This window comes from Triturus cristatus, chromosome 4_1 (assembly GCF_964204655.1).
Source record: "Triturus cristatus chromosome 4_1, aTriCri1.1, whole genome shotgun sequence".
NCBI classification, from domain to species: domain Eukaryota; kingdom Metazoa; phylum Chordata; class Amphibia; order Caudata; family Salamandridae; genus Triturus; species Triturus cristatus.
The window spans coordinates 115,217,931-115,290,019 of NC_140585.1; the positions used below are offsets into that span (position 1 = coordinate 115,217,931).

Below are 72,089 nucleotides of genomic sequence, written 5' to 3' on the forward strand. Positions count from 1 at the left end.
TGGGTATACATCTTTTTGTGTTAATGCGAGTAAGAGCGCAAAAGGAAGACCCTCAGGAGGATTGGGTATCTGGGTGAAGACTTCGTTGTGATGTGCTATTAGCACTCTGCCGCGTAGGTCAAAGGATATCCTCGCCCTTAGACATTTGTTTCCCTCAGGTTTGTCGATAAAACTAATTAATGTTTATAATAGGGTAGAGGGCAGGAATAATGGAACACAAACTATTTACCAACTTCAGTCCAAGAGATTTAATATTGATGGTGGGAGATTTTCACACAAATTTCGAGCCAATAGCGGCTGCCCCCCATGATTTAATCACTGACATGGACAACCAATGGGGTATACCTAATTTAGATTTGTCCAACGTAAGATGGACACCTAAAGCAGGCCAGCTTTTGGCACTCACCCTTGTGTATGATCTTAGAGCCACTAATGACAGGTGCACCTCAGACCGCCAGGGCAAGTCTACCTTTAACAGACCGGGTCATTGCAGCAGAATTGACTACTTTTTAGTCCAAGTTGAGCTATGGCCTGCTGTCTTGGACATGGAGGTGATCGACCGCTTAGATAGTGATCACAATGTTCTCAGTCTATTACTTAGGATCAAGGAAACATCATATCTTGAGAATAGGGGATATAGTGATATTGGTGAACTTCAGCCTGCAAACAACCAGAGAACCCTCAAATGGGATTGGGTAGTTAAAACTCCAGCGCTATTGACCATTATTAAAGGATTTGCTAAGGCTGATTTTGACCTCTTATCTATGGTCCCCACCGCAATGAGAAATGAAAAAATGTCACATACACATGAGAAGATAGGGGAGATAACTAGAGATGTCCTGGGTAAAAATAGACACAAGAAGAATCTCTGCCCCAAATCTAAATCATGGTATAATAATGCCTGTAGAGTAGCAAAAGGCGAGCTTCTGGACGCAATTAAATCTAAATCACAGGTGCAGATTACGAAATCCAGGGCTCGCCATAGGGCGGTGCTCAAAAATGCAAAAAAGGAGTGGGAAGAATCATTATGGTCAGATTTGCATGACACTTTGGTAAATAGGGACACTAGGGAATTTTGGAAAAGTGTAGTAATTATGTCAAGGGGCAAGAAACCTGTATTTGACTTTTGTATTCAGCCAGAGGAGAGGGTTGCACACTTCAGCCACCTATACACAGATAATTCCAGGATGCTTAATGATAGAGACACTGCAGTTGTGAGGGGGGGACAATTTGAGTCTAATGATCATCAATTTACACTCAGTGAGACAGAAACAGCAATTAGCTCCAGTATTTCTGGCCGCGCCCCAGGACCTGATAGGATACCTAGTGACCTATACAAAGAAGATCTTAAAGTATGGGGACCATTCATCAACCTACTCTCCAATAGTATTCTCTCAGGCATGGATATACCTCATTCGTTGAAGTTGGCAGAAATCGTGACTATTTTTAAGAAGGCGGATCGTGCCCAGCAGGGAACTATAGGCCTATTAGCCTTATCAACTCATTACAAAAAGCTTTCTGTGAACAGGTCCCTGCCCGCCTTCAGGAGTGGATTAGAGAGGGGAATAATATTTCAGAGTGGCAGGCTGGCTTTAGGGAACATGCAATCACCCTGGACCAAATTTCTCGTTTTATGTACATTTTCTGGAGGGAAGTCACCATCTGCAAGGGCAAACTATATGTTGCCTTTGTGGATTTACGCACCGCTTTTGATTCGGTACCAAGAGCAAAACTGTGGAAAATCTCAGAAAATATGGGCGTGCTAGCCCCTCTCCTTAACATTCTTATAAGACTTCATGCTAACACTCAGGCACAAGTAAGGTGGGATGAAAATGGGGCCCTAACAGAAGTGATTTACATTGACAGGGGAGTTAGGCAGGGGTATGTATTGGCACCCACCCTGTTTATCCTCTTTATCAACGATGTCATTGGATGTTTGAGCAGGGATGGTTGCGATGCTCCAAAAATAGGAGGGCAATGGGCCCCTGCTCTCCTATTCGCGGATGATACCCTGCTCATATCCAAGACACCACAGGGGCTCCAGCTGCTGCTGGATGAATTCAAGGAATTCTGTTTGGGACGGGGGCTGGAGCTAAATAGCTCCAAAACAAAATGTATGCTCTTTTCATCTAACCTGAAGACAAAATGTAAGAAACAATTGTATGTGGGGGGTGAATCACTAGAATTAGTGAAAGAGTTTGACTACCTGGGTATCAAACTCACTCAGAATATGAGTTGGGCCCAGTGCCTAATTTGAGCCGGAGCTTTCGGGTGCTGAGCACCGGCACTTAATTGGTTACCGGTGCTCGGCACCGGCACCAAATTGTCAACAACACACTTAGGGCAGTCAGCCACAAGGTGGCGCTGCTCATGTAATTTAGAGATGAGCAGTATAACAGCTGTTTAGGAAAACAATATACATTAAAAAATTACTAATACCTGCCTCCCCAGCCATTCCTTTAGCTTTGGGGACCTGGAATAATTTGCACTGTCGCATTTACCTGCAAGAGAGATGGGTAGTAGTTGTTTTGGCAGCAATGGCAGGGGCGGTGGGTGCTGCAAGCTCCAGTGGCCTCCTGGTCAAAGCCCTGGCACTTAATATTTTACAAATTAAGCACTGGTTGGGCCCCACAATTGGCTAAAGTACAGTTAACTCAGACATATCAAATGGCAAGCATTTTGAGAAATCAAAAGAGAACTATATCTAGAAAGCTGGCTCCAGCATTAGAAATGTACAACACTAAAGCCCTAGACGTAACCCTATATGGTGCAGAGCTCTGCAATAACTTTCTAATCACTGATCATAGGTTTTTTAGATCTTTAGTGAACCTTCCAGTGTCTACTCCGATGAGTCCTCTCTATCTATATCTTGGCCAGAAGAGGGTGTCACACAAAATTGGTCTGCGGATACTTATGTTCTGGCACCGGTTGTGGACTACTGAAGCTCTTGCCCCTTATAGGGTGGGGCTTCGGAAGCTAATAACAGTATCCTGGATGCTCACAGTCAATAATTTGTTGGGTAAGTTAGGACTGGCTGCCCATTGGAGTGAACCATAAACCTTGAGTCAGACAAATAAATCTAGTCTTAAAGCTGTGTATTGGGGTTATATCAAAAATGACCTTATAATTAATTGCAAGGTGTTAGAAATGGGATCTCTGGTTGGCTAAGGTTTGCGCCAAAGCCAGACTTATCCCAGTGGCAATGTGTAAAGCATTTGCGCAACACACACAGCAACAACATACTAGGCACACCACAAAAGGAACTCCACACAAGGTTATATATAAAAATAGCCTTTGTATTATCATAAAACACATTAGATGGTAATCACTCAATATACACTGTGCCAACTGGCACTGGGCAATATTTACAGGGGATTATTTACACATGACGTGGGCCACTGTCAGAATCCTTACTTGGTAAAAATAGTAAAAGTAAGAACATATAAATGTAGCCTACAACCAGTAATTACTGGCAAACACTATACTCAGCATCATACTGTAACATAAATCATATCATGTACAGTACCACATTAGGCGAGAAATATATTCTGCGCCTACCTCATAAGCCTAAACGTATTAGACCATAACCTCCTAAATATAACTCGCATTAGGAAAAAAACTTACTAACATAAACCGCAGTAGGGAATTACTCATACCTAAACCACAGTAGAGAATAAAGACTAAAACATAACATAGTAGGCAAAACCTCATAATCATAAAAACCACATTCAGAGGTATAAAACAGGGTGCGTAATCACACTACATACATTACATTTCCTAGCACCACATAATCACATTAGCACAGGGTCTCCTAAAAAGACCATAGCAGAGGCATACATTACATTAGGGCCTGGTGCCCTACAAACCTCCCCGTCCCCCTGGCCAACTGGCCATCTAAACAGGGGGGCTCAAATGCCCTGTGTCCAAAAGTCAGAGCGCGCTGCCTATGCAGCGAAAGTCAAGGGTGCACACTTGCGCAAACCTAAACGTTGCCGCTGGCACTAAGTGCTGCACAGCTGGGAATAGATGGGGCGAAGGAGTGCGTCTCACTCCTGACCTCAGACCTGCCCCTAAAACAAAGAAAGACCTAAACGGTGCAGCTGCCCACTACTTGCTGGGCAGCTGGAAATGGTCCAATGAGGCTTGGGCTCGCAGTGGCCCTTAAAACAAATTATACCCCATGTGGGAGCCACACGGGGCTCTGAAAATAATGGCGCCAAACGTTGGAGCCACACGGGGCTCTGTAGAAAAATCATGCGCAAAACAGAACTTGCCCCCAAGAATGGTGCAGCTGCCCTCTGTCAAGCGGGGCAGCTGGGAAGAGTGGCCACACAACAGGGAAACAGCCTGGGCCCCTCAGGGCTGTTTCAAAATAATTATTGGAGCCACGCACAGGCTCTAAAACAAAAAGAAGCTTGCCCACGTTGGAGCGACCTGCAACGGCGGATCCTCTCTGGAAACAGACACGGTGCCCTCACTGGCACCACACGGGCTTTCTAAAGCAAATTAGCCCCATCGTTGGTGCGCACCCCTATCAGGCGGGGGCCGCTCTGGAAATGATGCCGCCATATCCCCTGCCCAGCCCTCATTCACCGGGCTCGTGTGCAGGGGGACTTCTCTTCCGTCGGCTCCGGTCTCTGCTTCCCGCTGTAGACTGCACACAGGAAGCCCTCGAGACTCCGGTCCGGTCTCCTCTCCACATGCGGTGGGGGCAGGCACCATCAATGTGCCTCGAGCCCCCTCCGCCTTCAATCTTCACTTGCTGGCACCCGCGGGGCTCTCCCTCAGCCATGGGAGCCCCACAACGGCAGGCGCCATCTTCTTCACCCGGGTGTCTTCTCAGGCTGCAGGGGCGTGCGCAGGACTTCCTCCGAACAACGGGAAGTCCCGCCCGCTGCCAGGCACAATGTTGCCTGACTTTCGCTTCCGCTTTGAGGGATCAGACGCACTACAGAGGGCGGAGCCAGCATTGTGGAGGGAAGGCACAGCCCTATTCAGGTCCCAGGTGCAACTCCTCCCTCCTATGGACATAATGGTGACATTATGGTGTTTATAGACATGATAGATGCCACTCCATTACACAGAGTTAGCATTTTTGTCCATATTCTGGATTTTGGGTGCATAATAGTGGCCACTACATGATATGTTGAAGGCATCTTTAGTGACAATCAGGTTATTCCTAGAATAGTACTAATACAAGACATGCTGTAGTCCTTTTGGGGCAGTATTTTGCTGTCCCAAAACATGGCAAGGGCCCATTCATGGCACACTGTGGGCATAGATGGCAATCACTCTTGGCTTAAGATGTCACATTTTCGGTGACTTTTTGGCCACCTCTTTGCATATTGTGGTCATGCTTGTGTCTGTCAGTTTCATGGTGGTGACAGTGCCCATCTTTGACCTATTGCGGCCATTTTTGCCATAATGTTGGTTATTCCTTCCAAATATTGATGACAATCCATCAGCAGCAGCACTGGTATTTGATGATGATGATAAACTGGCATAAATGGCAGTATCTGTCCAGTGAGTGTTTACAAGAATGACAAGATGCTGTTTGGGGCAAAACATGCTTTTACTAAAAAATGAGAGTCTGGCATCTCGGGACAAAAATACTATTTAAAAAAACAAAAATACACTAGAATTGCTACAAAGCGATAGTAATGTGATACAAAATACCAACAAATAACTATTTTCTTTTTGTGGAAATTGAAGGTATTTATGCAGAATGAATAAACTGTATTTCATGATGAAATGCCTATATAGTCAGAAAATGGCAAGCGGCTGATTTAGCAAAATGATAGTATTTGTGAAGTGCACTGTAAGGTTGTTGTTTCAGTGAGACCTGAAGGTGAGTTAGCGAGCTTACTTCTGGTTTAGTTGCTTGGAGCCAGAGGGCACTTACTGCTTTGGTTATTTCATGACTTGTGTGTAGGAATGTCATCATCTATATTGATAATGCTTCCTAAAGCCCTCTCACCACTGCTCTCGGAGGCCTGAGGGCATAGGTTTGGCATCACTTGCGTAAACCTGTAAGATTTTTGTAGTTGAGCAATAGCACTGAGGTACGAGCCTGGGGGATTTCTGTTACTGTGATGTCTTTGGCCTTTTATTCTGGGTTTTTATATTACATTTTATTTTCCACTCTGTCCTTTCCAATTAGAAAATCAACTATAAGATATAAAAACATACAATGGAGAGTCAGGATGGAAAAATTCAATGAAGAATAATGATGTACACATTTTGAAAAAAAAAACAGCCTGTACGACATTGCATAAAGAGATTTCCTTAACTGCCTATAAAATATACAACCACTTTGGGAAATGACCCTGTTTTTAGGACTCGGCTCGAAGGCTGCGCTTGCGCAGTCTCGCTCCAAGATTTAATGTTAGGAGTGGGGCTTTAACCCGCCCCTTTTTTTCACCTCTTCTCCATTGGCTGGCCTCTGAAATACTGGTCAGCCATTGGAGAAGAGCATTGTCTCTCCAAACAAGCCCCGTCTTTTTCGGATTCGGGGGCGTGTTTTTTCGATTCTTTCTCTCCTCTGGAATGTAAACATTCCAGCCAATGGCAAGAGAAGAGAAAGAAAAACACGCCCCCGAATCTGAAAGTGCCGCTGCCTTTCTCCGAGGCATTTCTGCTTGACCTCTGAGAAAGGCGGTGGTGTCCAGGACGATTCCTGCCTCAATCGGGAGGGTTGGCATGTCTGCTATGAGAACCGAACCCTCCAAGTTTTCCTCTCTGCTCAGCTGTGTTGACTCGAAACTTGTGACCTCCGGCAGATCTCGCTGTACTGACCTCAATGATTTGTCCTCCGCCTGTTGGTCATCGTCTTCCACCTCCGGCTCTTCCTTCCCTGCGGCTCCACGGACAGCAGACCACGTCCACTTGGCCCACTGCACTGGCGATAGGATCTGTCTCACTCTCACAGGTGACTACCACAATCAGAAGCCCCCCCACCTATGCACTAGAGGGTGCAATGAACTTCTGCAATCAGCACCAATTCCCCACACGCAACTGCAACCACACTGTGCACTGCCCAAATCTGCGCCAATTTCTCACCGCCACATGATTGCAGCTCCACAGAATACTGTTACATTAAGCGCCAAGTTTCTCATTCCCTCAGAACTGCATCTCAACATGGGGCTATTTCTACAACACGCAATCCCACATCACCACGGTGACTGGCGCAACCAGCATCTCTTCCTCGCAGCACCCTCTCCACATAACTCCAACATCAGTCACCTCCCTCATTTCCCAAAAGCGACACACATGGGGCTGCCACACTCAGCACCTTCCGTCCCATACGCACGCCCCGGCACAGGCAACCTCAGCAGTCAGCATCCCTTCCTCACTTCCAGGTCAGCTCATGCCCAGACTGCCAGAGGGCGCGCCCTTTTCTCATGCCCTGGGAACATCCAGCCGGACTGCCAGAATCAGCTGGCTGGAGGATAGCTGGAGGCAGCTGCGACGGGAGACACCCCCTTCCCAGACCGTACTACTCTGGAGGGGGCTGGGGAGGGGTGCCTGAAAGGCTGCGCGGCTTCTCGTGCTTAAAGTCCCTCTATCACCCCGCAGAAGCCCAGGCTGTGCTCTCGCCCTGGAAAGTGATGCGACTTCAAGCAGAGAAAGTTACAAAGAGCCGGAGTGAGGACAGGAATGCAGAGTGCGACAAATGATGTCAGAGGGCCGAGACCATTGCATTTTTGCTATGTATGTAGCTGGTAAACTTTTTCTTGAATTCTGACGCAGTCCCAAAGAGCATGGGTGCCCATATTACATCGTGTTTTCTTTCTTGAGCTGACCTGTAACACATCTCTGTATTATGTGGGTTGCAAACTAGTATTGTTTCGCTTCCGTTGGGACAGTTGGGGTAGCACACGTTTTTCTTATTTGGAAATATAAAGGTTGGCGCTGAACCGAGTTGTGTCCCGATGACAAGGACCCACATGCAGTATTCCAGCAGGAAGGTCCTTTTACTTTTTTTACCCTACTTTGTTCTTTTGCCCTCGTCATTGTTAAGTGCATACGTTATTTGTCCTCAAAGTTGGGACTTGTGCCCTTTAAAATCAGTAACTCATGTTCTCCTGGCCAGATCAGTAGGAAGTGGGCCTTGTTTCAGGAAGCTTTTTTATTTAACCCTTCTATTTGGTTATTCCAGTTTCTGTGGACTAAATTGTAAAAGCTATCTCTTTAATAACTTTGATAACTGGGTAGGCTGTGAGATGCTGTAACTAAGGCTCGCTTTTGGTGCTTAAATATTATCTTTTAAAAAAACTCTGTTTTTATTACCTTATTTTGAGGCGTCTTGATTTAGTAAATTTATCTGACACATATGTGCCTCATTTCACGCTGCTGGGAACGCTTTGTGATTATTTTAAAAAAAATGTTTACCTCGTGATTTCTTGAGTGTGCAATCTTGACTTCTGCGTTTGCTCCCCGGTCCACCACAGCTGGTGCTGGTTGTGTGGAGGGAGTCCTACGCTACAATCGTTTTCCTCACTTCCTGTGGGACACTTGATATCCGCCATCTTGAAAGGGTCACGGTCTAGTCCTCGGACCCATTCCCTCGCACACAGTACTTAAACAGGCTATGGCGCTGACGCGCAGCGGACGCGCGCAGCGGGCGCGCCGATGGCGCGCCCAAGGCAAGCCCAAGGCAAGCCCGTCTGCGCCCGTCTGCGACCATTACGCGCCCAGCGCCAGCCATGCTGCCTGTTGCCCCCCAGACCATGACCACTCGGCATTTGGAGGAACTAAATATAGGTAATCAATGTGGTCATTCGTTAGAGGTTAAGGGTATTATGGGTCCGATAAGTTGTCTACTATGCCAGACCCAAATTAATGTAATTAACCAGCATATAACGTCTGACTCGGACACCATTCACTCCCATTCAGTATCCATCCTCGGAGGCTTAATAAATGCTCGCTCTTTAAGAAAGCATGCCCTGGATATTAAGGAGCTGATTGTGGAGAATAAACTAGTCTTCCTATTTGTCACCGAAACGTGGTTGAGGGAGGACTGCAACCCAGATATAGTAACCGCTCTGCCACCAGAATTTACCATGTGTAGGTTGGACAGAGAGGATGGCAGGGGAGGGGGAGTAGCCATTATACATAGGGAATCTATGCAGGTGAAGACTTTTTCCCTCCAAGGCCTTAAGGGAGCAGAAAACATGGGCTTTTGTTGTACTATGGATAATTCCTTTTCCTTTTCTGGAGTACTGTTATATCGGCCACCAGGCAACAGCAATACTTTTTTAGACTCCCTGGGAGATGCCCTCAGCGAGGCAGTGCTCAGATACGCGAATTTTACTCTTCTTGGGGATATTAATCTTCATTTAGAATGCGAGAGTAGCACGGGAGTGTCATCCTTCCTAGAAACTATCTCTATGCTGGGACTTAAACAGTTGGTCCAAGGTCCATCTCACTGTGGAGGACATACACTGGATACCGTCTGCTCTAACCTAGAGTCCCTACAGACTGACAAACCATTGCCACAGGTCTGGTCTGACCACAGTCTTATTCCTTTTGACTTTCCTATTCCCCAAAAAGTTAGTACAGGTATAAACGACAGTGACCACACTTATACTAGTAAGCGGAAGTGGCACCTGTTGGCCTCTAATCCCCTCTTGACAGCTACGGCCTCAAATACTGTACCGGAACTCATTGGGGAACCTGAAGAGGACTCAGTCAGACTGAATAATTGGATCACTTCCATCGGGAATAAATTGGAACCCCCTAGAAGAGCCACTAGAATATCTAAAAGGAAGATCCACAACGACCCTTGGTTCTCCAGGGACCTAGCGGATCTCCATTTACATAGCAAGCAGCTGGAACGTAAATGGAGGAGGGGATACGATGTATCCAGTCTGCTTATCTTCAAAGCCTTTAGGAAGAAATATAAGTCGGCCATCAATACTGCAAAAAGGGAATACTTTTGCAATAAAATCACTATAGCTAAGAATAATACAAAAGAAATATTTAAAATTGTAAAATCTTTTACTGATCCTAAGGCCCTGCACACCACCATACCGCCATCTGTGGCACTCTGCAATGAAATTGCATGTTTTTTTGAGGACAAAGTTAAAAACATTCAAAGGAATTTTAGGACTTGGAAACTGGAAGATTTTAACGATGCAAGTGAATCAGATCTCAGTTCCAATCTTCCAGTTTTGGCATCATTTCAAGCTGCTACTTTAGCCCAAACAAAAGAGGCTATATTAGCTTGCAAATCTGGTTCACCACTGGACGTCTGTCCTCCGACGTTTTTACATCATATTATTGATGTGGTTAATCCAGTCATCAATGGCATAGTGAACTCTTCTCTCGCCTTGGGTAATGTTCCCACAGATTGGAAATTCGCGATTGTCAAACCTTTAAAAAAGAAACAGAACGTAGAGTCCTCAATATTATCCAATTATAGGCCTATTTCGCTTCTCCCCATCTTGGGTAAGATCACTGAGAAAATAGTATGTCAACAACTGGCCAGTTTTTCTGAATCTGCATCTATCCTTCACCCTCGACAGTCGGGTTTTCGCCCTAAACACTCGACGGAGTCAGCGTTACTTGAGATCACCGACACCCTAAAATTCATCTTGGACAGTGGCAGGAAGGCAGTCTTGATTCTCTTGGACTTGTCTGCCGCGTTTGATACCATTTCCCATGACATCCTGTTAGCCAGATTAAGATCATGCGGCATCACAAACTTGGCCCTGGCATGGATATCATCATTCCTGTCTAACAGGAAACAAGTCATCTCCTTGGGATCTTGCATGTCATCTGAACACACTGTCTCTACGGGTGTCCCCCAGGGGGCCTCCATCAGTCCCCTGCTGTTTAACATATACATGGCCCCACTGATCTCATTGATCTCTTCCTTTGGAATTGAGACCACATCTTACGCTGACGACACCCAACTCATTCTGTCTCTGGAGGATAAAACAACATCAGCAGAGGAGAATTTTAAAACCTGTTTCTCAGCGATCATTAAATGGATGACTAACAACCATCTCTGTTGTAACACCGATAAAACAGAGATCCTTCCCATTGGCAAAAACAACACGTTCCAACCCAAGGATTGGTGGCCAGAGGACACGGCAGCCCCTCCATCTATTGTTGAGGTTGCTAGAAATCTGGGAGTTTTGTTTGACACCTCACTTTCATTTAAACCTCATGTAGCAAAACTAACGGGGATCTGTTTTAGCCACATTCGTACATTGAAAAAGTTCTTCAATGTCATTCCATCAGCAGCAAGAAAAACAGTAACAGTAGCTCTGATTCTGTCACGGTTGGACTACTGCAACAGCCTTCTCGTTGGGACTAATAAATCGTCCCTAAGACGGCTTCAGGTGGTCCAACATGCAGCTGCTAGACTGGCTCTGGGTCTTCCCCGTAAATCATCGGCCTCAGCTGCTTTGAAGACTCTACATTGGCTATCAATTCCTAAAAGAATCCTCTTTAAACTCCTCTTGACGACCTTTAGAGCAGTTCGAGGAGTCGGCCCCGCCTATCTCTCTGCCAGGTTCAAACCGTACACTACTGCCAGAACGTTACGATCTAGCTCGGCTAATCTCTTGGCAGTGGGCAGGTTCAAACTGTCAACTAGGGGAGGAAAATCAGCCTCGATACTGGGAGCTAAAGCATGGAATCAATTACCTAGGGACATGAGGGCAATACAACAGCAAGATCCATTTAAACGTGCCCTTAAGACCTGGATATTTGGTCTCTCTGATGCCTACTCTCTTGCCCTTATTTAGATCGCATTGTAACAGTCTGTCCGGCTATCTGCAGCGCCAGGAGGCTCCATCCGGAGTGACAGATGCGCTATATAAACTCACCTTTCATTCATTCATTCATTCATTCATTCATTCAAAAATATATATATTTCTGAAGTGTGTATTGCATCATAAGCAAACAAGGGAAGCTGAATGTTGTCCATCCACAAACTGATAGCCAGTACATTTGGATACTTTGCAGTATATATGTGTGAGTGGGTTGTGCTGTTAGATGTTGAGTATTTTGTTCTCTTACACATTTATTGTAGTTTTGGAGTGAGTTGTTTCTTATAGCTATGGCATATGGTAAGCAGCTCTCTGGTTTTCAGAACGAAGGATGGTGGTGTTCTGACACATTCTAGCAATGTAATTTATGGTGCATCTGTGATCGTCTAGAATTACTTATCAGTGACAAGCAGCAGTGTTTCTGTCCTCACCCGCCTTGAGTTGTGGGATGCTCTTTTATAGCAGCTCCACATTGAACAGTATGTAGCAGCAGGGTGCACGGAGACAAGCCCTTCAAAACTTGTTTTTCTTCAAAGCCATCCTGCTTATCTTGTTATTTATTCATTTACAGTGGAAAGTCACTGTTAATCTTCTTGCTTTTAGAATTCCACAGAGTGCTCGTGGATTCATGTTCACTCCCTCTATCCTCCATCACCTCTTTCCCCCCTCCCAATCAACCCCAGCCAGATCGCCCTCACATCCAAACATGCTTTATGTAATCGCTCTACATAGTGCATCTTTTCGTCCCCCCCGCCTCAGGAACCTGCAAGCACTTTTCCTTTTAAAAAATAGCAGAAGGACTACAATTTTACCTCACCTGAGTACACAGAATGACAGTGCTCCCAGCAGAGAATTACAGAAGAGACAGTAAGAACATAAATAGAATGCAATGTTTAAAGTCAGCAGCATGTCTGTGTGGCTCTGTGTAAGTGTGTGTGGCTCTGTGTAAGTGTGTGTGGCTCTGTGTAAGTGCGAGTGGCTCTGTGTGTGTGTGGGAGGCTCTGTGTGTGTGTGTGTGTGTGTGTGTGTGTGTGTGTGTGTGTGTGTGTGTGTGTGTATGTGTGTGCCTCTGTGTGTGTGGCTCTGTGTGGGTGGCTTTTTTTTTTAGGTGGCTCTATGCGTGGGTGGCTCTGTCTGTGTGTGGGTAACTCTGTGTGTGTAGGTGGCTCTATTTGTGTGTGGGTTGCTCTATGTGAATAGCTCTGTGTAGGTGGCTCTGTGTGGGTGGCTCTGTGTGTGTGGGTGGCTTTGTGTGTGTGGCTCTGTGTGTGGGTGCAAATGCAATAGGTCTCGCATTTGAGAGAGATTAAGCTATTGACATTGTAAATAACAATGCAGTTTCTTTAAATGTTTTAAAAACAAAAACATAAACAAAAATAATGTCAGGAGCAATGCCAATAGCTCTAACTTTAACAATGCCGAGACCATTGCATTGTAAATGCTTGTTAAAGTTCTCTTGGAGAGGCTGATAGCAGTACCCCGGGGGGACGTGAGGGTTACCTGGCTCTCCACAATAGTATTGAAATAGTTCATTACGAGTCGCGAGAGTCATCCTATATCCATTAAAAACGGGGCTGTAAAATGCATCAATTGGGCCTGTTTTTCCTACGTTTTCTTGGTGAGAACTCCTAAAACAAACCTCCCTCAGAGGCTCAGAGTCAGGAGACCACCGATCTTCTACTTCCACAATGGAAGACTTTGAAGACGAGGGGTGAAAGAGTTGGAGACGTGAAGGTAACCCTGCAGAAGAGGGGGTGGGGCGGAGTTATTCTCTGCACTCTTCCTGCTGCTGGTTTTCTGAAAACTCAGAGAGGGACAGGGTGAGACTGTCCAGCAAACACAGCAGCAGGCAGTCAGATGCAACACGAGGAAAACAAGCATTGGCATAGCCAATAGGTCTCGCTTTTGGGACCTTATAAGTGTTTAGCCATGCAACAGTTGCATAACTAAATACTTATAAGGTCCCAAAAGCGAGACCTATTGGCTATGCCAATGCTTGTTCCATTCAGCGCTCCTGCGCCGAATGGGATGATGGGTGATGAGGGCTCACCTCTGTAATTGATGCTCTGTAGTGAGTAATGACATCCCTTTGCGAGGTGGGTGAGGGGGGTAAATGATAGCCAGGCTGGTGCTGGGGGGGGTTAAAGGTCACGGGGCCTGGGATTCTTCGTAGGGGGGGTTCTTTCTCTTGACTGCACATCCACAGAGGGGTTAGAGAAAAGGGGGCACAGAGATAATCTCGTGCACCTCCGAGGGATAAGTGTGTGTGGGTGAGGGGTGATGCGAGCTGGAAGGAATCAAGAGTTTTTTTTAGCAGAGTGTGGGAGCGATCTCAGACATGGTCAATCACTCTGGCAGGTCAAATCAGACGAACAGGCAGGCACGTTGAAAGCGAAAAGCTCCATGCTCCACATTATATTTATTTATTGCAAATTTATATAGCGCAAACTCTGTATTGGAGCGCTTTACATGATCACCAGTTACGTTATACACGTACACATTCATTTTTTGGTAGGCACGAAGAGCCACCCTCCCCCGTGTAATGCCAGCTGCTGCAACGGGGGGAGGGACGGAGTCTGAGGAGAGAGAGCAGAGGAGGAAAGAGCAACAGAGAACCAGTCTGCCAAGTAGGTGCGAACGTTAGATTGTAAGGATGAAAGGGTTGGTTAGGTGTGGCCCAAAGAAGAATTAGAGGGTATGTTTCACTTGTGCGGCCGCTAAAGTGAAAGTAATCATTTCGCGGGCGCTTTGATGTTCGCAGTGGCCGCGCGGCTCACTGAGAACATCAAAGCGCCCCCGAAATGTACACACAGGCTGCCAAATGGTGCGCGCGCCCGGCGCACATGGACTGTAGTTGGGGGCCTGAAAAGCACTCGTTTGCACTTCCAAATCCCCGTTTTCTATAGCTCTCGCCAGAGCAGCACTAAAGCGCTGGCTCAGGCGAGACCTAAAAAACCTTGAGCGGCCAGACTCACAGACAAGGGGGCCTCTCTGAGCCCCGTCCTCTCTAGTTTTAGAGCGGGAAGGGGTCGTCGCACTTTCAAATTAGGGGGGGAGGTGATCCTCACTAGTTTGGCCATGGGAATCATACGCTGCTCTCGTTAATGTCTATTTCGTGAACAAACAGAAGCCACCGACTTGAAGCCGGTTTCTGTGAGCCACGCAGTCTGTTTCTGTGCTGAAGACAAGTTACTTTACCAGACATGTCAACCCTCCCGATTCCGGCGGGAGACTACCGATTTCAAGGCTAGTCTCCCGCCTCCCGATTCAAGCATCTCGAAACCCGATTCCTCGTGGTTTCATCTGACAGGGCTTGGTATTGTGTAACGTGCTAATTCTTCCAGCAACAGTCACAGTGGTGATGCAGGGGCTCTAGAAGGTGTGACAAACCGACAAAGCCTCATTAACAAAAGCATGGTCCTTAAAAGACCTGTGAAATACTCAGGGGCAGCTGTGTGGGTGCCCGGGAAGCTGTTTCAGCCCGGGCTGCCACACAGGGGGGGGGTATGCACTGCCCGCAACCTGCCAGGCCAGTGCATAACACTTGCATCACACTCTCTCTGCCTGCCATTGCGCTCCATGCTTCTGAAAGGTAAGAAAAACACGGGCATTTGCATTTCAAATGTCCGATCCTGCAGCAGCACACTTCCAAGGCCCATACATGACAGTATCCCGATTCAAGGCCCCATTCTCCAGATTTCACCTCCCCCCCCCCCCCCCCCCTCCCTACTCCAGCAAAAAATCCTGTACATGGGGAGGTTCTTCCAGCTGGTTCCATGGTGTAATGGTTAGCACTCTGGACTCTGAATCCAGCGATCCGAGTTCAAATCTCGGTGGGACCTGTAATTTTTATTTGTTTATCAATAAGTTGCACTTTAGCTGACTAGCTGAGTGTTGAAAATAATCAGCAGGTGTCTCGGAAAAAAAATGCTTACTTTTGTAAAAGCGACCCATAGGGTGCTTTCACTTTAATGGCGCCCCGCCCCTTTCCTTAGGCTCGGCTGGTCTAAAGAAAAGGGGCAGCCTCCATTAACCTGAAAGAGAAGCATGAGGCGCTTTAAAAAAATACTTCAGCCATGCAATAGACTCAGGTCCATGCGAGTCCTGTTGCTTTGCAAAGGCTTCCGTTAATTGTGTCAGTTTTCAGGCTCATGCGCTGCAGCGGAATGGATGAGTTACCGATTCCAGTCATCACAGGAGTGGGTGAGTCTGATGCTTGGCGTCAATAACAATTAAAGACAAGAGCGTGAAAATATATAATTTATTCAGTCGTCCAAGCAGAAATCCTGACTTCACTGCGCGCGCGTTACAATCGCACCAGTGGCCGATGGATAGAGTCCTTCCTCTACACCAGAGATTGAAGGTGCGGGACTTATCTGGGGGTGAAAGAAATAGCTATTTTACGGTTGTGTATTCAATGTTGCTGGGGTCTTCACTCTGAAGCACATTAGGGTTGAAACGTGATGGCGAAACCGGTTGACGTAAACGCTGCCATTTAAAATGTTGAGCACCAGAGCAGGGGTGTTTTTAAAGATTGTATATGCGTGTTTTATACCTTAGTAGGAGCGTCGAGTGGGTTGTCGCATGTCGTTCATGGAGACAGGTATTGTTGCGCCATGGTTCACGGCAGCGTGTAGAAGCCCCAGTGGCCTAATGGATAAGGCACTGGCCAACTAAGCCAGGGATTGTGGGTTCGAGTCCCATCTGGGGTGGGGACAGATGTATTTTGTTGTTTATCCAGTTTTATCAGAATCTTCACTCTCAACATTAGCACTGTAAGGTGGGCGTAGGGGAAGTCTAACGTACATCTAGTGGCACAATTGCCCATTATGGGGCAGATTTACGTTCCCTGGCGCATCCCTGCAAATCAGCAGGGATGCGCCAGGGAAGATGAGTCACGCAAGTTTGCCTTTGCGCCACCGCAGATGCGCCGCATTTGCAATGCGGTGCATCGTGGCGCAAGGAGAAGCAGATGCGTGACGCATCTGCCGGCGTAAGGTTGGCACAGTGGTGAAGTTGTGTCGCAAGCGTGACGCAACTCCAGCACTGTTCCAACCTGGCCTATCCCTAACATGATGCGTCACGCTTTACGCCTGCTTGAAGCAGGCGTAAAGATTTGACGCACCAGCGTCGGAAAAGTGACTGTGTGAAATCTTGTAGATTTCACTGCGTCACTTTTCCGAGGCTTTTTCCGATGTAACGCCCACCCTGCATACATTAAACCTGACGCGGGTTTAATGAGGCGCAGGGCTTTACAGCATGACACATCTCCCTAGATGCATCACGTTGTAAATCTATCACAGCATGGCACTAGCTTTGCGCCGCCGCTGCGTCACAAAAGTGACGCAACGGCGGCGCAAAAGTGACGCACAGGGCTTGTAAATCTGCCCCTTAGTTTCTAAGCGCTGTGCTGCTTTTCACAAGTTTGGAAGTGGTGGTAGGTTTTGATGTGTGAGGGTTTTTCATGTCTACTACTGCGATTAAAGCATGCTTGGGGAAGGGGGTAGGTATAGGGGGGTAAATGGGTTCCCACCATGTAGCAGTCCTTAATATCAAGTTATTTTAACTCACCGATGCTGAATTTGTCAAGTTAAAATATGTTTCTTCTATTTGAATTTATGTATTTATGTCAGATTTAAAATTCGACAGTGGTGGTTTCAACGAACCAGATTTTTCACCAAGGTTTCATTTCCTCGAGTGCTTTAGGCCTTATAAAAGGTATGAAAATAAATTGCCATTACAAGATAAGCTCCCACGTGCCTGAGATCACTGCAGTGGATGCATTAACCTACTGCACTATCATCGCAGCAAAGAGGAAGTGTCACTTTCTTCAACGAGGTAGGGGGGTATGAAAGAGACAGTGAGGATGGAGTGAGAATCCTGCAGCAAGGCCGGGGTTCTCCCCGGGAGTCAGGCAGACTCCGGGTCCCGTGACTGGGTGTCTGCCCAGCTCCCTGACCCACCCCCAGGCAGCACCGGGTATATGTAGGCCACGCCAGGCTCATCAACACCTAGAATACCCTATTAATTAAAAACTGTAATCATCTTCTCACACTTGTGACGTTACTGCCAAGCTGCAGCTGCTCCCTGGAGACCCGGCCGCAGCCCCTCCTCATAGCACAGCTCTGTGCTGTGTCTGAACAGGAAGCAGCGGTGGGCACAGGCCCACCCTGGGTCACCGGGTGTAGTGTCCACAGGGGCCCAGCAGGAGGCAGGATTCAGGGCTGGAGCAAGAATATCTAAAGATGCTGAGAAAAGGATTCAGTAGTGAGAGCAATAACGCAGAAGCAAAAATCACAATCTCAAAATGGGAATAAACAAATTAAAACACAAGCGCTGAAACACAAGCGCGGACCCGCGGCCACGAAAGTTAATTGTTGTGAGAGCGAGGGGAAGCAGGAGGAGAGCCCATGAGTGGTGAGCGCGCGCACGCTTGGGAGAGTCTTCACTTTTCAAGCGCTGTACTCGTGCTTGTGGCGCGCCGCTGCGCGCTCCCGCATGGTGGATGCCGCCCCTTTGGTATTGGTGTTGGGGAATGTACCCCCATTGAGGGAGGGCCAAATAGAATCCACCGATCAATTAATGGCTAAAGTTGTGAGATTTTTATTACAGTATTTAGGTAAAGTTCCGTTTAAGAACTCCCAGATTATTGTCCAACCATTGAATCATTTCTACAGACCGTCTGCTACACTGGCTACAGGAGGTAGATTCCAGCAGAGGGATTTCCAGGCATGGAGGAATTCATGGGGAAACCCGGGGGCCCTCGGCCTAAGGCGGGAGAACAGATTTGCCCCTCTGACCGACCTTGAAGCATGTGACTGACTACACCTATGACCTAAAAACCCAAGCGGAGTGTGAGACTCAGGATACCCTGACCGCTGTCACCAGAGTGAGACCAGTTCGAATGGATCACAGTATCTCTCGCACTGTGGGTGTATGTGGAAGTGTTGGGTTGTGAATTCATTGTTGCGTCCCATGAAAGAAGGGGATTTCCCCAGGAACATAGAGACTGTTCTTGGGCAGTACAGCATCTGCAAATTTGGGCAAGAAGGGTCAATGAGGTTAGAAACTGATACTGTGCTGAATGACAGTAACCCAAAAACGACTCCCATTCCAGGTGAGCTAGAACCAGCCCAGGATTCTGTGGCGAGGATAGCTTCCTGCAATGTTGCAGGACTGGCCAAACCTTTGCCTGATGCCCAATGGGGAGAATTTATAGACATCTATGATGTATGCCTATTTCAAGAGGCTTGGTATCTTGCACCATTTTACAGAGGTGGGTATACATCTTTTTGTGTTAATGCGAGTAAGAGCACAAAAGGAAGACCCTCAGGAGGATTGGGTATCTGGGTGAAGACTTCGTTGTGATGTGCTATTAGCACTCTGCCGCGTAGGTCAAAGGATATCCTCGCCCTTAGACATTTGTTTCCCTCAGGTTTGTCGATAAAACTAATTAATGTTTATAATAGGGTAGAGGGCAGGAATAATGGAACACAAACTATTTACCAACTTCAGTCCAATAGATTTATTATTGATGGCGGGAGATTTTCACACAACTTTCGAGCCAATAGCGGCTGCCCCCCATGATTTAATCACTGACATGGACAACCAATGGGGTATACCTAATTTAGATTTGTCCAACGTAAGATGGACACCTAAAGCAGGCCAGCTTTTGGCACTCACCCTTGAGTATGATCTTAGAGCCACTAATGACAGGTGCACCTCAGACCGCCAGGGCAAGTCTACCTTTAACAGACCGGGTCATTGCAGCAGAATTGACTACTTTTTAGTCCAAGTTGAGCTATGGCCTGCTGTCGTGGACACGGAGGTGATCGACTGCTTAGATAGTGATCACAATGTTCTCAGTCTATTACTTAGGATCAAGGAAACATCATAAATTGAGAATAGGGGATATAGTGATATTGGTGAACTTCAGCCTGCAAACAACCAGAGAACCCTCAAATGGGATTGGGTAGTTAAAACTCCAGCGCTATTGACCATTATTAAAGGATTTGCTAAGGCTGATTTTGACCTCTTATCTATGGTCCCCACCGCAATGAGAAATGAAAAAATGTCACATACACATGAGAAGATAGGGGAGATAACTAGAGATGTCCTGGGTAAAAATAGACACAAGAAGAATCTCTGCCCCAAATCTAAATCATGGTATAATAATGCCTGTAGAGTAGCAAAAGGCGAGCTTCTGGACGCAATTAAATCTAAATCACAGGTGCAGATTACGAAATCCAGGGCTCGCCATAGGGCGGTACTCAAAAATGCAAAAAAGGAGTGGGAAGAATCATTATGGTCAGATTTGCATGACACTTTGGTAAATAGGGACATTAGGGACTTTTGGAAAAGTGTAGTAATTATGTCAAGGGGCAAGAAACCTGTATTCGACTTTTGTATTCAGCCAGAGGAGAGGGTTGCACACTTCAGCCACCTATACACAGATAATTCCAGGATGCTTAATGATAGGTCACTGCAGTTGTGAGGGAGGAACAATTTGAGTCTAATGATCTTCAATTTACACTCAGTGAGACAGAAGCAGCAATTAGCTCCAGTATTTCTGGCCGCGCCCCAGGACCTGATAGGATACCTAGTGACCTATACAAAGAAGATCTTAAAGTATGGGGACCATACATCAACCTACTCTCCAATAGTATTCTCTCAGGCATGGATATACCTCATTCGTTGAAGTTGGCAGAAATCGTGACTATTTTTAAGAAGGGGGATCGTGCCCTACCAGGGAACTATAGGCCTATTAGCCTTATCAATTCATTACAAAAAGCTTTCTGTGAACAGGTCCTTGCCCGCCTTCAGGAGTGGATTAGAGAGGGGAATAATATTTCAGAGTGGCAGGCTGTCTTTAGGGAACATGTAATCAGCCTGGACCAAATTTCTCGTTTTATGTACATTTTCTGGAGAGAAGTCACCATCTGCAAGGGCAAACTATATGTTGCATTTGTGGATTTGCGTGCCGCTTTTGATACGGTACCAAGAGCAAAACTGTGGAAAGTGTTAGGAAATATGGGAGTGCTAGCCCCTCTCCTTAACATTCTTATAAGACTTCATGCTAACACTCAGGCACAAGTAAGGTGGGATGAAAATGGGGCCCTAACAGAAGTGATTCACATTGACAGGGGAGTCAGGCAGGGATGTGTATTGGCACCCACCCTGTTTATCCTCTTTATCAACGATGTCATTGGATGTTTGAGCAGGGATGGTTGTGATGCTCCAAAAATAGGCGGGCAATGGGCACCTGCTCTCCTATTCGCGGAGGATACCATGCTCATATCCAAGACACCGCAGGGGCTCCAGTAGCTGCTGGGTGATTTCCAGGAATTCTGTTCGGGACGGGGGCTGGAGCTAAATAGCTCCAAAACAAAATGTATGCTCTTTTCATCCAACTGAAGACCAAATGTAAGAAACAATTGTATGTGGGGGGTGAATCACTCGAATTAATGAAAGAGTTTGACTACCTGGGTATCAAACTCACTCAGAATATGAGCTGGACCCCACAATTGGCTAAAGCACAGTTAACCCAGACATATCAAATGGCAAGCATTTTGAAAACGCAAAAGAGAACTCTATCTAGAAAGCTGGCTCCAGCATTAGAAATTTACAACGCTAAAGCCCTAGGCGTGACCCTATATGGTGCAGAGCTCTGCAATAACTTTCTAATCCCTGAACATAGGTTTTTTGGATCTTTAGTGATCCTTCCAGTGTCTACTCCGATGAGTCCTCTCTATCTAGATCTTGGCCAGAAGAGGGTGTCACACAAAATTGGTCTGCGGATACTTATGTTCTGGCACCGGTTGTGGACCACTGAAGCTCTTGCCCTTATAGGGTGGGGCTTCGGAAGCTAATACCAGTATCCTGTGTGGACAGGATCCCCTGGATGCTCACAGTCAAGAATGTGTTGGGTAAGTTAGGACTGGCTGCCCATTGGAGTGACCCAGAAACCTTGAGTCAGACAAATAAATCTAGTCTTAAAGCTGTGCATAGGGGTTTTATGGAAACTGACCTGATAATTAATTGCAAGGGATAACTTTCGATTGATTTTATGAATTTTAAACAGGCTGTGCTATTTAAGCCCACACTGGATGAAATCGAACCTCCTCTAGCGAGGCAACTGTACCTACAGTTTAGGTATGGTTGTCTACCCCTTAATCACTTCACAAGAAATTGGAGTAAAGTAGGGGAGAGTTTTGAAGAATGTTGCCCCTGTTGTCAAGGGATCACTGAGTCACCTGAACATGTTCTATTTTTCTGCCCCCTATACTCCAGATCCCGACTTAAATGGATTGCCCCCCTCTGTAGAAATCTGGGAATAAGGAGACACAAGGAGGCATATAGAACAATGAAGACAAACACAATGCGTATGATTGTATTTTGTATAGCAAAGTTTTTAATGGCTGCATGGATCAGGCGTACCAAGTATTCCTCTGAAAGTTTTAAGGGTGTAACTCTCATGACGTAGCACACTGTTTATTTATATTGAAATGTCTCATTTGTATTGTGTGTTTGTAATTGTCTTATTTAATGGTGTACTTTTATGATCCGCGGAAATCGAAATAAAGTCCTTGATTGATTGGTATCTGCAACCAGACTGAAGAAAGGCATGAGAATGTGTTGCAAACTGGCCCTTCACCGGAATACTCTTAGCTGTTGAGCTTGCCAACCTAGCTAACATAGAATCCTAGACCGGCTAAAGGAAAAAAGAATCTCTAGTTCCCTTTTGGCCAGATAACACTCCCTAGTCACAAACTGAGAAAACAGATCTGATCATGCATCCTCTTCAATGTTTTTAACTAAATTCATTGAATTTACACAAGAGGATGTAAGTACCGCCTTCGCTAAGATCAAATCAGGCTCTCCAGTCAGCCATGCTGGTCCTACTCGACCTATCGGCTGCCTTTGACACCATCTCCCACGGAACGCTTGTGAATCAGCTGTGGGGGATGGTAGTCAAGTACATGGCCTTGAATTGGCTTAGCACCTATGATTTTACGGACACCAAACTCCGCTTTACGAATTGCATGACTGATATTACCATCTGGATGCAAAATAATCACATGCAACTTAATGCCAATATAATGGAGATTGGCCTTTTTGGGAAAGCCCAAACTCTGTGCTCCAATGATTGATGGCCCCCCAATCCCGGCCCTTGTCCATCTCCCAAATCAGTAGTCTGTAACCAAGAGGAGCTGATTGATAACAACTTCTCCCCGGCAGACCATGTTTATCATGTGACAGGTGTCTGCTATGGACTGATGCGTAGTCTTTGCAAGATCTTCCAGTGGATCCCAGTTGTATCCAGGATGCTGCTGGTTCAGGGACTCCTCATCAGTCGGCTTGATTATGGAAACACCCTGATGGCCTCTATCAATGCAGAGCTGCTCACCAAACTCCATGTGCTACAAAATACAGCCGCTAGGCTTGTACTAAACCTACCTTCATGGACTCCATCGGCACCAAGTTTGAGAGCTCTCCATTTGTTGCCCATCAGGATACGCATCCATTTTAAGATAATTTGCATGATCCACAAGACAATCCATGGGAACAGACCATGTTACATTGCTAAAAAACTCATCTGGTACCAACCTGCCAAAACCCTAAGGTCCTCAGCCATATCTTCTCAACCCTTGTAAGATCCATACCTCCAGGACCGGCTGCAGATCTTTTTCATATCTTGCCCCCTTTCTGTGGAACTCACTTCCACTACCGTTACGCATGGAAACTAATCACAGACTATGTCGCAAAGCTCTAAAAACATGGCTGTTCTTATTTTTTCTCTCCCTTTACTGGCACTCTTTATCCTCTCCTTCCCTTCATGTTCTTCTGGGTTTAGGCAAGCGCTTTGAGTCCCCCAGGCGATATGTGCTCTCAACAAAATCCTACGACTAGTGGGCGAGGGTGGAGGTATGGTATACAAGGCAGGGGATGTTTGTGTGTTTTTGCCTAGGGGGGATTGTGGTATAGGAAAAATCATAGTGTCCCTTTCTTGACATAAATTGGGCATTTTTAGTTAAGCTCTAACTACACCTACCAGTAATGGGAGCCTCGCCATGACATGCTTTGGAAATTTTTTGTCAACAAACTAGATTTCCCTGGCACATTAGTGGCAACTCCATCATATATTCTGCCCATTTTGTATTTAAATGTAGCTTCTCTGGAAAAAAGGAGCCTCTCCAAAAATAAAGTGCAGACTTTTTGGTGATATTGTGGCTAACACTGACCCTTCTGGAGCCATGTAGAATATTTTAGGTGACGGTATGACAGTCTCTGGAATGATAATGGTGAAATTATGGTGTTTATAGACATGATAGATGCCACTCCATTACACAGAGTTAGCATTTTTGTCCATATTCTGGATTTTGGGTGCATAATAGTGGCCACTCCATGATATGTTGAAGGCATTTTTAGTGACAATCAGGTTATTCCTTGAATAGTACTAATACAAGACATGCTGTAGTCCTTTTGGGGCAGTATTTTGCTGTCCCAAAACATGGCAAGGGCCCATTCCTGGCACACTGTGGGCATTGATGGCAATCACTCTTGGCTTAAGATGTCACATTTTCTGTGACTTTTTGGCCACCTCTTTGCATATTGTGGTCCTTGTGGACATGCTTGTGTTTGTCAGTTTCATGGTGGTGACATCACGCAACAGTGCCCATCTTTCACCTATTGTGGCCATTTTTGCCATAATTTCGGTTATTCCTTCCACAATATTGATGAAAATCCATTCCATATCAGCGGCAGCACTGGTATTTGATGATGATGATAAACTGGCATAAATGGCAGTATCTGTCCAGTGAGTGTTTACAAGAATGACAAGATGCTGTTTGGGGCAAAACATGCTTTTACTAAAAAATGAGAGTCTGGCATCTCGGGACAAAAATACTATTTAAAAAAACAAAAATACACTAGAATTGCTATAAAGCTCTTTAACCCCTTCGCCGCGGCAGGAATTCCGCCGCGGCGCTGGGGGGGTTTGGGGGCAGTTGCGGTGGCGCTGTGCTCGTGACGGAACCACTCCGTCACGAGCCACGGTTGAGCTGTGCTCATGACGGAGTGGTTCCGTCACGTCTCCGCCCACTGCGCTAATCGCCCGCACAGGCGGGGAATTAGCGCCGCGTGGGCGGAGCAGCCGCCAATGGCCACAGCATGACGGAACCACTCCGTCATGAGCACAGCGCAACTGTGGCTCATGACGGAGTGGTTCCGTCATGAGCGGGGAAGGGGTTAAAAAGAAATCGTTCCTTAGCGCTAGTACGTTTGCAAACATGAAGAAGTGCTCTTTATTTTTCCCCGGAAACGCTAAACCCTGTAGTTCCACCCGCGATTTGGTTTCATCCTGTCGAATGTTCTTCTTCCCTTGGGTGTCGCTGCGCGTTCTCAGTGGTTGTCGGTACTCCGGGTTCTTAAAGGAGGCAAACTAGTCTTTTCTACACTAGGGAAAGTAAAACGAGTGATTTTTTTTATCATTAGCAATGTTTATTGTTTATACCAGCACGGAGGAGGGTAATGAGGGACTTCAAACGGTATGAGCTCCTGACATTTTTTTTGTAGCAAGATCTCAAATGATATTCTCAGCCGTGGATCAAAAGGAGTGGACACCCATGGTGAGCAGGTTTTGGACGTAACATTACCTCTATGTCCCTCGTCCTCGACCCAGTCATTACTAATGAGGTATTCCACCTGATAGGAAACAAAACAGGAAACGCTTTTAGACTCCACCCACCCTCCTGCCAGAGGTTATAAGTAGATAGCCAATAGAAAGCACTTCCTGACATACCAAGCAACAAAGGCCTGAACAGGAGGGTGGGTGGGAAGCATGACTGGGTCGAGGACGAGTAGGACTAAGAGTAATGGGGATTACCGGGAAGTAATCATAGCAATACGGACCTTAGCAGGGGCTTTGTCAGTGAAAAGTAGATCCCCCCTTCCCTCCAAACAGTCCTGTTGTTTCTTCTCATGCCGTGCCCCACCCTGCTCGTTCATTTCATTCTGCCGGCTGGCTTGTTGCCAGCATTCCTTTCTGTGACGGAGCTCCTGCTGCCCTGGATCTCTGCAGTCTCTTTACGAGCATGGCTGCCAAGCTGTCCATGGAAGGGCCTGCTTCTTTCCATTCCCCACTCCTGCATCCCTCTCCTTCCACAGGCGCCAGTGTTCAAACACACTCTTCTGCTTCCTTAAAATGACTTTAAGAGCCACGGCATCGGACTCTAACGTGGCAGAGCAAGGCGATTACGTGGCTGGTGCATCCATAACAAAAGGTTAAGCCACAACCTCAAGCCACCACCGATTGGCGATAGTAATGTGATACAAAATACCAACAAATAACTATTTTCTCTTTGTAGAAATTGAAGGTATTTAGCAGAATGAATAAACTGTATTTCATGAAGAAATGCCTATCGGATGTCGCTGTGTCTGGATGCTGCCCTGCAGATTGACCATCAGGACATCGGGATCGGAGTGTGGCCGCCTCGAGACGGCGTCGAGGCTGGTACCAGATCGGCAGAGGGCATTGAGCCTGAGTCGCCGGGTCCGCGCGACTGAGGAGACGAACGGAGGAGCGGCTACAACGTCGGAGGAAAGCGGATGTACCGGAGAAGGCACACACTTCGGAACGCGCTTTCAGTGTTGTACTGGGCTCTCCGATTCCTCCCCCACTACGTCTTTCTCCCTGCAGCGGCTCTGATCGCTTCCTCCACCGTATCGGCTGAGAGGTTAGAAGCAATTTTTGACCCCGGACGTTCATCGCAGCAGGGACAGGATTAACGACTTGAAGGTACTTTCAGCACCCCCTTTCACATGACGATACACACAGCTATTATTACCACCGCTAATACTACATACGATTCATGCAGCGTTTTTGCAATACGGGCAAGATGCAACATTCACCTGATTAAATTGCTTACTACTCCAAGATACAGGCTATATGGACTTTGTTGGTTTTATTGATTAACTAGGGCGCCCTCCCCTATTTTGCGGTATATGTTAATCCTTTTCCTCCCATCTCACTCAGCAAATCCACCATTTGGTGATCTAGCTTTAAACAGCTGCATTCCTCCCCTCAAAATGGCAGGCTTATTTACTAGATATAGTTTATGTCGTAATCAAGTCATGAACATAGACATAGGACCACCGCGCTCTACCCAATACTAAATGAGAGAGAGAGAGGACTATCAACTGCAGCCAATAGAAAGAAACAGAGGACTTCACCTTGAGAGAAAATTACACAGAAAGAGTGATAGGACTTCACACCGGATCCAAACAGGCAGCCATCTTGGAACGACTTTTCCATTAGTAATTTTTAAATTAGAACTTATCCCTGACCACACCTTTGGACCACTGTTTCCACCAACCTACCATCAACTCATATCCTTGGGTCCATAATCACTTACCTCACAATGGTTCTGATTCCGGATCCATCTGGTTCCAACGCTTCTATCATCAACTATCCACCCAACTTATCGAAAAATGCAGCCAAGAAATATAAGCATCACCTTCTCAAGGCCTGGCCTGAAACCCTAATATCTGATGTCTACTTCTCCACTATCAGCGGCACAAAAGTCAATGACCTTATTTTCTACACCAGGAAAAGAGCTTGCTGGCGAAAAGTCTTCTACTCTTTGCTCCGAATAACCAGCGACAGAAAAACACCGCATGGTATCAAGCTCACAACAGCCCCTTCGTCCTCTCTCAACGCTAATTCCACCATAACCCTCTATCACAATGGTATCATCCTAATCCAAGCGTCTAATGTCAATCTATTTAAGATAACCAACATCTTCCCGTTACTCAAAACCGCGGCTTCCTCGAAACCCAATGTCACCCAGACACACCCTAATATCTCTCAAGTCCCGGCAAGTCCACGCCCTGATACGTTAGGAAGTCTTTTTCCACACCTCCCTCTAAATCATGCCTCTCCACCTGTTCATCACAGAGGGGGCGCTCCCCAGGTTGCTGCACCCCAACTATTGAGTCCAGAGGCTCAGCTAACCAGGACGAGCCTAGCGGTCACCAGAGCAGAGGGTACCCATGATATTCATCCTGCCTTGCCTCCAATCATTGAGAGCTCATCTCAGATGGCTGCACCCCAACTATCGAGTCCCGACGCACATCCAGCCAGTCCGTGCCTATTGGTTCCCGGACTAACGAGCACCCTTGTTACGCATCTGGCCGGGCCACCAAGTATTGAGGCATCTTCCCCCAGTCCCCCCTCGTTGTCCATTAAGAGGCTAAAATCCAAGCTAATGCCCTCCACCGAACATGACCAGTCAACGTCAAGCAATCTTTTGAGTCCTTGTCCTAACCCTCAGACTAATGATCACTCCCCCCTCACCAAGACACCTTCCTCTATTTTAAAAGCGCTTGGATCTCACTCAGACTCAGTGGACCATCGTCCTCCACAGGATCTCCTGCCCACCACCTCGGACCTTGCCGATAGTCACAGAGACCTCCCCCCACTGATAGACTCCCTTTCACACTCTCCTCGTCTCGCTCAACACACTGAGTTGGCGGTTCACCTAGATGAGATTTATCTTCAGTTACACCTGCTAACGTCTGAGCTACATGACTTGAAAGCCCTCTCAGATGACCTTTTTCCCATGCTAAGATCTTTCCTCACGGTTGCCAACCGGTCCAATGCCCCAGCTGGCGATAGACACTCATTGGCCAAACCATTACCTTCCTCCATCTTGAGATCCATTCCCCTACCTAATGACTCCTCCCGCCCTAGAAGATATGATACCTACCTTGCGGCCGCTGAGTTACAAGACCTGCTCAACTCTTACCCTACCTGGTCTAACCCTAACAGGAGCCCGCCGAGACAAAAACAGTCCATTCTTTCTAACCCAAATAGAGGTCCGCCTGTCAATCCCAGAGGCAGTAATAAGATCAACCTCACTCACGTGAATATCACCCAGACTCCTCCTTCCACAAAGCCACTACGAATTAAATGTGTACTTCTAAATTGCAGATCAGCCAGTAAACACGCCACTGACATCTTTGATCTCATACAACACTTGGACTTAGATCTTATCATCCTTACTGAAACCTGGTTAAACCCCGCTTCCACTCCGATTCTCGACATCCTAGTACCTCCCACTCATGAGATTATTAGGTTAGATAGAGTTGGGAAACTGGGTGGGGGCTTAGCCTGTATTCATAGAAACTCACTTTCGATCTCTCCCGTTGAGTCTTCTGCGCCCTCCTCCTGTGAATATCTCTGTCTCAACGTATCAAGTAAGAACCTACCAGTCTGCAAACTCCACACCTTCTACCACCCCCCTGGAGACAATCTCCCCTTCATTGAGGAATTATTTGAAATCATTTCTAGCAATGTAGACTCAGCCGTGCCCCAAATCTTCCTCGGTGACTTTAATCTTCACTGGGCAAACTCCATAGACCCTGTAGTTTCAAGCCTTAAAGCCTTTCTAAATGATCAGGATCTGACCCAGCACTGTGACCAACCAACCCATAATAAAGGGAAAATTATTGACCTCATTATTTCGAAGGGGCAAACCGTCTCATTGGATTCCATTACCCCATGTGACTGGTCTGACCACCACTACATCCTTTTTTTTATTAACAAGGAGGTACAGTTGTGGAGGGCCCAACCAACAAAATCAAAGATATGGAAAAGGGACCTCAGACGAGTAAATCCTGTTGAGCTAGCAGCCCTCTGTACATCGACCCTTGACGCTCATGCGGACTTGACGGAGGTGCAATTACTCACTGACTCCTATAATGTGACCATCTCCAACATCATGAACGACATTGCTCCACTCAAACACAAAAATGCCTCCTCCAAAATATCCAAACCTTGGTTTAATGAAAACCTAAACACGGAACGTCGCAATCTTAGGGCATCTGAACGTGCCTGGAGATCGAATCCCTCCACGCACCAACTTAAACTCCTAAGAGATGCTAGGACCGTTTACCATAAACAAATTAGGAACGCCAAGTCTAACTATTTCAGACACCAATTAGACCAAGCTGCAAACCGCCCTAAGAAACTCTTCGAATTGATCAAACAACAATCAATTGCAGGTCCTAACCTATCGGAACATGGAAGCAGTCCACCCTCATGCGACGATCTCGCCTCTTTCTTCATTGAGAAATCTAAACGCATATCATCCGACCTCGCTGCTAAGAATACTGGTCTCCTTTCCTCCATGGCAGCCTCGTCTCCTGTCCTCTTTGAAAAGCTCAACTCTACCCCCCTGATCCCTAAGAACAACGCGGCCTGGGACATCTTTACCCCGCTCAGTGAACAAGACATCAAAAAGATTCTCCTGAATATCAACCCTTCCAATGACTTCAGTGACCCGTTACCCCCATCCATTTTCAAGGAAATCAAGAACGCACTCATTCCCACCTGGACAAGGATTGTAAACGCGTCTCTGTCACAAGGCACAATCCCCGAGTGCTTAAAAGCCGCCCAAGTATCCCCCATACTAAAAAAACCTAATGCGGATAGGACAGACCTCAATAATTTCCGACCTATCTCCAACATACCCACACTTGCGAAACTCCTTGAAAAATGCGTTCAATTCCAACTCTGTGCTCACATTGAGAACTACCAGCTCTTGGACCAACATCAATCTGGCTTTCGGAAGGGGCATAGCACTGAATCGGCACTCATTCTTGTGATTGATGACATTCTAAAGATTCTCGATCAAAATGAATCCTGCCTCCTGATCCTCCTCGACCTCTCCTCTGCCTTCGACACGGTAAACCATGACAACCTCTTAACCATCCTGCAAAACAGGATGGGTTTTGGCAATCAGGTGTTACAGTGGTTCTCGTCCTTCCTCCATCACAGATCGCAAAGAGTCAAGGCAAATCACTCTCTCTCCAAGCCCTCGCCTGTTCTCATGGGGGTCCCCCAAGGATCCGCTTTATCCCCTATCCTCTTCAACCTTTTCTTGGAACCATTAGCTAACGCACTGAACTCCATGGATATTCATTTCCACATGTATGCCGATGACACACAACTCTACTTGAAAATCTCATCCCCTGAAAACCTAATATCACTTAACTCCATCCTAACGTTTACTCAAATCTGGCTAACCGAGAACCATCTCCTGCTCAACACCTCAAAAACGGAATTCTTGCTCGTCTCCCTTCCGAACTACACCCTCAACCTTGACCTCTGGATGAGTCACCTTACTGCGTTCAACTGCACTCCGCTTATCGTAAATTCTGCCAAATCTCTAGGAGTCACCTTAGACAAGAACCTGAATATGAAAAATCATATCAGCAACACATGTAAAGGAGCAAACCACTTGATAAGGACACTAAGAAACATCAAACCTTTCCTTCCACTTAAAGAGTTCAAACAGGTGGTCCAAGCGCTTGTCCTACCGAGGCTAGATTACGGCAGTGCTACCCTCTGTGGCCTGCCCAAATACACCCTGGCCCCGCTAAGGGCCTCACTGAATGCTGCTGCGAGATTGGTTACAGGCACCAAATGCAATGAGCGCATCTCGCCAGTCCTAAAATCTCTAAATTGGCTCCCCTACAAATCACGAATCCAGCTAAAAATTGCCATGATGACACACAAAGCTATCCACTTCAAGACGCCCAGGTATCTGGCGCAAAAACTTGAACTATCTTGTGGTGTAAGAGACTCTAGAAGCGCTACTACCTTACTTTTGAAACCACCCATCCTTAACAAAAAAAGAACCTCTAACAGAGCCTTCTCTGGCGCGGCTCCTAGGATATGGAACTCTCTTCCTCCAGAAATACGCAGAATCACCAGAACAACGGTGTTCAAGCTGGAAGTCAAAAGATTCCTGTTGAATAAACTCCTTCAGTAATTGGGCTAACCCCGGGGCCCTTTGACATTATTCTTTCTTCCTTGGCGTTACACTGTACTGTGCTTATCATATCATCTATGTTATTTTGCGTGCACTTTATGATCCTTTTGTGTATTTTATTTGTGATTGTCACTTTATTTGCCTTCCAGTGTTATTGTTATTGTTAAGCGCTCTGATATCCCTTGGGATCTTGTTCGCGCTATATAAAACTTTATATAAATAAATAAATAAATATAGTCAGAAAATGGCAAGCGGCTGATTTAGCAAAATGTTTGAATTTGTGAAGTGCACTGTAAGGTTGTTGTTTCAGTGAGACCTGAAGGTGAGTTAGCGAGCTTACTTCTGGTTTAGTTGCTTGGAGCCAGAGGGCACTTACTGCTTTGGTTATTTCATGACTTGTGTGTAGGAATGTCATCATCTATATTGATAATGCTTCCTAAAGCACTCTCACCACTGCTCTCGGAGGCCTGAGGGCATAGGTTTGGCATCACTTGTGTAGACCTGTAAGATCTTTGTAGTTGAGCAATAGCACTGATGTACGAGCCTGTGGGATTTATGTTACTGTGATGTCTTTGGCCTTTTATTCTGGGTTTTTATATTACATTTTATTTTCCACTCTGTCCTTTCCAATTAGAAAATCAATTATAAGATATAAAAACATACGCTGGAGAGTCAGGATGGAAAAATTCAATGAAGAATAATGATGTACACATTTTGAAACAAAAACAGCCCGTGCGACATTGCATAAAGAGATTTCCTTAACTGCCTATAAAATATACAACCGGTATGGGAAATGACCCTGTTTAGGTCTCGCCTGACCCAGCGCATGCGCTGGTCTGGCGAGACTTAAGGAGAGGGATCCAAAAAGTGCTACCAGGCCAGCATAGTTTTTAAAGTTCTCTTGGAGAGGCTGATTGCAGTACCCCGGGGGGACGTGGGGCTCACCTGGCTCTCCACAATAGTATTGGAATAGTTCATTACGAGTCGCGAGAGTCATCCTATATCCATTAAAAACGGGGCTGTAAAATGCATCAATTGGGCCTACGTTTTCTTGGTGAGAACTGCTAAAACAAACCTCCCTCAGGGGCTCAGAGTCGGGAGACCACCGTTCTTCTGCTTCCACAAAGGAAGACTTTGGAGACGAGGAGTGAAAGAGTTGGAGGCGCGCAGGTAATCCTGCAGAAGAGGGGGTGGGGCGGGGTTATTCTCTGCTCTCTTCCTGCTTCTGGGTTTCTGAAAACTCAGAGAGGGACAGGGTGAGAGTCCAGCAAACACAGCAGCGGGCAGTCTGATGCAACGCGAGGAAAGCACACCATGAGCGGCCAGACTCACAGACAGGGGGGCCTCTCTGAGCCCCGTCCTCTCTAGTTTTAGAGGGGGGAAGGGGTCGTCGCACCTTCAAGTTAGGGGGGGGGGGGGTGATCCTCACTAGTTTGGCCACGGGAATCATACGCCGTTCTCGTTAATGTATATTTCCTGAACAAACAGAAGCCACCGACTTGAAGCCGGTTTCTGTGAGCTACGCAGTCCGGGTCTGTGCTGAAGACATGTTACTTTACACATGTTTACTGAAAGAAATAGCGCTTCTTGGGTTCCTCACTCATTGCACCTTTCTCCACAGGAGATTGCTCCGAATTGTTTTTTATTTTTTACCCCCTGATAGCATGTTTTCTTTAACTTGTAAATCAGTTTGTTGATGGTAATTTTGTAGCCACATTTGAAAAAACAAGTTGGTTTGTGAACTGTTAAAGCCATTTTTGCATCAGTGATATAACAACCGACTGCTGGCGAGAGCTGCCTCCCGCTGGCTGGACGGGAAATGATTTCTCTTCCAATGATAAGGGCCGCGACCCTGAACTTACCATATTAATTTTGAAGCAGGCAGTGACTGGCAGCCTTGAGAGCGGGTTTTAAGTGACGAAAATAAGAACCAGAAAGTACCGCTTACCAACACCCCCTCCCCCAGCAGGAAAACCTGTGCACGGGGGTGGAGCCTCCAGCTGGTTCCATGGTGTAATGGTTAGCACTCTGGACTCTGAATCCAGCGATCCGAGTTCAAATCTCGGTGGGACCTAAGATTTTTATTTGTTCATCAATAAGTTGCACTTTAGCTGACTAGCTGAGTGTTGAAAATAATCAGCAAGTGTCTTGGAAAGCAAATGCTTACTTTTGTAAAAGCGACCCATAGGGTGCTTTCACTTTAATGGCGCCCCGCCCCTTTCCTTAGACTCGGCTGGTCTAAAGAAAAGGGGCAGCCTCCATTAACCTGAAAGAGAAGCATGAGGCGCTTTAAAAAAAAAAAAAAACGTTAGCAATGCAATAGACTCAGGTCCATGCGAGTCCTGTTGCTTTGCAAAGGCTTCTGTTTATTGTGTCAGTTTTCAGGCTCGCGCGCTGCAGCGGAATGGATGAGTTACCGATTCCAGTAAACTCCACGGACTCAAACTTTAGTCATCACAGGAGTGGGTGAGTCTGATGCTTGGCTTCAATAACAATTAAAGACAAGAGCGTGAAAATATGTATGTAAGATCAGATATAATTTATTCAGTCGTCCAAGCAGAAATCCTTACTACACTGCGCGCATTTTACAATCGCACCAGTGGCCGATGGAGAATAGAGTCCTTCCTCTACACCAGACATTGAAGGTTCGGGGCTCATCTGGGGGTGAAAGAAATAGCTATTTTACGGTTGTGTATTCAATGTTGCTGGGGTCTTCACTCTGAAGCACATTAGGGTTGAAACGTGATGGCGAAACCGGTTGACGTAAACGCTGCCATTTAAAATGTTGAGCACCAGAGCAGGGGTGTTTTTAAAGATTGTATATGCGTGTTTTATACCTTAGTAGGAGTGTGGAGTGGGTCGTCACATGTCGTTCATGGAGAAAGATATTGTTGCGCATTGGTTCGTGCAATATACAGAAGCCCCAGTGGCCTAATGGATAAGGCACTGGCCTCCTAAGCCAGGGATTGTGGGTTCGAGTCCCATCTGGGGTGGATACATGTGTTTTTGTTGTTTATCCAGTTTTGTCAGAATCTTCACTCTCAACATTACCACTTTAAGGTGGGCGTAGGGGGAAGTCAAACGTACATCTAGTTGCCCAATTGCCCAATATGATGCCAGAAAACATGATCAATCCCGGCTTCCCCACTTGGACAAATTGTGTGATTCTCAGCAATTGTTTTATTTCACTTTCCCTCCTTTTTCTTCATGATCACATATACAATTACCATGAAATACATGAGTTCAAGATGTGCCCTGTACGAAACCAACTACTGCCTATGATTTTATAAACTATAATGCTGTCCTTACCTAATTGCAACCTAGGCCCCCCAAAGAGCACGTATAACAAAGGACTTGCCACTTAGTTTACTATTGCGATTGTTGTCAGTGTGGGTGGAAGATGTTACAAAAATATCACTTAAAAAAATAACTTCTCTATGCACTGAAGTAATCTGATGTATGAAGGTGAAACGGTTCTGCATGTTAATGAAATACACTTTTAGAATTTTGAAGCAACTTTATCATATTTCCATAGCCGCCTGAAACTGAACTCGGACAAGACGGAAGTCCTCATCCTGGGATCCTCACCCTCCGCCTGGGACGACTCCTGGTGGCCCCCCGCCCTAGGCAGCGCACCCAAACCAACAGACCACGCACGCAACCTGGGCTTCATCCTGGACTCCTCCCTCTCCATGACCAGACAAGTCAACGCCGTCTCCTCGTCGTGCTTCAACATCCTGCGCATGCTACGAAAGATCTTCTGGTGGATCCCCACCGAGACCAGGAAGACGGTCACCCAGGCCCTCGTCACCAGCCGTCTGGACTACGGCAACTCCCTCTACGCCGTAACCACCGCCAAACTCCAGAAGAGACTCCAGCGGATCCAGAACGCCTCAGCACGACTCATCCTGGACATCGCCCGTCGCAGCCACATCTCCGGACACCTGAGAGACCTGCACTGGCTCCCGGTCAACAAGAGAATCATCTTCCGACTCCTCACCCACGCACACAAAGCCCTACACAACCAAGGCCCAGGATACCTCAACAGCCGCCTCAACTTCTACGCTCCCAAACGCCAGCTTCGATCGACCGGCCACGCCCTCGCCGCCGTCCCCCGCATCCGAAGAGCCACCAGAGGGGGACGGTCCTTCTCCTACCTCGCCGCCAAGATATGGAACTCCCTCCCGACCCACCTCCGCCTGACCCAGGACCACCTCGCCTTCAGGAAGCAACTCAAGACCTAGCTGTTCGAGCAGTAGCGGACCCCCCTCCCCCAGCGCCTTGAGACCCTCTGGGTGAGTAGTGCGCTATATAAATGCTTTGATTGATTGATTGATTGATTGATTGATTGGTTTGATGAAATAGGTCTTTAAAATGAAAGTGTTCCTCAAATTAAGCGGTGCAGGAAATGTAGTCACTTCCTTTCTATAACTTCAATTAACCTGAAAACAAATGCTTGCCTGTTTATTTCACACCTTTTCAATGTTAAGACTGATTCGAGTTAACAGTACCCCAGTGCTGCTGTTGAGCTGGGGGCCGCATCTAAAGGCCAGGAGTGCCGCATGCGGCCCCTGAGCGTACTTTGAGTTTCACTGAATAAGGCCGAACGTACAGTTCCTTTATAAGGTCATGGAACTCAGAGGTGACTTGCAGTGCCCTTATAATGTACAACAGATGTTTTTTTATTTCTTATTATACATTTGTATGCTATCACCCCTCACATCAAAAATCGTCCCCCACCCTGGTGGTCCACCGGGGAGACGCCTGGTGCTCGGTAGGGCCAGTCCGGCCCTGCCCACAAACCGTTTAATAATTTGTTGCAAAAAAGTTATCCGTTTTATTTAAAAAAATGCTATATATACAGGCAGATAGAGTCTATCTTTCTAGTAACGATCTACAGCATGCAAAAACTAAGGGGCATATTATCAAGCACGGCGTTAAAATTATCGCCGCTTTAGCGGCAGAAAACTGTCACTAAAGCAGCGATAATGGGCTTGATAATATGCCACACAGAATTCCAATAGAAGCCCATGTTGACACCAGAACATGGGCTTCTATGGGAATTCTCAAGGGCATATTATCAAGCCCATTATCGCCGCTCTAGCGGCAGTTTTCTGCCGCTAAAGCGGCGATAATTTTAATGCCGTTTCTTGATAATATGCCCCGAAATCGGTTGCAATTAGTATCTCCTTTCTGGTAAGCACTGATCATTTTAGACAAACCTATCAGAAGAAGAACAAGCCAGTTCTCAGTTATGTTGTTTGAACCGCAGCTGCAGTTCTGCTCCTTGACCTGCTTCATCTTTGCAGCTGGCTCCAGCAGGAGGCATTAGGAAGTCACAACACAACTGTAGTTACTAGAGCTTAGCACCTGCATCCTATGGTTATTACAAGTAACTGGATACTTCACTATTCGACTGATATAAGGACATTAGAGATGGGGTTTATACAGAGCTTGAGGTCTCTGATCGTATTGTAAAACTTATTCCAATAATCATAAGTGGCATCATGACTACAGGCTGCAGAGTTGTTGATGTCCCTGGTTTGTTGCAGTGAAGTTGCAGCCAGGGATTGTGGGTTCGAGTCCCGTCTGGGGTGCAGATGCCCACTTTTTGATGTTGCCTTTTATTTTTACAAAGCACAAACGCGGAAGCAGTGGCAGCTTCATATACATTTCGCAGGTCTCTCCACTTGGACTCTTTAGCAAAGTGCGGCGCTGCGAAAGGTTTGCACGAAGATCGCCGAGGTTGGCCAAGTGCGGCGAAGGGGATCTGAACCCACCTTTTGTGGTTACACATTTTTATTTAAACCTCTGGATAGGTCTCTCAGGCAGTCTCCCATATAGCATGAACATATCCACCTCTTTCTCAAGCTAATTGGGTAAACTGTCCAATGAATATAGGTGTAAGATAGCCAGCAGTCTAGTAGCTGGGGAGGGTGGAACCAGGGGGTCAGGGGAAGAGGAGGAGTTACGCGAGGAGAGGGCAGTTAGGATAGGGACAGCGCTGGTGTAAGACGTGAGAATAAAGCTCCATTGAATAGAGATAAATATCCTAAGTGTCTGTGGTTTCATTAGTAGCGCGACGCTACAGCTGGCGACGAGGGTGGGATCACCCAACCCCACTGACCACAAGACTGTAAGAAGCGAGCAGAGCCGATCGCGTTGGAGCGCGTTTCACGCGGGACGCGTGTGACTGGGAAGACGCTGGTGAGTGCAAAAGTCGGGAGCCCACCCTGTCGTGCACCCAAGCGCAGAGAGAGGAGTGCCCCAGCACCTGAGACGCTGTCCCAGGGGGACTGTCAGCGAGCGCTGTCGAGCGCGTTGAAGTGCGAGCTGGGAAAGCTCGATGCCGGCAAACCTCACGCTTGATGCGTGAGTTTCGGCCCGCCGGTGTGAGGAAGACCGCGGGAAACTGCAAGAAAAGGCGGGAGCCCACCCCGATCTCACCTGAGCTGTCGCTGTGAATGCAGAGCAGGACTGGAGGTGTGCCACCAGCCAAGGATGACCGCTGGTGAGTCCGGAATGAAGAGGGCTGAATGGGAGCATTGAGAGAAAGCCTCGTGTATGCAGGGACGGCGGCCATCTTGGAGTCAGGCAGGCTTTCGAGACAGACCCCTTAAACGCTTGGGAGCGGCCATTTTGAAGTCAGGCACGCCATAGCAGAAGCAAGCACTGGCAAGATCAAATAAACAAGCATTGGTGCAAAGAGGCACAAAACAAGCATTGGCAAGACGAAATAAACAAGCACGAGCAAGTGGAAGACAAACAAGCATTGACGAGAGCAAGTAAGCACTGGCAAATACAAACAAACAAGCACTGATAAAACGAAATAAACAGGCACTGGCAAGAGGAAATAAACAAGCATTGACAAGAGCAAGCTAGCAGTGGCACGTACAAACAAGCAAACAGTGACAAGAAGGAATAAACAAGCATTGGCACGAATAAACAAACAAGCATTGGCGAGAACACATCACGGAACTAGACTTATCAAGGAAGTGGAAAGAAGACAACGAGGAAATGGCAACATCACCACAACGGAAGCCCCTGGCTGTGGGAGGATCGCACCTGCGAGCCCCGGAATATCTGACCGTGACCACAGGAGGGAGCATGGGCCCCAAGTGGCAGGAGTGGTTAGAGGATTTCGAGGACTATATTGAGGGATCCAAGGTGACGGAAGACGAAGAGAAGTTAATTGCCCTTCGTAATCTCGCAGGCCGAGAAATAAGCAGAATAATAAAGGATCTTCCGCCTGCTGAAACAGGGACGTATGACGAGGTGCGGGACGCACTGAACAAAAAATTCCTTCACAAAAGAAATGTCGATTATGAGCGCCATGCATTCCATCAAGCACGCCAAGGAAAGGAGGAGGCGATGTGTGCGTTCATCACTAGGTTGCGACGGCTGTCGAGGTACTGCGAGTTCGAAAGGTTCTCGCCGGAGGCGGCCATCAAATCGCAAATTATAACAGGTTGCCACTCAGAGACACTTCGGCGACGGTTATTGAGGAAACCTCATGACTTAGAAGAGATTGAAGAGATGACCCGCATTTACGATCAGGCGGAGGAACACGCTGCCACCATTGAAACAGGTCACAACGTCAGCCATGAGCAAGCGCATCGTGTTCAGGAACGCCCGAGTGGCAGAAGAAAATACTCACCGGAGAACAACTGGAGGTCTAGCACATCGTCTCACCAACGGCGTCCGGAATATGGAAGAAGGGATACCCGGCGAAGAGAGAGGAAGACAGAAAGGATTAAGCGATGCTACCGGTGTGGACGTGACTATCCCCATGTGGGCACCTGTCCGGCCATGGGCCAACGGTGCAGGAAATGTGGGCGGTCCAATCACTTTGAAGCAATGTGTGGGGACTACCACCGAAACAAGCGGAGCGAACAGACAAGGTCGTCCCCATCAGACACCCGGAAACATCACATACGGGCTGTTCAAGGAGAAACTGTGCGGTCCCCAGGCTCATCTCACTCTAGCCGGGAATCACGCCGGTCATGTTGGGAACGACGATCCCCATCCCGGGACTCGAGCTCATCATCCTCCCGAGACTCCGCATACACAGTGGAGTATCTGAACATGATTGCAGACCCCGATCAGCTGAAGAAATATCCGCGACTAGACATTAAAGTGGGGAATCACAACACTAAATTTGTCATGGATAGCGGTGCGTCGCTGAACTACATTCCAGTTACAGAGCACGACAAAATGATTCCGAAGCCTCCACTGACGTTTGCACCGGTCCGCGTGTTCACGTGGATGTCTGACAAACCACTTCCCTGCCTGGGCAAATTTCACACGACGCTCACGCACGGCACCATCACCATACAGGCGGTCATACACGTCATCGAAGGGCCTGAGGCCGACTGCCTCCTCAGCCTCCCCACGGCCGAACGGCTTCGTCTGGTGGAGATTCTTTTCAAAATCAACAACACACAGGACTATGTCACCAAGTTTCCTGAACTCTTTCATGGTCTGGGCAAGCTGAGAGGTTGCCAAGTTCGGCTGCACATCAATGAACAGGTCGAGCCTGTTGCGCAGCACCCGCGACGGGTTCCCTACCATCTACAACAGGCGGTTGAAGAGGAACTTCAAGAACTGCTTGCAGCGGACATCATCGAGCGCACTGATGGACCGACGCCATGGGTATCCCCAGTGGTCATCGTGCCGAAAAAGGGGACCCCCAACAAAGTGAGATTGTGCGTCGACATGCGTTTGCCCAATACCGCAATTGAACGCGAGCGACACCCCGGACCACACCTGAGCGATATGATCGCTGCTCTAAATGGCGCAAGGGTGTTTTCAAAGCTGGACCTGAATCAGGCGCGTAGCTAGGGGGGGGCGGTGGGGGCGGTCCGCCCCAGGCGGCACTATTTTTGGGGCGGCAGACGCGCGGCACTGGTGGCCCGTTGCGGTGGCCTTTATAATTTATTTGGGGACACTGACACTACTGTTACAGTAGCGTCAGTCAGTGTCCCCAAATAAATTATAAATGCCGCCGCAACGGGCCACCAGTGCCGCGCGCGGGGCCCTCTTTGAAATACAAGCGCTGAAGCGCATGCGCACCGCCACCACCTAGCATAGGCCCGTGACGTCGAAGGACACGAGCGCTTCTGCTAGGTTGACACGATCCGGGCGGAGGTGGTGGCAGGCCGACGGCGACGGAGCTGCAGCCTGCAGGCAGAGAGGGGAGAATGGAGATACAATACAAATCTGCGAGTCTAGGTAAAGCGATGTACCGCCCTAGGCTCGAAGCAGTTAATTGTTCGGGGACGACGGGACGTGGACTACAGGCAGGGCAGAGACCAGAGGACCCTCCACGGCACTTTCTGAGAACACCGGGCGCAAGTAAGTGATGTTAGATGAAGGGGAGAGGATGTGGTCCGTCGGCCGGACTAAACTGCCGCCTTTGGTGCTGGAAACTAGAGTTCGAGCCTCGAGGTCACCACACCAGGTGCAGGCTTCCTGGGGGCGCCGTGTTTGAAAGTTTATTGCTTTTGAAGCACCTGCTGCAGCGTTTTTCTTTCTCCCCCCCCCCCCCATTACCAGGCCTCACATAAATGTCAAGATAACTCGTGTGATTAATTACCTTCCTGGCGAGAGATCAGCATTTTGTATAGTTGAGGTTTTGATTTAGTTAGTGCAGAGGGTTAATATGCCTGCTGCAAAGAACGTGTACCAAGTAGATTACAGAGTGGGTATGATGTAAACAGATCAGCAGGTTACTGCTTTCAAAAGAGACATCCTTTTGTTACTTGCAATTTATAACTTAAAGTCCTAATATAGAACAGTGAGATATTAACTTTCATCCTGGAACTGCATACAGACTGCAAAGTATACATTATTAGAACATTAATTAATGTTGCAAAAAGGGTTAATTTGGCTTGAAATCGATTCTTATTATTAAAGAAAACTCCCAACTATGCGGTTTCATTTTCGCCTCGGAGTTTGTGCTTCTCCACACCAAGCACTCTTAAACTATACTGCCTATCAGTATGGATGACATGTGACTCCTACACTTTTAGTCCTTTGGCTTATGTAACATTTCCTACACTGATTTACACGCGTATGATTGATTGTCTCTGTGTAATGTGTGTGTGATGCAAAGTGCTCGGACACCCTTCACTGGTATGAGTGGCGCTATAACTAATTCAGTGCATCTGAGAGAGTGTGGTTATGGAGACTTGGTCACTGTTAAAGGGTGCTAGCGAGAGATACCTATGGTGGTGGAGGTGGTCATTGGGGCGGCGCCAACAAACATTGTCGCACAGGGCGCCACCAGCACATAAGCCGGCCCTGGCTCTAATACCTTCGGGTCGAGTTTGCGCTATATAAAAATGCCCAAAAAAAAAAAATACGTTTTGTGAGTTCTGCTATAAGCACAGTTGCTCCAATGTGCTTCCGTGTTCACACTCCACTGAGTGGGGGTGAAGGAGGGTGTGTTTGTGATATGTTTATAGCTTCTTTAGTTTCTTGAATTAAACTTGCCATGGGTTTATGGTGAACCTGTGTGTCAGTGTTGAGCTGTGATATCTAGCAACCATATGCATGACGTTACACATTCTGCAGTAAACATGTGGTAGGTGCATAACATCTTGAAATAGTTTTTCACGTGTGATGCACTGGACAATCCATGAACTGATTGGCTACAGACCGCCACTGTTTCACAGCCTAGCTAATGCATGCAGTAGATGACCCGAGGCCTGGTGATTGTGTGCGAGCAGGTGATTGCTTGGAAGTGAGATCACAGAGAGCCATCACTGGGTCAGATCTGTGGAAGTTCTGCATGCTTTCACAGATACACAGCACCAAGTGACAATGGCTGTCTCTTCAAAGCACCAGCCATAGTCTGTGCCTACCTGCTCCACAGGGTTGTATGTGATTTCATAGGAAAACGGTTAAATGCCACATAAACTGACTGTTGGAAACTTTCGGGATGAATTGCATTTACCATTTCATAGAAACCGATGAATAGATTTAGCATGCTTATTGTTTAAGGTGTAAATCAAACCCTTCAGGATGTCATGATTGCAAAAAAATCACAATATCAACACTTTTGTAAAAATGCCTCGCATTTTACAAAAGTGCCTGTGAAATTTTGATAATGCTTAAACTTTTGCGCTCCCCACCGCCCACTCGTGAGGTTGGATCACTGCATTGCTAAAATGTTTTAGTGGCGCAGGCCCTGCGCCTTCTGCAGCAAAGCAACTCTTTCTCTCCTCTTCAGCGCGAATATCCAAAACCAGCCTTACCCCAGCTAATTTAGCAGCAGAAGTAGGCTCCAGCCCCTGAAGGTGGGGCTAATATGTGCGTTCTGACACTACTGTTACAGTAGTGTCAGTGTCCCCAAATAAATTATAAAGGCCACTGCAATGGGCCACCAGTGCCACTCGCGCGGCCATGTTTGAAGTACGAGCGCATGCGCACCGCCACCTGTTGCTTGCAACTGCTGCCTGCAGCGTACGCACGCCGCCACCACCACCTAGCATAGGCCCGTGACGTCGCACGAGCTTCTGCAAGGTTGACTGCACGCTGGGCGGAGGCGTCCGGGTTCATTGTGCGCGCCGCCTGGGGTCTGGTCCGGGTCGGGACACAAAATAGTGCTTGCGCTTCCTGTGGACGGCGCTGTGCAGCGGAGCTTGGGGTGCCTTGGCTTGGGGTCTCCTGGTGCTTGTGAGGATGGGACATTTAAACCTGGAGCACTGTTTGTGGAATGTAGCGTGAGGGGAGCTTCATTCAAACAGGTAAGCCCCGGCGCAGTTCTTGTCTATTAGGTTCCTCTTGTGAGAGAAATGGGGACAGAGACAGGAAACGTTTATCCTTGCACACAAAGGCTTTCTTCGTTACTTTTTAATATAATTATGTGAAATGGTGACAGGCTGTGCCCTTACAGCCCTAGATGATGCAGACTTGATACATACAACAGTGTATTCCTGGTGTACCTACATAGAAGTTTGATTCAAACTGTTTGAACGTCAATATTCAAGCTTAATTTGGGAAATGTTATTAAAAAAATAATGGAAACACAATTGTAAGCAGCTAAATATAAAACAAAATTGACAAGGACAGTCATTTTGATTTCTTTTTTTTTTTTTAAGTGGAACGGTCTCTTAAAGCTTCGCTAATTCACACACAGCATAGGGACAGTATGGACAGCTGGTATGCAACGTTTCCAAACACATAGAGAAGAGGTTTAGCATGTGTAGCAGCAGTTCTGTTATGTTGACCTGCCAGATATGGTTCAGAGTTAGCCAATTACTTGGCCTCGGCACTTTATGCAGACATCAGTCTGCGTTTGTGATTCATCCGTCAGAGGTTTTCCAGTAGAGGAACTGAATCACATTAATGTGAGTGGCTGGCTTGGAAGACATTGGTTATCCTCATAGAGCTGTTCTATAAATGGAGTTGGGGGGGAGGAGAGACTCTTGACACTTTCCAGCCTAACCTGTGTTAATGTTGAGTGTGTTTGGGGGTTCTGCATGGTGGTTCACAGTGGAGGTTAGGGCCTTGAATCCTTCCCCCTAATTAGTGTCAGCTATGGTAGTGTTGTTTGAACGTAATGCCATGTGCCCTTCTAAATGACACAGGTGGTTGATGTAAGAGTCATTCTAGTGCAATATTTGTGGATTTTATGTTTCTCCTTTGGTATGCATTGTTCCTCATCTAGGTTCAAATTCAAACATTCCACCCTATGTTCTTATTTGCCTGTATCCTTGTAGTTGGAACTGGCCTGTCTCTTGCTTTCATTGTCTCTGTTGTCTTGTTCTAGCCTTCCATTTCTACTCTGCCTGATGTTTCCCAGCCTAAAGCCGCTCAATATTGAGGTCTGTCTGTCTCCAAGTATTGCGTCTCCCGGTTCCTTTGTTTTACCTGTCCCACTAAAGTATGAGAGTCTCTCTTTCTCCAAACGCCATCCTGAAAGCATTAGTTCCTGAACCCCTCTTGTTCACTGGTTCCCTGTTCCCTAGTTGCTTAGACACCGTGCGGACAGATTGTCAGAAGGACAATCACCTATCCAAGGATAGCTCAGCTGCTATTAAGGCATAGCTTTGCTCCCTGTAACTTGTTTGGGAATGCTCTGTTGTCTGGTGAGAGTAGCTCTGCTGACAAAAACCTTAAAGGATAGATTTGCTGTTTGTACTGAGTAAGAAATTAACCAGAAGAGCAAGGCAATGATCAGATGAATGGTACTAATCAGCTGCCTTTGACATGTGATGATAGCTGTGGTCACTGTGGCACGTAAGTAGTACTTTTGCTATCTGTGACATATGAGTGATACTTGTACTATAAGCGCTGAGTGTGGAATAAGTCTTCATCTGAGCAAGTGGTGGCTGTGCTGTTAGCGCCAGTTAGACATGTGGGCTATTGCACCTGTCTCTGGGTAAATGTCAGTCTGTACCCTGCCCTTATGTTGATGTCTTCTTGTAATTCTCCTCAGGAAACAGCAGGGATAAACTGACCTCTCTGCTTCCATTCTCTCATTGATACATTTACCTGCGAGCACAGGCAAGCCTTTCATCTCTCTCTTCCTAAATAATGCATTCATCTGTAGAGCCTAGAGTTCTAGAGAGAGTTGAATGTTGTGTGAGCTATTTACCTTAAGCATTTTGGCTTGTGAGAGGAAAGGAACACAAAAGATTGAGATACAAGATACAAGAGAAGAACCTGGTATTCTCTGATCCCAGGGCACCAGGGCCTAGGTTACGAGAGCTCCAGTTGTGATTGCAGGTTGCCAGTGTGATTGCTCCAGTTAGTCAGCAGTTGTCTAGGCGCATCCAGGTCTGTGTCCACTAAGGTTATGAACCTTTTGAAATGCGTAAGGGATCTGATGAAGGGCTTTATTCCCGGATGTCTGTGAGTAGAGCGATACCAGTAGTAGCAAGCTACCACTGTCCAATGATTGAGCCGTGGACATTTTGAAACACACATGCGTAAAAGCACACATAGCTTACTTCATATCCGGACTTCTTTTAAGCGGTTATTTTTCTCCAGACCTTGGTTCTGCCATGCCTACATTCGGGTCTGGGAGGCAGCTGAAGACGTGTGTTACAGGGACGTGTGTTACACAGCCTTGGTGTTCCATACTAGACACGTTATTATGATTCTACTGTTTTTGCGGACTTTTAACACTTGGTTACCATGAAAGTAATGTGAAAACAAAATTGCAGAAAAATGTAATGTTTCTTGTTTCTTCTGATTATTCACGGAGTCCCTGGATAGGGTTGAACATATTCCCATGGCCCCTACAGCTGTGTTTAAGGATTGTGATGACAATGTGTCTCCACTCCCTGTATTTTAGCTTTGGGCCCCCTGGGTAGGCTGTGCACCATGTGTGTGCTGAGGCTGCTCTGAAGGAGAGATGCACTATTACAAGCTGGCTTTGGGTCCCAGGGAGTTGGTTGCTGCTGCTTAGAAGTAATGACAGGGCGTGATCCCTGGTTGTTGCCATTGGGCCACCAGAGCGGGCTTTGTATCTGGTCTGTGTTGGCAAGGTTGTGGAGCTGACTGACCCCTTTGTGCTGAGTTTAGTTCTAAGGGCACACAGTGAGTCATTCCCTGTGAATAATTAATTTGCTGTTTTTGAAAGATAAAGAATTACAGGCTTCGACACTGTTAAGTTGGCTCTGGGTCCTCAGAGCAAATAACGTTTGTGCACGTCCCCACTGCTTTAATGGGGGGGACCATGATGTTTGGACATTTATTGTCAGCTGTAAATGACGGATCCCCGAACAGTGTCATGTATGTGCATGTTTACATTGTGCTGAGGTGATTACCAGGTAATCGTTCACGCAGCTTTCTGATAGATGTCGCATGTGGTTTTTCTGAGTCCCCAGATAGATCATGCAGTCTGTGTGTCCTCCTTTGTACTGCCGGTCACTGGTGCATTCAACTGTGTAGCCTTGGACCGTGTCATGTATGTGCATGTAACTTGCATGATCGAGGTAACTATTAGCGGCGATACTACGTGTCTCTCGGACCTCTTTCAAGTGCGTGCTGTCCTTTCTTTCCCCCCCCCCCCCCCCCCACCGGGGCGGCAATCTGAGGGATAGCCCCGGGCGCCACAAGCTCTAGCTACGCCACTGACCTGAATAAAGGTTATCACCAGTTGGAACTGAATGTCAAGTCTCGCTACATCACCACGTTCGCTACGCACCTAGGACTGTTCCGGTACAAACGGCTGAGCTTTGGTGTCTCGTCCGCTGCGGAGATTTTTCAGGAAGCTATCCGCCAGGTCATCCAACACATTCCGAACACGCTGAACTACAGCGATGACATCCTGGTCTATGGAGCGGACGTGACCGAGCATGACATCGCTCTTGATCGCGTTTGCCATGCTTTGCTGGGTGCAAATCTGACGCTGAACAAAGATAAGTGTGAATTTCACAAGGCCACTCTGAAGTTCTTCGGTCATATCTTCTCTGATGAGGGCATGAAGCCTGACCCGGATAAGATTGCGACATTGAATAACACCAACAGCCCGCAGGACGTCAATGATTTGAGATCCTTTCTAGGGATGGCCAGCTATTGTGCCCGCTACATCCGGGACTACGCGACCATCAGTCACCCACTTCGAGTCCTGACCAAGCTCGGTCAGCCGTTTGACTGGACACCTGAGTGTGAGAGGGCGTTCAAGGAGATAAAACGGGCGGTGGAGTCGGCCGACAGCCTGTCCTATTTCAACCCACGACGGAAAACAGAGATCACTGTCGATGCCAGCCCCGTTGGTCTAGGTGCCATTCTGGCCCAATATGATGATGACTCTGACCAGAGGCGGATCGTTGCATATGCCAGCCGCAGCCTGTCGGATCCTGAGAAGAAGTACTCACAGCCGGAGAAGGAAAGTCTTGCTGTAGTGTGGGCGTGCGAACATTTCCACGTTTTCATTTATGGCAAGCACTTCACCCTGATTACGGATCATCAGGCGCTTCTCACCATATACGGCAACCCCAAGTCCAAGATGCCTCCGAGAATTGAGAGATGGGGTCTCCGACTTCAGGAGTACACGTTCACAATTATTCATAAACCAGGGAAGGCGGAGAACCCGGCTGACTATATGTCTCGTCACCCTCAACCATCTGTGGAATCGAGTCCATCGATTGCCGAGGAATATATTCACTTCGTGATTGATCGAGCACTGCCACCGGCCATCCCCATGGAAGCCATTCGGGAGGCCACCGCTCAGGACGCCATCCTGCAATTAGTGGTACACCGGATCCGCATGAATAAATGGAGATATACGACACCAGAAGAAGACGCCGATGCGACCATCCGGAAAGAGATCCAGGCATTCCGGCATGTATGTGAGGAACTCTTGGTCACCACGGATGGAATCATCCTAAGAAGCCACCGACTCGTCATCCCCAGTCAGCTGCGACAGGGAGTCATCGACTTGGCTCATGAAGGCCATAGAGGGGTGGTGTCCACGAAGAGAGCTCTACGGGAACGTGTCTGGTTCCCTTTCCTGGATCAGATGGTGGAATCCACGCTAAAGGACTGTCATCTCTGTCAGCTAACCAGCCAATGCAATCCACCGGCACCGCTGCAGATGACCACTTTACCCAGTGGAGTATGGCAAGAAATCGCCATGGACTTTTATGGGCCACTGCAGTCTGGCCAATATGTGATCGCCATAATCGATGAATACTCGCGCTTTCCCATAGCTCAAATCATTTCATCTACTAGCGCCTCTTGTACTCTCAAAGTACTAGACGATGTATTTGCAACATGGGGTGTCCCCAGAGAGGTCAAAACAGATAATGGCCCCCATTCAATGGACAGGAATTCAGTGCCTTTGCAAAGCACATGGACTTCAAACATCGGAAAGTCACGCCACTCTGGCCCCAAGCAAATGGCACCGTTGAGAGGTTCATGGCCACGATTAAAAGGACATTTCAGCAGGCGTCCGCCGAGAAGAAAGAACTCCAGGTCGCTCTGACGGAAGTTCTCAGAGCATACCGGACAACACCACACTCGACTACTGGACAATGCCCTGCCACCCTCATGCTAGGGCGACCAATGAGGAACCGCATCCCAACATGGGAGGGCGATTTGCAAGCTGTATCACCAAGCCTCCTCCATCAGGAAATGGTAGTGACGGACAAGCACCACAAAGACAAAATGAAATCGTATGCTGACGCAAAAAGAAGAGCGAGGTCTCCGTCCTTGCATGAAGGTGATCTCGTTCTCGTCAAACAGGGGCAGCGGAAAAAAACTGATTCCCGTTTCCGTGATGAGCCACTGGTAGTTACCCGCCAGAAGGGCACCATGTTGACCGCGGAATCTGAGCAGCGCAGAATAACCAGAAATGTTTCCCATTTCAAGAAGTGTCTGCAGGACACGAATGGATCAGGGAAAGACATGACCCTCTCACCGGCAGGTGAAGAACATGACCTTATCGATGCTGGGGACCGAGGTCAGCAAAGTGAGCCAGTGGCGAGTGCGTCCACCGGGAACATGTCACTGCGGCCACGTCGGGAGATCCGGCCACCCCAGAGACTCATCGAAGAGATGGACTAGAGCACTGTTGCTCTGTTATTTTATGAAGAAAAGGGGAGGTGTAAGATAGCCAGCAGTCTAGTAGCTGGGGAGGGCGGAACCAGGGGGTCAGGGGAAGAGGAGGAGTTACGCGAGGAGAGGGCAGTTAGGATAGGGACAGCGCTGGTGTAAGACGTGAGAATAAAGCTCCATTGAATAGAGATAAATATCCTAAGTGTCTGTGGTTTCATTAGTAGCGCGACGCTACAATAGGCAGCACATGAAACCACTATGTCGGTAAAGAAGAATTTCACGAAAAAAGTGCAAAGTCAAGCAGCTCGGAAGACAGGGCACCTTATTTTACATTAATATTGCGGGTCCCCTGATCTTACAAAAGCAGACTGATTTTAGAGATTTTAGGAGTCAGGGGGGTTTATTTGCGCTAGTTAGATTAGCAGAACAAAATAGCCGTGATTTCCGAGGGGGGTGTTGGATTCTAAGACAGAGAATTACATGAGACACGTTTGAAATGTAGCTTTATTTGTTCTCCTTTTAGTTCATACAGAAAAGCAGATTTCATGTCCTGTTTACCAGTCTTTGGTTTCAAAAAGAGCATTAGAGAGAGATTGGGGCAGAGCCTGGTGTGAGAAGGTGGCCTGATATATGCTGTCCACTAGTTCTAGTGGGCACCTTGTATCAGTCCAAACAACACCTTATGGTGCATTTGTTAAAGACAACCTTTATTGAAAGCTATCCTAGTGGAGAGCAGCCTTCAGGCTCAGTCTTGAAGGAATGTAAAGCAGCTTGTTTTACCAGTCTATAATCTCTTGAATGATCAAATGAAAAGACAACCACACTGGGTATATATTCAAAATATATGTATTTAGGTTAAAACACACCCCTCTAGTCTCTTTATGAGACTGGAGTTCGAAGTACTTTGTTTACAAGTTAGCAATTATCAGTAATAGCACAAATACACGTTTTCGCCCTAGGGGCGTACTAAACCATATACCAAAAAAATGGTATAAGAACCACGACTGGAATAGACACAAGGCCTAGAGCCTGTAGAATCGCTGGGACCCTAAGGAACCACCCAAGGTAGTGTCACAGGGGACCCACGGGGACTGTATGCAGTGTGTAAACACAACCGCAGGTTCCCGTTATCTTCTATGGGCAATGTCGCAGTTTCAAATTTAAAGATTAGGGACACTTCTAATCGAGTCAGGACCAAACCCTTTTGGACTTAAGAAGTTCTAGGGCTAGCACCCATGGGAGCACCGGAGTACTCGAGTTACCTCACCCAGGGAAGCTGGGTGCATAGGTGTCTTTTGGTGTCGGGTCGCGTCGTCGATTGCAATGGAAGCCTGCAAAGAACTGCTGCTGCCATGAAGAGGAGAAGTGTCCGAAGAGATCCAAGCCTTTATCTAGGATGTAACGAACCTAAAAGCAGAGGGGACAGAGTCTGGGTCACTAGCCCGTGACCGAGGGCAGGATGGACCAATGCCCACAGATGTCGGGTGCTTCAGGTGAGTGGATGGGTGTCTTGACTCTTCAGCCACGAGGTCCCGGAGACGTCAACGAAGTCCACAAGCCGGATTTGAGCTGTGCCACAAAGTTTGTCGAGTGCTGCGGTGTCGGCGACCAGATTGGACCCAACAAGCCTTGGCAACGGCAAGTCACACAAATTCAGAGAAAGGACTGCGGTGCAGACCAGCAAGATCTGAGGGACTCACCCAGTGAGGGTAAGTCAGGGTTTGTCTGGAGCAATCAGGAAAACCCACTTAGAAGAGGAGTTGCCTTCGTGGGGACCTACTAGTCAACGCGCTAGCGATCACGAAAGAGCCTTGAGCAGTCGCACTTGAAACTGGCCCACGGGTCACTCGTGGTCGTGGAGTGGAGGCCAGCAATCTTCGGTGCAGGAGGTGCTCAAGGCAGGGGCTACTGGGAGCCCAAAGCACAATTTCAAGGAAGACCAGGAACATAGTGTTGCTGCAAAAGTTCATGGTGTCCAGGGGGTCATGGTTCCACATCACCCACGATAGCCACAGGCTTCAGGTTTGCTGTGGACTCAGGGCAGCCTTGGGGAAGTCTGGAAATCAACCTCTGGTGATGCAAAGACTTCGGCGTCCAGCGGGAGCTTCGGTGATGCAGACCAGTTAGTTGCTTCTTTGGTGCCTGCCAAGCAGGGGAGTCACTCCTTGACCCCAAGGGAGATTTCTTCAGTCTTCTAGTCAGGATAGAACATCGAAGGTCCAGGATACATGTTGCAGAGTTTCATCCAGGGTAATCTAAAGAGCTAAGGACTGGATTCCTATACTTAGACTAAGTTTAGGGGATGGACTAACTCTAAGGCCCCACCTATAGGTGGGCTTGGAAAGAGGGGTGGTTACACCCATTTCCTTTGTCCAGTTTCATGCCAGAGCAGGGGTAGGTAGCCCCTGAAACTGGTTTGAACTGGACTATGCACAGGGGCACCAAGTGTGCCCCCAGTGCAGGACTTCAAAGCACCAGAGAGTGCTCCCGCCCAGCCCCAATAAACATCTGCCTGTCTGGGGAAGTGGTTACACCTCCCTTTGACAGGAAACCTATTGTCCAGGCCTCCCCTACCAGAGTTTCGTTCAGCAACAGCAAGCCAGACCCGTGTCTGTGGCAGAGGCATCCATTTTGTGATGCCAGGGCTCAGGAAAGTCCTACCGGGTTTGACCAGTGTGAACATGTCTCTCCCTCTAGAAGGGTGGAATGCTACCCCCGCTGCCAGAACTGGCGGGAGGGGGGGTAGTATTCCAAAGCGTTTGACACCAAACACAACATGTTTTGATGCAGCAATTCCAAAGTTAGCATTTACCGCGAGGTTATAATGCACTTAAGAGTATATGGTATGGCTGTATCACAGAACAGCCATAAGGAAGGATTTCCGAACGCTGCAGAGGGGTTCAGCTCATGCTTGGGCACCCTCTCACACAAAACCAAGCACTCTGCCTTCAGGATTGTCAAGGCCTGCCATAGGAGTGACTTATAGGTTTATATGTGTCTGTATATATATGTGGATATAGGTAGCCTATACCACGGTAAGGAGTGCAAGCACACCCTTACCCAGGCTGCAGGAGCAGACCTGTGGTGCCATTTTGGAGTGCTTCCCAGGGGTGGCATAATAGATGTTTCAACCCCTGGTAGACCTCTGAGGTACCTATGACCTGGGTACATAGTATACCATATACTAGGGGCTTATAAGGTACTCCAGAATCCAATTAGATATGAACCTAATGTACATGGAAACCATTTTAGAGAGGAAGCAGCTAGGCTGTGGTCCTGATTAGCAGGGCCACAGCTAGACTAAGGTCGAAAAACAGTGAAACACCAGCAAAAAGTGGGGGTACTCATGTGAAGCAGATACTACTCTCCTACACAACCCCCACTAAACGCAGGGACATTAAACTAACCTTGACCAGTTGAGTCTTCATGTTTTAAGTGCAAATACCTAGAGAGTCTATCTGCATTGGCATTGTTACTCCCAGGTCTATGTTCCACTGTAAAGCCCATCCCCTGTAGGAAAATGGACCACCTAAGCAGCTTGGGGTTTTCACCCTTCATTTGTTTTAGCCATAAAAGAGGCTTATGGTCTGTCTGAACAAGGAAGTGAGTACCAAACAAGTATGGCCTCAACTTCTTCAAAGCACAAACCACAGCAAAGGCCTTCCTGTCAATGGCTGACCAACGTTTCTCTCTAGGGGTCAGCCTTCTGCTTATGATAGCTACTGGCTGATCCTGACCTTCATCATTCAATTGTGACAATACAGCCCGTTCCCCCAATTCAGATGCATCTGTTTGAACAATGAACCTCTTGGAGTAGTCAGGACTCTGCAGAATGGGAGCAGTGCACATGGCCGGCTTCAGGTCGTCAAATGCGTTTTGACAGCTAGCTGTCCACTGAACCTTTTTGGGCATCTTTTTAGAAGTTAAGTCATTCAAGGGTGTCACTATTGATCCATACCCTTTGAGAAATCTCCTATAGTACCCAGTCAGACCTAAGAAGGCTCTCACCTGAGTCTGGGTAGTTGGAGCAACCCATTCCATTATGGTCTGGATTTTGCTCTGCAGTGGTTGAACCTGGCCTCCACCTACAAGGTGGCCCAGGTAATCAACCTGACTCTGCCATATCTGGCACTTAGTAGCCTTGATAGTGAGGCCTGCCCTTTGCAGGGCCTCCAAAACATTCCTCAGGTGGACCAGGTGATCCTCCCAGGTGGAGCTTAAGACTGCAATATCATCTAGATATGCTGCACTAAAGTCTTCCAGGCCTGTAAGGACTTGATTCACCAACCTTTGGAAAGTGTCAGGTGCATTCTTCAAACCAAAGGACATTACCACAAATTGATAGTGCCCACTAGGGGTAGAAAATGTTGTCTTTGGCTTTGCATCATCAGCTAGTCTGATCTGCCAGTAGCCAGCTGTCAGCTGTCAGGTCAAATGTGCTTATAAACTTGGCTGAGGCCAAAGTATCTATCAGCTCATCTGCCCTGGGGATGGGATGGGCATCAGTCCTAGTGACTGCATTGAGACCCCTGTAGTCTACACAAAACCTCATCTCTCTTTTCCCACCACTGGTGTGAGGTTTAGGTACCAGGACTACTGGGCAAGCCCAAGGGCTAACTGAGGGTTCAATCACACCCAGATCCAACATCTTTTGGACTTCTGTTCTTAGACAGTCCCTGACATGGTCAGGTTGCCTGTAGATCTTATTCTTCACAGGTAGACTGTCCCCAGTGTCCACTTCATGAGTGCACCAGGTGGTCTGACTTGGAGTCAGAGAAAACATATGTCTAAACTGGCTGAGAAGGTTTCTGCAGTCAGTTTGCTGCTGGGCAGTGAGGGTGCCTGCCAAGGCTACTCCATCAATTGACCCATCATCAGGGTTCTGAGAAAGCAGGTCGGGGAGTGAGTCACTCTCTTCCTCCTGTCCTTCATCAGTAGCCATGAGCAAGCCCATGTCTGCCCTGTCAACATATGGTTTAAGTCTGTTGACATGAAGTACCCTATGGGGACTCCTAGGGGATCCAAGGTCTACCAAGTAGGTAACCTCCCGTTTTTGCTTAACAATTGTATGGGGTCCACTCCATCTGTCCTGGAGGGCTGCTGGGGCCACAGGCTCCAACACCCACACTTTCTGTCCTGGCTGGTAAACAGTCAGTACAGCCTTTTGGTCATGCCAGGCTTTTTTCAGTTCCTGGCTAGCCTCAAGGTTTTTGTTTGCCTTTTTCATGTACTCAGCAATCCTGGAGTGGAGACCAAGTACATAGTCCACTATGTCTTGCTTTGGGGGCTTGAGACATAACTCCCATCCTTCCTTCACCAAACACAATGGACCCCTGACAGAGTGACCAAACAAAAGTTCAAATGGGCTGTAACCAACCCCCTTTTCAGGCACCTCCCTGTATGCAAATAAAAGGCAGGGCAAGAGTAGGTCCCATTTTCGCCTAAGCTTCTCTGGGAGTCCTTTAATCATGCCCTTTAAGGTTTTGTGGAATCTCTCAACTAAACCATTGCATTGTGGGTGATAGGGTGTGGTGAACTTGTAGTTCACTCCACACTCCTTCCACATAGCAGTCAAGTAACTAGATATGAAGTTTGCATCCCTGTCAGATACTACCTCCTCAGGAAAGCATACTCTTGAGAACACACTCAAGAGAGCTCTTGCCACCACAGGTGCTGTAGTGGTCCGTAGGGGAATTGCTTCTGGATACCCTGTGGCATGATCCACTACCACCAGTATAAATCCGTGCCCAGATGCTGTTTGGGGATCCATGGGACCAACAATGTCAATCCCTACCCTTTCAAAGGTCATCCCCACCACAGGTAGTGGTATGAGGGGGGCCTTTGACATGCCACCTGCTTTGCCACTGGCAATTCTGTCCCAAGTCTTGTTCTGTCCCAGGTGTCCTGCTAGGGGAATATCATGGGCTAGTGTCAATAGGAAACCCCTAAACTTCAGAGGTATAACCAACCTCCTGGATGCACCAGGCTTGGGGTCTCTACTCTCTGAGTATAGGAGCCTATCATCCCAATAAATTTTATGGGTGCCACTAGCATTCCCAGCAGCCTCATCAGCAGCTTGCTGTCTGAGGGGTTCAAGAGAGGGGCAGGTTTTCTGCTCCTGGCTCAGATCAGACCTGGAAGGCCCCCCTGTCCCCACGAACTCAACCTGGTCAGGTTCAAGCTCATCTGGGACAGTTCCTTCTTCAGGCTCAAGATCATCTCCCTGAGGAGACTGATCAGCCTTCTGAGCCCGGGGGGAAGGCTCTGCCTTAACCCTACTGCTCTTCCTCTTGTGAGGCACCTGGTCCATTATTCCAGAATCCAGGGCCTGTCCAGTTTTAGACATTTTAGCCTGTGATCTGGTCACAGCAAAGACATGTGCAGGGATCCCTAACATTTCTGCATGTGTCCTGAGCTCTACTTCAGCCCAAGCTGAAGTCTCTAGATCATTGCTAAGCAAGCACTGTACTGGTAGGTCTGCACTCACCACAACCTTCTTAAGGCCAGTTACCCCTTCCCAGGAGAAGTTAACAACTGCCAGAGAATGGTCTGTTCTGACATTGCTAGCATTGGTCACTTGGTACATTTCACCAAGTATAATCTGCCCAGGATCCACAAGATCTTTTGTCACCATTGTGACACTTGCTCCTGTGTCCCTGAATGCCAAAGCCTGTACTCCATTTATCAAAGGCTGCTGTCTGTATTTGCCCATTTTACTGGGACTCACAAAGGGGGACATATCCATGCCCCCATCACTGACGAGCACAGCCTGAGTTGGTACTCTGACTAGGCCAGAGTCCATCTCAGAACCCAGGGTCAACCCTACTACACCGTTATTCTGTGTATTCCCACCACCAATTGTAACTGCACTAGGGGGAGCAGGTGCCTTAGGGGCAGTGGTGGGGGCTGGAGTATTTTCTTTGGCTTTGGTGCAATCACTAGTCCAGTGAGTTTTCTGTTTACAGATTTTGCACAAAGGTTTCTTTTGGCCTTTACCCTTTCCTGACTGTGAATCCCCACCTGAAGAAGATTTTTGGGGCCCTTGAGAAGGCTTCTGGTCTTTACCCTTGTCCCCACCCTTGTCAGAGTTTTTAGAATCTTGCTTCTTTGGGTTACCACCTTTGTTCTGTACCTTCTGCCTCACCCTGGTTCTGACCCATTTGTCTGCCTTCTTTCCCAACTCTTGGGGAGCGGTCAGATCAGAGTCTACCAGGTACGGGTGAAACAGCTGATTTTGACAGTTATTAAGAACCTGCTCCCTCATTATCAGATTGTACAATTCTATGAAGTCACACACTTTACTGCCTAATAACCAACCTTCCAGAGCCTTAGCAGCACAGTCAACAAAGTCAACCCAGTCTTGATTTTGTGCTTTTTGGGTGTCTCTGAACCTTAACCTGTATTGTTCAGTGGTTAGGCCAAACCCATCTATTAGTGCACTTTTCAAGACCTGGTAATCATCAGCATCCTCTTCTCTTACAGTGAGGAGCTTGTCTCTACCTTTGTCTGCAAAGGAGAGCCATAAGATTGCTGCCCACTGACCTTGAGGGACCTTCTGTACTTTACAGGACCTCTCCAAGGTAGTTATCCATTTGTGGATGTCATCCCCACTCTGGTAGGGAGGGACAATCTTACTTAGGTTTCTATGGTCATAAGACCTCTCCCTATCTCTAGGGAAATTGCTGCAACCAAGGGACTCTAGTCCCTCCTTTTTACTAGCTCTGTAGAGCTGTAGGGCTTCCCTATCTAAGGCCATCTGCTGCATTCTGAGGTTGAACTTGTCTTGCTCATTCTTCAGCAGTCTCACCCCCTCTCCTGGGAGGTTTCTCTCCCTCTGTGAGAAGAGACAAAGGTCCCTATAGAGGAGTTAGACTGGACAGATCCCCTTTACAGAGATCTATCCCTTCTAGCCCTGTTGTCAGGTCTACCTGGAGGAATATAGACAGGAGCATTATTGTCATCCTCCTCATCCTCATCCAGGAGATCTGGGTTCACCAGAGTCTGGTCATTGTCACCAGTCTGGTCAGCATCAGAGGTGGGGTCAGTGGAGTTTCCACCCCTAGGCCCACCCTCAGGTGTTGCCCCACCCACACTGCCTACCCCATCAGATCCACTAGGCCCTGAGATCAGGGGTGGGCGGAATTTGCGAAAGTGACTTTCGTAAATTATCGCGAAAATGTTAAAAATCTCCGCAAACACGCGGAAATATCGCGAAGATGCGGAAGTTTTTTTCCCGCCCGTTCGCGGTATTTTCTGCGTGGTCGCGGCTCGCCAACTTACCCATGCGGTTGCTCGCGGGCGCGGCCATCTTGTTTTCACTCTTCTCGCGGTGCATGATCGCGAGAAGAAAGATGTGATCGCGCGACCAATGACATTACTGCGGGTGCGAACTGTCGCGAGACAGCGCAAATGGCTACCAACAATCCAACATCTCGAGGAGAACGGGACCGGATCAGGAAAACTTGTCGGCGAACGCGGGGATTCAGGTAAGGCGATCGCGCGCGCGTGAGAATGTATTATTTTACAGCGCGAGCAAGAAACAAATTATCGCTAAGCTGCGGAATGCGGAAATTTTGACATTTTCACGCTCTCCGCAGAACGCGAAAATGTCAAATTATCGCAATTTCCGCGAGCGGAACGGAAATTTAGCCCAGGCCTACCTGAGATATCATCCAGCTTAAGTATCTTTATGAGATGCTGGGTGGATGGACTTTTGCCTGTCTTCAGCTTCCTAATGGAACATAAGGCCCTAAGCTGAGCAAAGGAGAGATCATCATATTTATAGGGAAGGAGCTCACTGGTTCCTGGTAGGGACCCACTGGTTCCTGGCTGGTTGGACATTACTAATGTGGTGTGGTGTATATCACTACCTACACTAGTGTGGCCTACTAAACTCTCTTGAGTTGTAGAAAGGGTGTGCTATCACTTAACACACAACTCTAAGTTCAGTAGAACTTACAGTAGCTAAACTTGATATTATATGTACCTTAGGTACCTTTAGTGGTTTTCAGTTGCTCAATTCAATTGAGATTATCTGGTAAAACAATAGCAAGCTGGAATCCCACACGCTGCACACCAATGTGAGAAGGTGGCGTAATATATGCTGTCCAGGCCTGGGCGTAGTGGGGCTACGTGGAGCAGCGCTTAGTGTGCCCAAATCTACGCACACTCGCGCGCTCCGCGTAGCCCCACTACGCGCCGCCCGCCTCCCGCCTCCCGCCCACCCTCCTTTTAAAATAATATAATGCATGATAAAATAAGTAAATGTAAAGACTTACCTGCAGCGCGGCGTCTCCGGGGCTCCCTCTTCCTCGTTTCCAACTTCTTGTGACAAATGCGCATGCGCGGACGCCCAAGTAGCCCCTGCAACTGGTTTGAACTGGACTATGCACAGGGACACCAAGTGTGCCCCCAGTGCAGGACTTCAAAGCACCAGAGAGTGCTCCCGCCCAGCCCCAATACACATCAGTCTGTCTGGGGAGGTGGTTACACCTCCCTTCGACAGGAAACCTATTGTCCAGGCCTCCCCGGCCGGAGTTTCGGTCAGCAACAGCAAGCCAGACCCGTGTCTGTGGCAGAGGCATCCATTTTGTGATGCCAGGGCTCAGGAAAGTCCTACCGGGTTTGACCAGTGTGAACATGTCTCTCCCTCTAGAAGGGTGGAATGCTACCCCCGATGCCAGAACTGGCGGGAGGGGGGGTAGTATTCCAAAGCATTTGACACCAAACACAACATGTTTTGATGCAGCAATTCCAAAGTTAGCATTTACCGCGAGGTTATAATGCACTTAAGAGTATATGGTATGGCTGTATCACAGAACAGCCATAAGGAAGGATTTCCGAAAGCTGCAGAGGGGTTCAGCTCATGCTTGGGCACCCTCTCACACAAAACCAAGCACTCTGCCTTCAGGATTGTCAAGGCCTGCCATAGGAGTGACTTATAGGTTTATATGTGTCTGTATATATATGTGGATATAGGTAGCCTATACCACGGTAAGGAGTGCAAGCACACCCTTACCCAGGCTGCAGGAGCAGACCTGTGGTGCCATTTTGGAGTGCTTCCCAGGGGTGGCATAATAGATGTTTCAACCCCTGGTAGACCTCTGAGGTACCTATGACCTGGGTACATAGTATACCATATACTAGGGGCTTATAAGGTACTCCAGAATCCAATTAGATATGAACCTAATGTACATGGAAACCATTTTAGAGAGGAAGCAGCTAGGCTGTGGTCCTGATTAGCAGGGCCACAGCTAGACTAAGGTCGAAAAACAGTGAAACACCAGCAAAAAGTGGGGGTACTCATGTGAAGCAGATACTACTCTCCTACACAACCCCCACTAAACGCAGGGACATTAAACTAACCTTGACCAGTTGAGTCTTCATGTTTTAAGTGCAAATACCTAGAGAGTCTATCTGCATTGGCATTGTTACTCCCAGGTCTATGTTCCACTGTAAAGCCCATCCCCTGTAGGAAAATGGACCACCTAAGCAGTTTGGGGTTTTCACCCTTCATTTGTTTTAGCCATAAAAGAGGCTTATGGTCTGTCTGAACAAGGAAGTGAGTACCAAACAAGTATGGCCTCAACTTCTTCAGAGCACAAACCACAGCAAAGGCCTTCCTCTCAATGGCTGACCAACGTTTCTCTCTAGGGGTCAGCCTTCTGCTTATGATAGCTACTGGCTGATCCTGACCTTCATCATTCAATTGTGACAATACAGCCCGTTCCCCCAATGCAGATGCATCTGTTTGAACAATGAACCTCTTGGAGTAGTCAGGACTCTGCAGAATGGGAGCAGTGCACATGGCCGGCTTCAGGTCGTCAAATGCGTTTTGACAGCTAGCTGTCCACTGAACCTTTTTGGGCATCTTTTTAGAAGTTAAGTCATTCAAGGGTGTCACTATTGATCCATACCCTTTGAGAAATCTCCTATAGTACCCAGTCAGACCTAAGAAGGCTCTCACCTGAGTCTGGGTAGTTGGAGCAACCCATTCCATTATGGTCTGGATTTTGCTCTGCAGTGGTTGAACCTGGCCTCCACCTACAAGGTGGCCCAGGTAATCAACCTGACTCTGCCATATCTGGCACTTAGTAGCCTTGATAGTGAGGCCTGCCCTTTGCAGGGCCTCCAAAACATTCCTCAGGTGGACCAGGTGATCCTCCCAGGTGGAGCTTAAGACAGCAATATCATCTAGATATGCTGCACTAAAGTCTTCCAGGCCTGTAAGGACTTGATTCACCAACCTTTGGAAAGTGTCAGGTGCATTCTTCAAACCAAAGGACATTACCACAAATTGATAGTGCCCACTAGGGGTAGAAAATGTTGTCTTTGGCTTTGCATCATCAGCTAGTCTGATCTGCCAGTAGCCAGCTGTCAGGTCAAATGTGCTTATAAACTTGGCTGAGGCCAAAGTATCTATCAGCTCATCTGCCCTGGGGATGGGATGGGCATCAGTCCTAGTGACTGCATTGAGACCCCTGTAGTCTACACAAAACCTCATCTCTCTTTTCCCACCACTGGTGTGAGGTTTAGGTACCAGGACTACTGGGCAAGCCCAAGGGCTAACTGAGGGTTCAATCACACCCAGATCCAACATCTTTTGGACTTCTGTCCTTAGACAGTCTCTGACATGGTCAGGTTGCCTGTAGATCTTATTCTTCACAGGTAGACTGTCCCCAGTGTCCACTTCATGAGTGCACCAGGTGGTCTGACTTGGAGTCAGAGAAAACATATGTCTAAACTGGCTGAGAAGGTTTCTGCAGTCAGTTTGCTGCTGGGCAGTGAGGGTGCCTGCCAAGGCTACTCCATCAATTGACCCATCATCAGGGTTCTGAGAAAGCAGGCCAGGGAGTGAGTCACTCTCTTCCTCCTGTCCTTCATCAGTAGCCATGAGCAAGCCCATGTCTGCCCTGTCAACATATGGTTTAAGTCTGTTGACATGAAGTACCCTATGGGGACTCCTAGGGGATCCAAGGTCTACCAAGTAGGTAACCTCCCCTTTTTGCTTAACAATTGTATGGGGTCCACTCTATCTGTCCTGGAGGGCTGCTGGGGCCACAGGCTTCCACATCCACACTTTCTGTCCTGGCTGGTAAACAGTCAGTACAGCCTTTTGGTCATGCCAGGCTTTTTACAGTTCCTGCCTAGCCTCAAGGTTTTTGTTTGCCTTTTTCATGTACTCAGCCATCCTGGAGTGGAGACCAAGTACATAGTCCACTATGTCTTGCTTTGGGGGCTTGAGACATAACTCCCATCCTTCCTTCACCAAACACAATGGACCCCTGAAAGAGTGACCAAACAAAAGTTCAAATGGGCTGTAACCAACCCCCTTTTCAGGCACCTCCCTGTATGCAAATAAAAGGCAGGGCAAGAGTAGGTCCCATTTTCGCCTAAGCTTCTCTGGGAGTCCTTTAATCATGCCCTTTAAGGTTTTGTGGAATCTCTCAACTAAACCATTGCATTGTGGGTGATAGTGTGTGGTGAACTTGTAGTTCACTCTACACTCCTTCCACATAGCAGTCAAGTAACTAGATATGAAGTTTGCATCCCTGTCAGATACTACCTCCTCAGGAAAGCATACTCTTGAGAACACACTCAAGAGAGCTCTTGCCACCACAGGTGCTGTAGTGGTCCGTAGGGGAATTGCTTCTGGATACCTTGTGGCATGATCCACTACCACCAGTATAAATCCGTGCCCAGATGCTGTTTGGGGATCCATGGGACCAACAATGTCAATCCCTACCCTTTCAAAGGTCATCCCCACCACAGGTAGTGGTATGAGGGGGGCCTTTGATGTGCCACCTGCTTTGCCACTGGCAATTCTGTCCTAAGTCTTGTTCTGTCCCAGGTGTCCTGCTAGGGGAATATCATGGGCTAGTGTCAATAGGAAACCCCTAAACTTCAGAGGTATAACCAACCTCCTGGATGCACCAGGCTTTGGGTCTCTACTCTCTGAGTATAGGAGCCCATCATCCCAATAAACTTTATGGGTGCCACTAGCATTCCCAGCAGCCTCATCAGCAGCTTGCTATCTGAGGGGATCAAGAGAGGGGCAGGTTTTCTGCTCCTGGCTCAGATCAGACCTGGAAGGGCCCCCTGTCCCCACGAACTCAACCTGGTCAGGTTCAGGCTCATCTGGGACAGTTCCTTCTTCAGGGTCAAGATCATCTCCCTGAGGAGACTGATCAGCATTCTGAGCCCGGGGGGAAGGCTCTGCCTTAACCCTACTGCTCCTCCTCTTGTGAGGCACCTGGTCCATTATTCCAGAATCCAGGGCCTGTCCAGTTTTAGACATTTTAGCCTGTTATCTGGTCACAGCAAAGACATGTGCAGGGATCCCTAACATTTCTGCATGTGTCCTGAGCTCTACTTCAGCCCAAGCTGAAGTTTCTAGATCATTGCCAAGCAAGCACTGTACTGGTAGGTCTGCACTCACCACAACCTTCTTAAGGCCAGTTACCCCTCCCCAGGAGAAGTTAACAACTGCCAGAGAATGGTCTGTTCTGACATTGCTAGCATTGGTCACTTGGTGCATTTCACCAAGTATAATCTGCCTAGGATCCACAAGATCTTTTGTCACCATTGTGACACTTGCTCCTGTGTCCCTGAATGCCAAAGCCTCTACTCCATTTATCAAAGGGTGCTGTCTGTATTTGCCCATTTTACTGGGACTCACAAAGGGGGACATATCCATGCCCCCATCACTGACGAGCACAGCCTGAGTTGGTACTCTGACTAGGCCAGAGTCCATCTCAGAACCCAGGGTCAACCCTACTACACCGTTATTCTGTGTATTCCCACCACCAATTGTAACTGCACTAGGGGGAGCAGGTGCCTTAGGGGCAGTGGTGGGGGCTGGAGTATTTTCTTTGGCTTTGGTGCAATCACTAGTCCAGTGAGTTTTCTGTTTACAGATTTTGCACAAAGGTTTCTTTTGACCTTTACCCTTTCCTGACTGTGAATCCCCACCTGAAGAAGATTTTTGGGGCCCTTGAGAAGGCTTCTGGTCTTTACCCTTGTCCCCACCCTTGTCAGAGTTTTTAGAATCTTGCTTCTTTGGGTTACCACCTTGGTTCTGTACCTTCTGCCTCACCCTGGTTCTGACCCATTTGTCTGCCTTCTTTCCCAACTCTTGGGGAGAGGTCAGAACAGAGTCTACCAGGTACGGGTGAAACAGCTGATTTTGACAGTTATTAAGAACCTGCTCCCTCATTATCAGAGTGTACAATCCTATGAAGTCACACACTTTACTGCCTAATAACCAACCTTCCAGAGCCTTAGCAGCACAGTCAACAAAGTCAACCCAGTCTTGATTTTGTGCTTTTTGGGTGTCTCTGAACCTTAACCTGTATTGTTCAGTGGTTAGGCCAAACCCATCTATTAGTGCACTTTTCAAGACCTGGTAATCATCAGCATCCTCTTCTCTTACAGTGAGGAGCTTGTCTCTACCTTTGTCTGCAAAGGAGAGCCATACGATTGCTGCCCACTGACCTTGAGGGACCTTCTGTACTTTACAGGACCTCTCCAAGGTAGTTATCCATTTGTGGATGTCATCCCCACTCTGGAAGGGAGGGACAATCTTACTTAGGTTTCTATGGTCATAAGACCTCTCCCTATCTCTAGGGAAATTGCTGCAACCAAGGGACTCTAGTCCCTCCTTTTTACTAGCTCTGTAGAGCTGTAGGGCTTCCCTATCTAAGGCCATCTGCTGCATTCTGAGGTTGAACTTGTCTTGCTCATTCTTCAGCAGTCTCTCCCCCCTCTCCTGGGAGGTTTCTCTCCCTCTGTGAGAAGAGACAAAGGTCCCTATAGAGGATTTAGACTGGACAGATCCCCTTTACAGAGATCTATCCCTTCTAGCCCTGTTGTCAGGTCTACCTGGAGGAATATAGACAGGAGCATTATTGTCATCCTCCTCATCCTCATCCAGGAGATCTGGGTTCACCAGAGTCTGGTCATTGTCACCAGTCTGGTCAGCATCAGAGGTGGGGTCAGTGGAGTTTCCACCCCTAGGCCCACCCTCAGGTGTTGCCCCACCCACACTGCCTACCCCATCAGATCCACTAGGCCCTGAGATCAGGGGTGGGCGGAATTTGCGAAAGTGACTTTCGTAAATTATCGCGAAAATGTTAAAAATCTCCGCAAACACGCGGAAATATCGCGAAGATGCGGAAGTTTTTTCCCGACCGTTCGCGGTATTTTCTGCGTGGTCGCGGCTCGCCAACTTACCCATGCGGTTGCTCGCGGGCGCGGCCATCTTGTTTTCACTCTTCTCGCGGTGCATGATCGCGAGAAGAAAGATGTGATCGCGCGACCAATGACATTACTGCGGGTGCGAACTGTCGCGAGACAGCGCAAATGGCTACCAACAATCCAACATCTCGAGGAGAACGCGACCGGATCAGGAAAACTTGTCGGCGAACGCGGGGATTCAGGTAAGGCGATCGCGCGCGCGTGAGAATGTATTATTTTACAGCGCGAGCAAGAAACAAATTATCGCTAAGCTGCGGAATGCGGAAATTTTGACATTTTCGCGCTCTCCGCGGAACGCGAAAATGTCAAATTATCGCAATTTCCGCGAGCGGAACGGAAATTTAGCCCAGGCCTACCTGAGATATCATCCAGCTTAAGTATCTTTATGAGATGCTGGGTGGATGGACTTTTGCCTGTCTTCAGCTTCCTAATGGAACATAAGGCCCTAAGCTGAGCAAAGGAGAGATCATCATATTTATAGGGAAGGAGCTCACTGGTTCCTGGTAGGGACCCACTGGTTCCTGGCTGGTTAGACATTACTAATGTGGTGTGGTGTATTGCACTACCTACACTAGTGTGGCCTACTAAACTCTCTTGAGTTGTAGAAAGGGTGTGCTATCACTTAACACACAACTCTAAGTTCAGTAGAACTTACTGTAGCTAAACTTGATATTATATGTACCTTAGGTACCTTTAGTGGTTTTCAGTTGCTCAATTCAATTGAGATTATCTGGTAAAACAATAGCAAGCTGGAATCCCACACGCTGCACACCAATGTGAGAAGGTGGCGTAATATATGCTGTCCAGGCCTGGGCGTAGTGGGGCTACGTGGAGCAGCGCGTAGTGTGCCCAAATCTACGCACACTCGCGCACTCCGCGTAGCCCCACTACGCGCCGCCCGCCTCCCGCCTCCCGCCCACCCTCCTTTTAAAATAATATAATGCATGATAAAATAAGTAAATGTAAAGACTTACCTGCAGCGCGGTGTCTCCGGGGCTCCCTCTTCCTCGTTTCCAACTTCTTGTGACAAATGCGCATGCGCGGACGCCCAAGTAGCCCCTGCAACTGGTTTGAACTGGACTATGCACAGGGACACCAAGTGTGCCCCCAGTGCAGGACTTCAAAGCACCAGAGAGTGCTCCCGCCCAGCCCCAATACACATCAGTCTGTCTGGGGAGGTGGTTACACCTCCCTTCGACAGGAAACCTATTGTCCAGGCCTCCCCGGCCGGAGTTTCGGTCAGCAGCAGGAGGCCAGACCCGTGTCTGTGGCAGAGGCATCCATTTTGTGATGCCAGGGCTCAGGAAAGTCCTACCTGGTTTGACCAGTGTGAACATGTCTCTCCCTCTAGAAGGGTGGAATGCTTGGTAGTATTCCAAAGCATTTGACACCAAACACGACATGCTTTGATGCAGCCATTCCAAAGATAGCATTCCCGTTATCTTCTATGGGCAATGTCGCAGTTTCAAATTTAAAGATTAGGGACACTTCTAATCGAGTCAGGACCAAACCCTTTTGGACTTAAGAAGTTCTAGGGCTAGCACCCATGGGAGCACCGGAGTACTCGAGTTACCTCACCCAGGGAAGCTGGGTGCATAGGTGTCTTTTGGTGTCGGGTCGCGTCGTCGATTGCAATGGAAGCCTGCAAAGAACTGCTGCTGCCATGAAGAGGAGAAGTGTCCGAAGAGATCCAAGCCTTTATCTAGGATGTAAGGAACCTAAAAGCAGAGGGGACAGAGTCTGGGTCACTAGCCCGTGACCGAGGGCAGGATGGACCAATGCCCACAGATGTCGGGTGCTTCAGGTGAGTGGATGGGTGTCTTGACTCTTCAGCCACGAGGTCCCGGAGACGTCAACGAAGTCCACAAGCCGGATTTGAGCTGTGCCACAAAGTTTGTCGAGTGCTGCGGTGTCGGCGACCAGATTGGACCCAACAAGCCTTGGCAACGGCAAGTCACACAAATTCAGAGAAAGGACTGCGGTGCAGACCAGCAAGATCTGAGGGACTCACCCAGTGAGGGTAAGTCAGGGTTTGTCTGGAGCAATCAGGAAAACCCACTTAGAAGAGGAGTTGCCTTCGTGGGGACCTACTAGTCAACGCGCTAGCGATCACGAAAGAGCCTTGAGCAGTCGCACTTGAAACTGGCCCACGGGTCACTCGTGGTCGTGGAGTGGAGGCCAGCAATCTTCGGTGCAGGAGGTGCTCAAGGCAGGGGCTACTGGGAGCCCAAAGCACAATTTCAAGGAAGACCAGGAACATAGTGTTGCTGCAAAAGTTCATGGTGTCCAGGGGGTCATGGTTCCACATCACCCACGATAGCCACAGGCTTCAGGTTTGCTGTGGACTCAGGGCAGCCTTGGGGAAGTCTGGAAATCAACCTCTGGTGATGCAAAGACTTCGGCGTCCAGCGGGAGCTTCGGTGATGCAGACCAGTTAGTTGCTTCTTTGGTGCCTGCCAAGCAGGGGAGTCACTCCTTGACCCCAAGGGAGATTTCTTCAGTCTTCTAGTCAGGATAGAACATCGAAGGTCCAGGATACATGTTGCAGAGTTTCATCCAGGGTAATCTAAAGAGCTAAGGACTGGATTCCTATACTTAGACTAAGTTTAGGGGATGGACTAACTCTAAGGCCCCACCTATAGGTGGGCTTGGAAAGAGGGGTGGTTACACCCATTTCCTTTGTCCAGTTTCATGCCAGAGCAGGGGTAGGTAGCCCCTGAAACTGGTTTGAACTGGACTATGCACAGGGGCACCAAGTGTGCCCCCAGTGCAGGACTTCAAAGCACCAGAGAGTGCTCCCGCCCAGCCCCAATAAACATCTGCCTGTCTGGGGAAGTGGTTACACCTCCCTTTGACAGGAAACCTATTGTCCAGGCCTCCCCTACCAGAGTTTCGTTCAGCAACAGCAAGCCAGACCCGTGTCTGTGGCAGAGGCATCCATTTTGTGATGCCAGGGCTCAGGAAAGTCCTACCGGGTTTGACCAGTGTGAACATGTCTCTCCCTCTAGAAGGGTGGAATGCTACCCCCGCTGCCAGAACTGGCGGGAGGGGGGGTAGTATTCCAAAGCGTTTGACACCAAACACAACATGTTTTGATGCAGCAATTCCAAAGTTAGCATTTACCGCGAGGTTATAATGCACTTAAGAGTATATGGTATGGCTGTATCACAGAACAGCCATAAGGAAGGATTTCCGAACGCTGCAGAGGGGTTCAGCTCATGCTTGGGCACCCTCTCACACAAAACCAAGCACTCTGCCTTCAGGATTGTCAAGGCCTGCCATAGGAGTGACTTATAGGTTTATATGTGTCTGTATATATATGTGGATATAGGTAGCCTATACCACGGTAAGGAGTGCAAGCACACCCTTACCCAGGCTGCAGGAGCAGACCTGTGGTGCCATTTTGGAGTGCTTCCCAGGGGTGGCATAATAGATGTTTCAACCCCTGGTAGACCTCTGAGGTACCTATGACCTGGGTACATAGTATACCATATACTAGGGGCTTATAAGGTACTCCAGAATCCAATTAGATATGAACCTAATGTACATGGAAACCATTTTAGAGAGGAAGCAGCTAGGCTGTGGTCCTGATTAGCAGGGCCACAGCTAGACTAAGGTCGAAAAACAGTGAAACACCAGCAAAAAGTGGGGGTACTCATGTGAAGCAGATACTACTCTCCTACACAACCCCCACTAAACGCAGGGACATTAAACTAACCTTGACCAGTTGAGTCTTCATGTTTTTAGTGCAAATACCTAGAGAGTCTATCTGCATTGGCATTGTTACTCCCAGGTCTATGTTCCACTGTAAAGCCCATCCCCTGTAGGAAAATGGACCACCTAAGCAGTTTGGGGTTTTCACCCTTCATTTGTTTTAGCCATAAAAGAGGCTTATGGTCTGTCTGAACAAGGAAGTGAGTACCAAACAAGTATGGCCTCAACTTCTTCAGAGCACAAACCACAGCAAAGGCCTTCCTCTCAATGGCTGACCAACGTTTCTCTCTAGGGGTCAGCCTTCTGCTTATGATAGCTACTGGCTGATCCTGACCTTCATCATTCAATTGTGACAATACAGCCCGTTCCCCCAATTCAGATGCATCTGTTTGAACAATGAACCTCTTGGAGTAGTCAGGACTCTGCAGAATGGGAGCAGTGCACATGGCCGGCTTCAGGTCGTCAAATGCGTTTTGACAGCTAGCTGTCCACTGAACCTTTTTGGGCATCTTTTTAGAAGTTAAGTCATTCAAGGGTGTCACTATTGATCCATACCCTTTGAGAAATCTCCTATAGTACCCAGTCAGACCTAAGAAGGCTCTCACCTGAGTCTGGGTAGTTGGAGCAACCCATTCCATTATGGTCTGGATTTTGCTCTGCAGTGGTTGAACCTGGCCTCCACCTACAAGGTAGCCCAGGTAATCAACCTGACTCTGCCCTATCTGGCACTTAGTACCCTTGATAGTGAGGCCTGCCCTTTGCAGGGCCTCCAAAACATTCCTCAGGTGGACCAGGTGATCCTCCCAAGTGGAGCTTAAGACAGCAATATCATCTAGATATGCTGCACTAAAGTCTTCCAGGCCTGTAAGGACTTGATTCACCAACCTTTGGAAAGTGTCAGGTGCATTCTTCAAACCAAAGGACATTACCACAAATTGATAGTGCCCACTAGGGGTAGAAAATGTTGTCTTTGGCTTTGCATCATCAGCTAGTCTGATCTGCCAGTAGCCAGCTGTCAGCTGTCAGGTCAAATGTGCTTATAAACTTGGCTGAGGCCAAAGTATCTATCAGCTCATCTGCCCTGGGGATGGGATGGGCATCAGTCCTAGTGACTGCATTGAGACCCCTGTAGTCTACACAAAACCTCATCTCTCTTTTCCCACCACTGGTGTGAGGTTTAGGTACCAGGACTACTGGGCAAGCCCAAGGGCTAACTGAGGGTTCAATCACACCCAGATCCAACATCTTTTGGACTTCTGTTCTTAGACAGTCCCTGACATGGTCAGGTTGCCTGTAGATCTTATTCTTCACAGGTAGACTGTCCCCAGTGTCCACTTCATGAGTGCACCAGGTGGTCTGACTTGGAGTCAGAGAAAACATATGTCTAAACTGGCTGAGAAGGTTTCTGCAGTCAGTTTGCTGCTGGGCAGTGAGGGTGCCTGCCAAGGCTACTCCATCAATTGACCCATCATCAGGGTTCTGAGAAAGCAGGTCGGGGAGTGAGTCACTCTCTTCCTCCTGTCCTTCATCAGTAGCCATGAGCAAGCCCATGTCTGCCCTGTCAACATATGGTTTAAGTCTGTTGACATGAAGTACCCTATGGGGACTCCTAGGGGATCCAAGGTCTACCAAGTAGGTAACCTCCCGTTTTTGCTTAACAATTGTATGGGGTCCACTCCATCTGTCCTGGAGGGCTGCTGGGGCCACAGGCTCCAACACCCACACTTTCTGTCCTGGCTGGTAAACAGTCAGTACAGCCTTTTGGTCATGCCAGGCTTTTTTCAGTTCCTGGCTAGCCTCAAGGTTTTTGTTTGCCTTTTTCATGTACTCAGCAATCCTGGAGTGGAGACCAAGTACATAGTCCACTATGTCTTGCTTTGGGGGCTTGAGACATAACTCCCATCCTTCCTTCACCAAACACAATGGACCCCTGACAGAGTGACCAAACAAAAGTTCAAATGGGCTGTAACCAACCCCCTTTTCAGGCACCTCCCTGTATGCAAATAAAAGGCAGGGCAAGAGTAGGTCCCATTTTCGCCTAAGCTTCTCTGGGAGTCCTTTAATCATGCCCTTTAAGGTTTTGTGGAATCTCTCAACTAAACCATTGCATTGTGGGTGATAGGGTGTGGTGAACTTGTAGTTCACTCCACACTCCTTCCACATAGCAGTCAAGTAACTAGATATGAAGTTTGCATCCCTGTCAGATACTACCTCCTCAGGAAAGCATACTCTTGAGAACACACTCAAGAGAGCTCTTGCCACCACAGGTGCTGTAGTGGTCCGTAGGGGAATTGCTTCTGGATACCCTGTGGCATGATCCACTACCACCAGTATAAATCCGTGCCCAGATGCTGTTTGGGGATCCATGGGACCAACAATGTCAATCCCTACCCTTTCAAAGGTCATCCCCACCACAGGTAGTGGTATGAGGGGGGCCTTTGATGTGCCACCTGCTTTGCCACTGGCAATTCTGTCCTAAGTCTTGTTCTGTCCCAGGTGTCCTGCTAGGGGAATATCATGGGCTAGTGTCAATAGGAAACCCCTAAACTTCAGAGGTATAACCAACCTCCTGGATGCACCAGGCTTTGGGTCTCTACTCTCTGAGTATAGGAGCCCATCATCCCAATAAACTTTATGGGTGCCACTAGCATTCCCAGCAGCCTCATCAGCAGCTTGCTGTCTGAGGGGTTCAAGAGAGGGGCAGGTTTTCTGCTCCTGGCTCAGATCAGACCTGGAAGGCCCCCCTGTCCCCACGAACTCAACCTGGTCAGGTTCAAGCTCATCTGGGACAGTTCCTTCTTCAGGCTCAAGATCATCTCCCTGAGGAGACTGATCAGCCTTCTGAGCCCGGGGGGAAGGCTCTGCCTTAACCCTACTGCTCTTCCTCTTGTGAGGCACCTGGTCCATTATTCCAGAATCCAGGGCCTGTCCAGTTTTAGACATTTTAGCCTGTTATCTGGTCACAGCAAAGACATGTGCAGGGATCCCTAACATTTCTGCATGTGTCCTGAGCTCTACTTCAGCCCAAGCTGAAGTCTCTAGATCATTGCTAAGCAAGCACTGTACTGGTAGGTCTGCACTCACCACAACCTTCTTAAGGCCAGTTACCCCTTCCCAGGAGAAGTTAACAACTGCCAGAGAATGGTCTGTTCTGACATTGCTAGCATTGGTCACTTGGTACATTTCACCAAGTATAATCTGCCCAGGATCCACAAGATCTTTTGTCACCATTGTGACACTTGCTCCTGTGTCCCTGAATGCCAAAGCCTGTACTCCATTTATCAAAGGCTGCTGTCTGTATTTGCCCATTTTACTGGGACTCACAAAGGGGGACATATCCATGCCCCCATCACTGACGAGCACAGCCTGAGTTGGTACTCTGACTAGGCCAGAGTCCATCTCAGAACCCAGGGTCAACCCTACTACACCGTTATTCTGTGTATTCCCACCACCAATTGTAACTGCACTAGGGGGAGCAGGTGCCTTAGGGGCAGTGGTGGGGGCTGGAGTATTTTCTTTGGCTTTGGTGCAATCACTAGTCCAGTGAGTTTTCTGTTTACAGATTTTGCACAAAGGTTTCTTTTGGCCTTTACCCTTTCCTGACTGTGAATCCCCACCTGAAGAAGATTTTTGGGGCCCTTGAGAAGGCTTCTGGTCTTTACCCTTGTCCCCACCCTTGTCAGAGTTTTTAGAATCTTGCTTCTTTGGGTTACCACCTTTGTTCTGTACCTTCTGCCTCACCCTGGTTCTGACCCATTTGTCTGCCTTCTTTCCCAACTCTTGGGGAGCGGTCAGATCAGAGTCTACCAGGTACGGGTGAAACAGCTGATTTTGACAGTTATTAAGAACCTGCTCCCTCATTATCAGATTGTACAATTCTATGAAGTCACACACTTTACTGCCTAATAACCAACCTTCCAGAGCCTTAGCAGCACAGTCAACAAAGTCAACCCAGTCTTGATTTTGTGCTTTTTGGGTGTCTCTGAACCTT

General features: G+C 47.9%; 4 non-coding genes across 4 annotated transcripts; all 4 read left to right on the forward strand.

The window, feature by feature from the left end:
• The first annotated feature begins 15,550 nt into the window (after positions 1 to 15,550).
• TRNAQ-CUG (transfer RNA glutamine (anticodon CUG)) lies at positions 15,551 to 15,622 on the forward strand. Its single transcript has one exon. It is a non-coding gene; the product is annotated as a tRNA-Gln (tRNA).
• A 797-nt stretch (positions 15,623 to 16,419) lies between these two features.
• Positions 16,420 to 16,492, forward strand: TRNAS-ACU (transfer RNA serine (anticodon ACU)). The gene has a single exon. It is a non-coding gene; the product is annotated as a tRNA-Ser (tRNA).
• A 17,125-nt stretch (positions 16,493 to 33,617) lies between these two features.
• On the forward strand, positions 33,618 to 33,689 carry TRNAQ-CUG (transfer RNA glutamine (anticodon CUG)). The gene has a single exon. It is a non-coding gene; the product is annotated as a tRNA-Gln (tRNA).
• Positions 33,690 to 34,535: 846 nt separating this feature from the next.
• Positions 34,536 to 34,608, forward strand: TRNAR-CCU (transfer RNA arginine (anticodon CCU)). The gene has a single exon. It is a non-coding gene; the product is annotated as a tRNA-Arg (tRNA).
• Positions 34,609 to 72,089: the final 37,481 nt, after the last annotated feature.